Source organism: Arachis hypogaea, chromosome 20 (genome assembly GCF_003086295.3).
Source record: "Arachis hypogaea cultivar Tifrunner chromosome 20, arahy.Tifrunner.gnm2.J5K5, whole genome shotgun sequence".
Taxonomy (NCBI): Eukaryota; Viridiplantae; Streptophyta; class Magnoliopsida; order Fabales; family Fabaceae; genus Arachis; species Arachis hypogaea.
The window spans coordinates 115,374,139-115,446,227 of record NC_092055.1 but is presented as its reverse complement, the minus strand read 5'-3'; the positions used below and the strand labels follow the sequence as shown (position 1 = coordinate 115,446,227).

At 35.3% G+C, this 72,089-nt stretch overlaps 3 protein-coding genes, 1 long non-coding RNA gene and 1 other non-coding gene across 5 annotated transcripts in view; 1 reads left to right on the top strand and 4 right to left on the bottom strand.

Moving 5' to 3' along the window:
- LOC140182666 (uncharacterized) overlaps nt 1-6,093 on the bottom strand; it is an 8,711-nt gene extending 2,618 nt beyond the window's left edge. Inside the window, exon 1 of the long non-coding RNA XR_011878661.1 lies at nt 5,918-6,093. This is a non-coding gene — a long non-coding RNA (uncharacterized lncRNA). The remainder of the gene's footprint in view (nt 1-5,917) is intronic.
- Nucleotides 6,094-27,341: 21,248 nt separating this feature from the next.
- LOC112785060 (uncharacterized) lies at nt 27,342-28,972 on the bottom strand. Its single transcript, XM_025828467.2, has 2 exons — nt 28,008-28,972; nt 27,342-27,677 (listed from the first exon to the last, which is right to left on the bottom strand). Exons 1-2 carry the CDS (start codon nt 28,607-28,609, stop codon nt 27,590-27,592), a joined length of 690 nt encoding a protein of 229 aa, XP_025684252.1. The 5' UTR covers nt 28,610-28,972; the 3' UTR covers nt 27,342-27,589.
- Nucleotides 28,973-30,079: 1,107 nt separating this feature from the next.
- LOC112785059 (pentatricopeptide repeat-containing protein At2g21090-like) lies at nt 30,080-32,436 on the bottom strand. Its single transcript, XM_025828466.2, has one exon. The coding sequence runs from the start codon at nt 31,983-31,985 to the stop codon at nt 30,225-30,227; it is 1,761 nt and encodes a 586-aa protein (XP_025684251.1). The 5' UTR covers nt 31,986-32,436; the 3' UTR covers nt 30,080-30,224.
- A 7,623-nt stretch (nt 32,437-40,059) lies between these two features.
- On the bottom strand, nt 40,060-42,399 carry LOC112785236 (ABC transporter G family member 5-like). The gene has a single exon (XM_025828687.3). It carries the CDS (start codon nt 42,171-42,173, stop codon nt 40,230-40,232), a length of 1,944 nt encoding a protein of 647 aa, XP_025684472.1. The 5' UTR covers nt 42,174-42,399; the 3' UTR covers nt 40,060-40,229.
- A 13,587-nt stretch (nt 42,400-55,986) lies between these two features.
- On the top strand, nt 55,987-56,094 carry LOC112787021 (small nucleolar RNA R71). The gene has a single exon (XR_003194459.1). It is a non-coding gene; the product is annotated as a small nucleolar RNA R71 (small nucleolar RNA).
- Nucleotides 56,095-72,089: the final 15,995 nt, after the last annotated feature.

Below are 72,089 nucleotides of genomic sequence, written 5' to 3'. Positions count from 1 at the left end.
AGACGTAAACTCTTATTCTGTACTTCTGCTGAAACTCCTTCTCTCTTCTCTTTGCTTTGCTTACTTTTCTTTTAATTAGTTAGTCACTAAACAAAGAGATGCCTAAATGATTATTATATGTGTGGGGGAGTTACAATATTTTTTTCTCCCAGACCCTAAATGACAATTAAAAAGAAAATTGAATAGCTATTATTCGAGTATATACATATAGATAGCCCATATATTTTTGTTCCTTTACACATATGTCTTTTTGGTTTTTTTGGTCCACCTTTTGGTGGAAATTAATTCTTTAACTATTTATTTGTCAAATAATTTTAAGTCTTGTTTAAGAATAATGAATAACAGTAGCGGCAGTCATGGAGAATGAAGGAGAGGCGTCGTTTTTCTTTTTTCAAATTCAGCCGGTCGGGTTATGGGTTCGGTCAGTTAGGGACTAGTAATGGGGCCTGAAGCTGTCCAAAATAAAAAAAAAAAACATTATGTATGGGTTCTGAGCCAAAAAAAGAAGTATCATATTATATGGCGCAGTAAAAGGATAAGGGCATGAAAGCAAATAAAATCTATTATCCTCTCTCATCAGATTTCTCTCCATCCATCTCTTCGCTTACCGGTACCCAACGTCTGCACCGTCACCGAAGCTAACACATAAACTTTTCTCGCGATGCAAACAGAGGAAGTGTCGGTAGAGACTTCTCTTCAATTCGTGAAAACTGAAGCTCGATCCATACGCTATTACTCAACATGGATGGCTGTCGTTGGCAATGCTGTAGAGGTAATTGGTGTTTTTTTTTCTTTGCAGAGTTAGTATATATAGTTACATAATTTGTTGGCCGAATACATCATGACAAATTAAAAGATTCATATTCCCGTTATACCTGCATCCCCGTGGTGGCCGAATACATCATTTATTAATGTGTCTAGCGGATTCTTTTGGTATGATGTCGCTTGCATTTCTAGACTATTTGGCTCAGCAGGTTGTATCTCACCATAGCGATTCCAAATTAAACAACATAGTTTTTGGAAAACAGCTTTAAGAGCAAGTGATCTAGAACTGTCTCTTTTATGCCATTTTTCAAATGCACATCGTGAACATGGACAACATATTCTATTCGAAATGGCCGCTCTCGTAAAAGTAAAATCAAAGAATCCAAGTATGCCATCTTTGTATTCCTTTGTTATTCGAGATTTTTCAATCCAAGTTCTATCCATTTGTAACTAATTTATTCAACCAAAAAATAAACAAAGTTGTAACATAAAAAAGGAATAAGTATTTATTTTTGTAAAGAAATTACTACATTAAAACTTGTCATCATAATTATTATAATAAGTAATTTGTCTCTTTGATGCTATTTTATGTCTTATTGATTTTCTTTAATTTTTTTATACAAAAATATTAAAATATTCTTTGAATATTGGTGTCGTTTTATTGGTGTAGACTAATAAAGAATTTGAACAAGTTACAACTTTTGAAGTTTTAATCTTCTAAACTAAATTTTAGGTAAATATATTTTTTCATATCACCTTTAAGAATTTGAATAATTATTTTATATGTAATTAATTTGGTATTATTTTATACTGGGTTAGTTTTTTAATTAAATTTTTTATGTCAAGCATTCTAACTATAAAAAATTAAGTTCTAATTTAATTATTGGATATTTTAAATCATTTAAGACTCGAAAAATACCATTCTAAAGTATTTTAAAATATTTATCTATATAATTAATCATTTATTTTCATGTCGGTAAGAAATTCTAAAAAGAGTTATATTTTATAAATTTTGTTTTCATGTAAATGTTATTATGTGTATTTTATGTTCAAGTTTCTCTCCCTAAAAAATATTTTTGAAGTTCCGTCATTACCAATCAATTAAATAAATAAAAAACTAGAAAAAGAAAAAAATCACTAAAACCTAGAAGGGAGAATACGTATAAACTAATAAAATCCCAAAAATGAGATACATAGAATTTAACAACTATAACTATTTTATTCAGAATAAAAAACATGTAACTACTCTATTGAACCAGGGAATTACCTTGTAAAAAGATTCAACAGAATAGTTTAGATTAGAACCACATGTATTAGTGAAATAGGAGCAACAAATATGCCAAATCAACTATTCAGATACTACAAGAACAATTTTTAAAAATAAAAAAGATATTTAGTTTAGTATGAACATTAGCAAATAAAAAGAAAAAAAATGTTAGATAACTAAAAAATTAAACAAATTTAGTTTTTTTTTTTCTTGTTAGCATTACTTGTGATATTATCAAAAGAGGTTCCACCTGGTTTTGCTAGATTCACTTTTTCTTCGTTAATGTCAATAATTTAATAATAGTATGATGCTTTTTAATTAAGAATACTAGTAGTTTGTTAATAAAATTTAGCTAGATTCTTCTTCTGAATTCATGATCAGTAATAATGTACGTAAATATTCACATAATAATAATAATAATGGGGATTTCATACGTAACTAGCATAAAAAACATGAAAATTAATTTTGAATTTATAATCCTATGATCTTTCTTAAGGTGATTAAGCACAAACTAAAAGAAATAAAAACATGCAAGTAGAACTGTAACAATGCACAATCAATCACTTTTGGAAGAGCCAAAAAATTCAAACCTTAAAATGTATATACACACTGAATCTAATTATCTTAAAATAAAACTCTATTCAAATCATGCATGTGGTATTACAGAATAAAGAAGCAACGCAAGACTTGCATGTACTGAAAATAAGATGCTCCCTCATGTACTGAAATTCAACATTTTAGTTCAAAGAATAGTAGCAGAAATAAACTGGAGACTACATGATTATAGGAGCTCTAATAGGAGCCAATTTTACTAGAAGCTAAAAAGATTAAATTTTTAGATAAAAATTAATGAATAATTTTTATGTCTAGCAAAATAAATCCCAATGTAAACTCTTTCTTTAATGAAAAAAGCATAAATATAACTTGCATGCATGATGAATGTAAAAAATATCAATACATATATACAAACATCCTATTATATATTGCTATATTTGTAAAAATCTTTGACTTGACCATTCACTATTAAGTTAAAAAGTCACATAAACACAAACATCTAATTGAATAATAGTATAAGTTAAAAAGTCACATAAACACAAACATCTAATTGAATAATAGTATAAGTTTTACATCGTTCAGTGTAACAACTAAGTGTGTGTTTGGATTACAGTTTGCAACGAGAGTTTGCATAAAATTGATTTTGTAAAATTGATTTTGATGAAAAGTAAGTTTGGGTTAACATGATTTATGTTTGACAATCTTTATATCAAAATTGATTATAATAAAATAAATGTTGTTTGGATTATACTACTCAAAATTACTTTTAGATGAAAAATTACTAAAAGAGACATTAATTTTAAATAATTTTTTATATACATGCAAAATCAGAACACTATCAAAAATAATATAAAAAATATTTATCAAATAAATACAATAAAAAATAAAAATATAAAAGAGATTACTATAAATTTTATAATGTCAGACAAAAAAAATATTCAATAATTTTTTTAGTACTGTTAATACTCTTTAATTTAGTATTATTTTTTACTATAAATTTTTATTATTTATGGCTCTATTGTTACTTATAATTAATTTTTTATTTATTTTATCTTTTTTTATAGGATCATAATTTATATTATACAGAATTTGGATAATAAACGTAGTATATAATAATTACAATTACAAATTTTACAAAGTCAGAATAAAAAATAAAAAAATTAATACAAAAAAAATTAGAGTACATCAAAAAATAGAGAAAAAATCATACAGATAAGAAATAATAAAAATTTCATAAAACCAACAACATATATCATATGAAAAAAAAATAAAAAGTAAATAAAATTCATATGAATAAAATCAAATAAAAAAATTTCATACACAACATAAATACAATGCAGTAAAGGATAAAAAAAAGAATTCATATGGAAAAAATAATAAAAATATTAAAAATTAATAAAATACCTGAAAAATCAGAACACTGTAAAAAATAAAAAAAAAGTCAACAACATTTGTCATATGAATAAAAGAAATATAATAAAGTAAATAAAAAATTATATGAGCAAAGCTAAACAAAAATTAAAAAAAATTCATAAAAAATATACATATAAAAAATAATATAGTAAATGATAAAAAAATTCATATAAAAACATAACATGAGAAATTAGAACACTATACAAATAATATAAAAATATTTATCATATAAATAAAAAATATAAATAAAAAATATAATAAAAAACATAAAAATTAAAATATAAAAATGAGTACTAAAAACAATAAAAAAAATTAAAATATTCAATTTGCTAGTGATTGAAACAAATCTGAACGATTTTGATGAAAAAAATTGGAATGAAAAACTGTGAAGAAGTAAGAAGAACTACAAAGAACTACTGTAAAAGTAATAGTTACTGGTATCATTTGTATAGAAGAAAATAAAGGATAGAGTTGGTAAAAAAAATAATTTTTTTACCTAATTTTCTAAGGATAATAACAACCATGAACGTGTTTGCCAAACACACCCTAAACACTCTTTAAATGTATCAAGCTTCTTAAGAATAACTTGGTATCATTTCAGATAGAAGAAAGATAAAAAACATTAACTTGGTATTATCAGTTCAGAAAGCAATGAGACTAAAACTTTAGCAATCGAAACAAATCAGTACCTTCTATCTAGGTGCAAAATTTTACTTAAAGTGCAATAAAGTTTGATCAAATATTATTTAAAGCGCAGTAAAAAATCAAATTGCTATTATATAAAGCTGACAATTATTGTTAAATTTACAAAAAGAAGTTTATGTGTTTGTTTAATAAAATAAAAAAAATCTATAGTCTTTAGTCTCTACCCTATTTTTTATTTTTCTATGTCTTAAATATTTAGTACTATAGATATAATTTTCTTCCTTTCTTTAATTTGTGGCATCCATCATCAGGATTGAAGGATCTAAAAATGAACAAAAAAAGTATGAACTTCCATGAGGAATACCAAATGGCTTTAAGGACAAAATCCTATGTTGATTTCCTTAATAAAGCTCATGAATTACTCATTAATAATTATTTCAACCACATTAAACTTTTATCAGAGACACTCCTTGAACCATGCCAAGAATCTATACATTCCATCTTGACAACACAACAAGAATTTTTTCCAAAGAGATCACATCAAGAACTAAGAAGTGTGATGCTAAGTTACTTTGATATCACTTATGAAGCTTCAAACATTTGCATCCATATTCTCAAAAGCATCAAACAAGTCCAATCCAATTACCAATTCATACAAAGGGCATTAGACATTATTATTATTGTTGATGATGATGATGAATCCTTAAAAAATTTCAATATTATGATTTTTGAGCTCAATTTATTCATATTTTTAAGTAATCCATTTTCAAGGCTTACTAACAACAACAACAATAGTAATCAAGAGTACTTTAAGCATATTAGTGATAAGCACTCATTATTTCAACCTTTGAAGTCTATGATTACAAAAATTGGAAGGAAAATTAAGCTTATAAATTCCTTATTAAAGTCCTTAACAATCTTAGCCATAGGGAAGAAGCTAATAAGAAGATCAAAGTTCTCATGGAGTTTACTTAGTAGAATTTTTTATCAACTACACATTGCATCAAAAGGAACATATATATTGAACACATAAAGGTAATGGTGAAATTCTGCTTAAAGAGGACAAGTTCTCTTTGCAAATGGTGATGGAGTCAGTATTAAAGAGAGACTCAAGCAGCAATTCATTTAAATGGAGGTACATTAACCTAAAGAAATAAAGCTCTGTATAACCATCACAACAAAATCCTCTTTTATTTTCTATCACACATGCAATTCAAAAATCAGGTTACAAACCCTAATAGTTTTCATCTGTATATGCTATCAAATTGTTACCTTTGCATAGAAACACAGCTACAACTCAGCAGCGACACTAACGCGAGTAGCAGAGGCACAACCGCGAACAGCAGCAATTAATAAAGAAATGCAAAGAACGAAGCGGTTAGAATCGGAGCAGAAAGAAGAAGAGGATTTTTCCCCTGTCAAATTGTGTGGGAGAATTCTTTTTAATTGAAGGAGTTATTAAAAACTCTACTATTTAAAATTAAAACTCTTCGTTAATAAATTTTTCAATAAAATAAAAGAGAATATTTTATTTTCAAATTCAAATTTATAAGATTTTTTTAAAACTTTCATTAACAAATTTCTATAATTTAGTCCTCTTTTTTTTGTAGTGAACATTCTTGTAAAAAATAACATTCATAAATTTATAATAATAAAATATTAAATGATAATAAAACGTTATTGAAAATAACGTAAAAATTATCCTAATAAAAAAAATCATGAAGATTATTATACTAATATTGTATTTTTGGATAAATTTAATAGGAATAAAGTTTAGGATTAGTCGAAATCTAATATTCTTAAACATTATATCTTGTCTAATTATTTTCATGATAAACTAGTTGTTGGGTTATATTTGAGTGTTTATTTTTTGTTCATATTAAGAATACTATGATAGGAAGATTTTATTATTAGAAGAATTTTATGTGATTTTTAAAAAATTAAGATCATAGAAATATTATGATTAGAAAAATATTTATGGTTTCCAGAAAAAAAAATTCGTTAAACTTTTTATGTTTGTAGATTCATTGAAAATTCAGTAAGTTTAATTTTTTTCATTTCACAAATGTGATAATACATGTTGGAGATATTAATTAGTCAAAGAGCAATATCTTTTAAATACTTGTTTGTAAATAAATAATTATAATTACATAAATAAATTATTTGTCTCTCAAATTTACGCAATTATATTGTTTTAAATATAAAGACGCAAATACATTATTTTATATATCGATAGAAACCGCTACTGCCAGTAGCTATTTACCGAAATACATAATTCGCTATAATCAGCAGCGGATTACATGCGAATGGGAAAACACAGAAAGAGGCGGTCGCGATTTCTGTTGATGCTTGGCCATAAACCGCTACTAGCAGTAGCGGTTTATATGTATTGGGACATGTGCATAAACCGCTGGAGGCAGCAGCAGTTTATGTTGAGTATATATTTTTTGCAATCATATGATTTATATGGATAAAAAGTAAAGTAATTTTTAAAGAAAAAATGTATACTTTAGTGAATTTTTTACTAAAAATAAATTATTTTATCATTCATTAGTTTTAGAAGAGATGAAAATAAAAAAAAATTAGTCTTAATTTTTATATTTTAGTACTCTGTGAGTACTACTCTTTGATTTGCTATTTAGTCTCATTTTAATAATAAATACAAATAAAAAATTATTACATACATATTTATATTTTCTATTTTATTCATCAAAATTATGATGCTATCACTATTATTTATCCAATCAATCAATTATAAAATACAAATAATTTTTATTTTTTAAAATCTTAGAAAATATAAATGCAATGACTTTTTGAGTTATATGGCTAAAATTTAAAGATGATTTTTACATACATATTAATTGGTAAAATTTTATATTCTTATGAATTATTTTTATAAATTAAAAAAATAAAATTACTAATATCTATCAGAATAATTATACCTCTCTATCAACATAGATTTAATAAATATATAAAAATTTATATTTTAAAATTTAAAATTTAAAATTAATTTAATTTTAATTGTTTTAAATATTTAAATAAAATATAATTTTAACAAAAGACTTCTATAATTACAAAAAATATATATTATTTAGTCTTGGTTTATAAATTTTAAAAGACATAAGAATAAAAAAAATTAGTCTTAGTTTACATAATTTAATACTTTGAGTACTGTATTTTTTTTTATTTGTAATTTGGTCTCACTTTTAATAATAAATACAAATAAAAAAATTATTACATGTATATTTATATTTTTTAAATTATATCGTGAAATGATAAATTAATTTTTTTTATTTATGATATTATTTAAATAATATATACCATTAATTATTTGTTTTGTAATTATTTTTTTAGATAAATATTAGTTTTACTATTTGTTTTCATACTCAACGTAAACCGCTGCTGCCTCTAGCGATTTACTGCCAGTAGCGGTTTATGGCAAAGCATTAACAAACAAAAACAGCGACAGCCTCTAACGGTTTCTGTATTTTCCCATTCATATGTAATCCGCTGGCTATACCGGATTATGTGTTTCGGTTTCTATAAATATATGAAACAATGTATTTGCGTCTTTATATTTAAAACAATGCAATTGCGTAAATTTGAGAGGCAAACAATTTATTTATGTAAATTGCTCTATTTTTTATTTATTTCTATTTAAAAATGAAATATTAGGATCATTATATATATATAATTCTTTTGTATAATTCTTTTGTATGAATTGCACTATGAATTAGGAAAATTCTTATATTATTAGTTTAAACTTTGTATTATCATTAGGATATTTTTTTATAGGAATATTATTCATAAGTTATAATTTTTTATGTGTTGTTTAATTTTTGTTCAATAAAATTTGATGTATTAGATCTTAATTATTTATACATAAATTGTGATAGATTATTAAATATTTATCCTTTTGTATATAAATTGTGTTAAATTGGTGAGTTTTTGTTAAAAAATACTATTGAATTTATAAGTAAATTGTGATAAGATACCACATGATTTGTGTATTTTTGTAAAACAATTATTCTACTATAATTTACGTCTTAAAATATAGTATAATATTCCTAGCAAATCATAGTAGAGTAACAAAATTTATGAATAATATTATTATTTATATATAAATTATAAAAGAAAACATATATATAATGAATTTTGATTTAGGATAATTTAGTAATTATGGCTTTTTTTAATATTAAAATAGACAAGTGTTTTTTTTTTAGACACATAGGACAACAAAATAAGAAGAATTTAATATCATTAGATACTGAATTTAAATTTTTATACAAGTACTACAACAACGAACTAAAGAATTTTTTTTTTGTAAAAACTAAAATTAAAAATATATTGATTGAATTCAATTCAAAGTTCATGGAATAGACTCATTGAAGTCACTAACAAAATAAATATCTATTAAATCTATTAAATGTATATTTTTTGTCCGAATTTTTTGCTTTTGAAAAATTAGATGTCAAACAAGTTGTATTTTAAAAAATGTGAATGAGAATATTGTGATAGTTGTACTTTTAAGTTTGTTAAAGAATAAATTACAAATTAAAAAATTGATTTTAAAAAAAAGTTTGCGAGAGCGCAATAATTTTGATTTTTATGTTAATATTTGAAAAAAAAAATCATTTTGATTTTTGGGAAGCAAAAAAGGAAAGGCAAAACATATGGACCTGAAACAACTTGTTACAAGGAAGAGACTTCTTGAGAAAAAAAATGGAAAGTAGAGCTTGGGAGATGGAAGGAAAGTAAATGTTTGATTCACTAAAAGACCCTATAAAGGAAGAACAAAGCATAATAATGAGAGTGTCGGAGTTAATAACACAAGAAAGCGAGTGGGACATCATAAAAGTACAGGAGAATTTCGCTCCAAGCATTCAGGATAAGATCCTACAAACTCCAGTGTAGATTGAGAATACAAGATTCACTCAGACTTTAGGGACCTATAGGGAGCTATTTGGAATACGCAGACACCACAAAAAATTAAATTATTCTTATGGAAAGCTACTCAAGACATCATACCAGTCAGGGCTAACTTACATATAAAAAAAAATTGCTAATGATCCTTCTATGCGAATGGACTAGAGCAGCATGGTTTGGGATGCAAATTCAGTACATTCTAATAGCAGACACAGTTACTGTTACGATGGGTAATCGAAGATTATTGGGTTGAATCAGTTTGGCTGGCCCGACCGTAGGAATGAAGGAGTATCTAAGCGGATTGATGATCTAAGGCCCCCGTTCGACTTCGGTATGAGAGAATGGGGGGTGGTACCTGCAAAGACACTCCGATGCCAAAGTCAGCAAAGGGAGCAAAACAGGTCTAGAGAGTATTGGGCTTAGTGATACCTGAGAAGTGTCAGTGTATTTATAGTGGTGAACCCATAACTACCGTTGGTGTAGTTCCGTTATTCATGGGGAATAACCATCCCTTTATCTTAGGGAGGTTGAGATATGGTTCCAGGAAGTGGGTAGAGAGATTTTAGGGGCAGTTACACATTTGAATGAGTGCTTATCTGCCAGCTAATCTTCGTCCCGACTTCTTTAGAGCAAGTCGTGGTAGGAACCAACTTCGTGGGGTGAAGGTCGGTGTAGAGCGAGGCTTAATCCTTTGGATTGGGCCTTTCGTTTGGACCTGGGCCTTATCGTTGGGCCAGGGTATGAACAGTGCCCCTACTCGAGTCCAATTTCTTTTAGGACTTGGGTTCGAGTATTCTACTCGGGGTCATTGCCGACTTGTTGGAGGACCGACGTGATGGTTTGGAACCGACGTGACTTTTTGTGACTTTTGATTTTCACAGTTACGTCTAATCAAACGTCGCGTCCGTTAGAGGTTTGCGTAGGGGTTGTCTTGGTAACGGTGCACCCATTTAATGACTGCGTCCGTTTTTACCATTATGCCCCTAACGTGCTTATAAATACTTTCTTTCTCTTTCTTTGCTTCGTTTCTGCGATTTTTCAAATTTTTTTTCTTCTCATCTGTTCGTGGAGCACCCCTTGTTTGAAGGCTTTATCTTCCTCTACCTTACTTCCAGATAAAGGTTAGTTTTCTCTTCTCTTCTATACGACGTGCTTTCTGTTTGCATGCTTTTGTTCTTTAGATAGAGAGAGGTTGATTCGTAGGCTCTGATTCCGTATTCCCCTTAGAGACCATGTTTTTTATTTTCTTTTCTTTTTCCTTTGTAGGTTTCACTCACCTTTTTAGGAAAAGAAATGTCTTCCGTAGAAATTTTTGCTCAGTGGGTCGATGTCACAGTCTTAGGAGAGGAGCCTCTGGTTGATACTGATTTTATTACTGACCTTCGCACTCGTCACCGGCTCTGCACCTCTGATGAGGATGAGCCAAAGTATAAACTGCTTGCCCCGGGTCCGGAAGACCGGGTTTGCTTCGGGAAGGCTACTGAGACGGCCCCTCATTTCTTCTTTATGTATGAGAGCATGATTACCCGTTTGAGTGTTTTCCTTCCATTTTCTGATTTCAAAATTGCTGTTTTATGTCACTGCCGTGTTGCACCTACCCAGCTTCACCCCAATTCCTGGGGTTTTCTGAAAATCTACCAGTTTATCAGCCATGCTTTAGACTTTCTGACTTCTTTGAGAATTTTCTTTTATCTCTTCCACATGACCAAGCCCTTCAGTGGGCAAAATAACAAGCAACAATGGGTGTCTTTCCGAGCTATACAAGGTCGGAGAGTTTTCACCCTTTTTGATGAATCCTTTCATGACTTCAAAAATTATTTTTTCAAAGTTCAAGGCGTAGAGGGTCACCACCCCTTTTTCTTGGATGAGACTTCTTCCCCTCGCTTTTCCTTGTACTGGTTAGAGGCTTCCCCCTGTGAGAAATATAGTTTGGAGGATCTGGATGAGGTGGAGGCAGCCATTGTAGGGTTCCTCTGAGAAGTATGGGGGAGGGCTCCATATCTGGATACCAAAAAATTTCTCCAGGGGTCGTCGTCTTTTGTCCAGACACAACTAGGTAGCTTTTATCTACTTTGTTTTCGACTTGTTTCTACCGACTTGAAGTTTACCGACTTGTTTTACTAATTGTTTTCTTTTACAGAGATGGCGAGGAAGAATTCCAATGAGTCTTACTAGAGAGTCCAGGAGGCCAAGGCGAGGTCTCGCGCCAGAACCGGTGGTGCCAAGGTAACTAGCTCTCCTCTTCCTCTTCCTCCCCCTTCTTCCCGAAATTTGGGGACTCCTTTCCAACCCATTGTTATCTCTGCTTCGGCTTCTTCTCAGCCGTCCCCTCCTCCCCGACCTTCTCCTGAACCAGAGAAGAAGAAGCGCAAGGCTTTAGAGTCTGGATCTTCTTTTGAAGGTGAGGCTAAGGTGGATGCTCCTGCATTTATCCGAAAGTTCATCTATTCCCATACCCGTATAGGTATGGATGATGTTTCTATTCGGAACCACCTCACTATTCTGGCTGAGGAGAGCATCAGGGCGGCGGGGATTTGTGCCAAGTTCCTTGATATTTTTGAGAAGACTCCTCTTAGCTCTCTGGGTTCAACCTCTAAGGTTGAAGAGTTGGAGGGAAGACTTCTCATATATCAGGAACATGAGAAGGAGTTGAAGAAGGAGGTTTCCAAATTGAAGGAGGAGAGGGATGGCCTCCGAGAGAAGGAGAGCAAGTTACAAGCCCTATGTAACATGGAGGAGGGCTTGAGAAAGAAGGCGCCGGAGAGTTATCAGAGTTTATTTGAGGACCTCATGGCTGTAAGGAGGGACTTGTTGAACTCTCGGACTGCCTATGCCGAGTTGGAGGACTCTATTGCTGAGGGGGCCGAGGAGGCCTGGAGGATTTTTAAGGAGCAGGTCGGAGTTCTAGCTCCTGACCTGGATCTCTCTCCTTTGGATCCTGATAAGGTCGTTATTGATGGTGCCATAGTTTATCCCCCAGCTCCCGAGGTCGTCACCGAGTCAGATTTGAAGACTTGGGGGCAGAGAATCATTGAGTCTCCTCATCGCCAAAAGGATGTTCCGAGTTCCTCAAGACCTCACGGCGCCTCTTCTCCGACTCCTATGGACACTTCTCTCCCTGGTTCTGATGGCGCTCCGACTTCTCTTCCCGACTCTGGTGGTGATCCGACTACTCCCTTCAGTCCTGGTGGTGATGCTCTTTAAAAATTCATTATTTGTTGGCTATATGAGGACCCGGCCTGTGGGTCCCCTCTTTTTAACTCTTTATATTTGTGGTGGTGGTATGTTGACTTTGGCCTTTTGTGGCCGTAAACAAAAAGTATTTATAATTACCCTTTTTGGTATAAGGGTTTCAGCTACCTTTTTGTGTGCATGCTTTTCTGATTTTGTTTTTTCAAAGCGCCCTTGATCTTTTCTAAAAAACCTTTCTTTTGGCTTGTCTGTTTTCCCGAGCCTTTTCGTTTTAAGGACTTTAGGACAACTTTTAAGCTTTTTCTAGGTTTTTTCGATCCCTTTTTTGTTATTCCTAGTACTCAACTTTGTTTTATTGAGTATTTATGACTTAGGTTATTTTTGCGATGCGTTTTCTTTTCTACTCGGTTTTTCATTTCGACTTATGAGTCGGAATGTTTCCGAGTTCCTCACGATCAACTTTTATAACCTCTTTACACCGACTTGTGCCTCGTCGTTTTATTCTGACGACCATCTAGGTCGGTTCATGGGATTTTCACATTTTGTCGAGCTTAAGTCGGGGCGTTTCGTAGAAAAGTAAACGAGAAGGAATTTATAAGAGATATTGTAAAAAAGACATTTATTTATTTGGGGAGGTACTTTTACGGCTACTAAGGGTTTAATGGTCTATTCCCCCCTTAGCCTCCACTATGATGCCTCGTTAAAACCCTTTTTCAGAAAAAACCCTTTAATTTTTGGGAAAAATCATGAAGTTGGGAAAAGAGTACATCAGGGAGTAGAGTTCGCTTTTAACTATAGTACCTTTTCATGTTACAAGCATGCCACGACCTTGGTAGCTCGGCACTGTTTAAGTCGGTCACCTTGTAATAACCTTTTCCTAAGACCTCGTTAACTTTGTAGGGTCCTTTCCAATTGGCAGCGAGCTTTCCTTCCCCCGATTTGTCGACTCCTATGTCGTTTCTGATTAAGACCAGATTGCTTAGTGCGAAACTTCTTCGAATGACTTTCTTGTTGTATCTAGTAGCCATCCTTTGCTTCAGCGCTGCTTCTCTTATCTGGGCTTGTTCTCGGACTTCAGGGAGCAACTCGAGCTCCTCTTTGTGCCCCTGTATGTTTCCGATTTCATCATGGAGAATCACTCTTGGGCTTTGCTCACTGATTTCCACTGGTATCATAGCTTCTACCCCATAGACAAGTCGGAAGGGTGTTTCTCCAGTTGCAGATTGGGGTGTCGTCCGATAAGCCCACAACACTTGGGGGAGCTCCTCTGTCCAGACTCCTTTTGCATCTTGTAGTCTTTTCTTTAGCCCTGCCAGTATGACTTTGTTGGCTGCCTCGGCTTGTCCATTTGCTTGTTGGTGTTCCACCGAGGTGAACTGGTGTTTGATTTTCATACTGGCCACTAGGCTTCTGAAGGTGGAATCGGTGAACTGGGTTCCATTATCTGTGGTAATGGAGTGAGGTATCCCATACCTTGTGATGATATTTTTGTAGAGGAACCTCCGACTTCTCTGGGCGGTGATGGTGACCAATGGTTCTGCTTCTATCCACTTTGTGAAGTAGTTTATTCCCACAATTAAGTATTTGACTTGTCCTGGCGCCTGGGGAAAAAGACCTAACAGATCCATTCCCCATTTTGCGAAGGGCCATGGAGAAGTTATGCTAATGAGCTCCTCGGGGGGAGCCACGTGGAAATTTGCATGCATTTGGCAAGGTTGGCATTTTTTCACAAATTCTGTGGCATCTTTCTGCAAGGTCGGCCAGTAGAATCCAGCTCGGATTACTTTTCTGGCTAGCGACCTAGCTCCGAGATGGTTTCCGTAGATCCCATTGTGGACCTCCTCTAGTACTTCAGTGGTCCTTGAGGTCGGTACGCACTTCAACAATGGCATTGATATTCCTCTTTTATAAAGGATATTTTTCACCAGAGTGTAATATTGTGCTTCCCTCCGGATTTTCTTGGCCTCTTTTTCCTCTTTGGGGAGGATGTCGAATTTTAGGTATTCGACCAGAGGATTCATCCATCCGAGATTTAGCCCGGATACCTCAAGGACATCTTGTTTGCCCTCTGCTTTTACTACAGAGGGTTCTTGGAGAGTTTTCTGGATCAGGCTTCTATTGTTCCCTCCTGGCTTAGTACTTGCTAACTTGGAGAGGGCGTCTGCTCTGCTATTGAGATCCCGAGTTATATGCTTAACTTCGGTTTCGGTAAAGCGCCCGAGGTATTCCAGAGTTTTTTCCAAGTATCTCTTCATGTTTGGGTCTTTGGCCTGATACTCTCCATTTATCTGGGAGGTCACCACCTGAGAGTCACTGTATATCATCACTTTTGTCGCACCGACTTCTTCGGCCAGCTTCAGTCCTACAATCAGGGCTTCATATTCTGTCTGATTATTTGAAGCTGGGAATGCAAATTTGAGGGATACCTCTATTTGAGTTCCCCTTTCATCGGCCAGTATTATACCTACACCGCTTCCTGTCTTGTTTGAGGATCCATCTACATAAAGTTCCCATGTAGTTGGCTTTTCCTCTTGATCTCCCGCGTATTCTGCTATGAAGTCGGTGAGGCATTGGGCTTTGATTGCTGTCCGAATTTTATATTTCAAGTCGAACTCGGAGAGCTCTATTGCCCATTGAACCATTCTCCCCGCAACATCCATCTTTTGGAGGATTTGCTTCATGGGTTGGTTCGTCCGGACTTTTATTGTATGTGCTTGAAAGTAAGGCCGTAGCCTTCGTGGGGCTATTACTAAGGAGTAGGCAAACTTCTCTAGTTTGTGGTACCTTAGCTCAGGGCCCTGTAGAACTTTGCTAATAAAGTAAACTGGATGTTGTCCGACCTCGTCCTCCCTTATCAGGGCTGATGCGACAGCTTTGTCTGCTACGGACAAATAAAGGACGAGGTCCTCCCCGACTAGAGGTCGGGTTAGTATTGGTGGTTGGCTCAAGAATCTTTTGAACTCCTGGAACGCTCCTTCGCATTCTGGAGTCCATTCGAACTGGCATCCCTTTCTTAATAAAGAAAACAGTGGAAGGGATTTTAGTGCCGATCCTGCCAAAAATCTAGAGAGGGCTGCGAGTCGGCCATTCAGTTGCTGAACCTCTCTTAAGCAAGTCGGGCTCTTCATTTCCAGGATAGCTTTACACTTATCGGGATTCGCTTCAATCCCTCTCTGTGTTAGCATGAATCCTAGGAATTTTTCGGCCTCCACCGCGAAGGTACACTTTGCAGGATTTAGCCTCATCCCGTGTAACCTTATGGTGTCGAATACTTGCGAGAGGTCGGCTAAGAGGTCGGCTTGTTCCTTGGTTTTTACTATCATGTCGTCTACGTAGACTTCCATTAAGCCCCCAAGGTGGGAAGCAAACACCTTGTTCATCAGCCTTTGGTATGTGGCCCCTGCATTTTTTAATCCAAATGGCATGACCACGTAGCAAAAATTTGCTCTGGGCGTGATGAATGATGTTTTCTCCTGGTCTGGCTCATACATTGGGATTTGGTTATATCCCGAGTAGGCATCCATGAACGACAAGTATTGATATCCCGAGCTAGAGTCTACTAAGGTATCAATACTCGGGAGAGGATAAGGGTCTTTGGGACATACCTTATTTAAGTCGGTGTAGTCAACACACATCCTCCATTTGCCATTTTGTTTCTTGACTAGCACTACATTTGCTAGCCATGTTGGATATTTAACTTCTCTAATGAAGCCGGCTTCTAGGAGTGCCTAAACTTGCTCTTCCACCACCAGGGCTCGTTCCGGGCCGAGCTTGCGCCTTTTCTGTTGTACAGGTCGGGATCCCGGATGTACCGAGAGCTTGTGGGACATGAGCTCGGGGTCTATCCCGGGCATGTCAGAAGCCTTCCAGGCAAAGAGGTCGGAATTGTTTCTTAGGAGCTTAGTCAACCCTTTGCTTCAGGGTTTCCCCTAGGTTGGCTCCTATGCTGGTGTTCTTCTCTTCCTCTTCGCCGACCTGTATTTCTTCAGTTTTTCCTCCGGGCTGTGGCCGTAGCTCTTCTTTGGCCCTTGCACCACCGAGCTCTATGGTGTGAACCTCTTTGCCTTTTTCCCTCAGGTTCAGGCTTTCGTTGTAGCACTTTCTTGCCAACTTCTGGTCTCCCCGCACTGTTGCTATTCCCGCAGGTGTCAAAAATTTCATGCAAAGATGAGGGGTAGACACCACCGCTCCGAGTCGATTCAGGGTAGTTCTGCCGATTAGGGCATTGTATGCTGACCCCATGTCGATGACTATAAAGTCTATGCTCAGAGTTTTGGACTTTTCCCCCTTTCCAAAGGTAGTGTGGAGGGGTAGAAATCCCAGTGGTTTTATTGGTGTGTCGCCTAGCCCATACAAGGTGTCGGGGTAGGCTCTCAACTCCTTTTCATCCAGCCCCAATTTGTCAAACGCGGGCTTGAAAAGGATATCCACCGAGCTTCCTTGATCCAATAGGGTTCTGTGGAGATGGGCATTAGCTAGGATCATAGTTATTACCACTGGATCGTCGTGTCCAGGGATTATTCCTTGCCCATCTTCCTTTGTAAATGAGATGGTGGGGAGGTCGGACGATTCATTTCTGACCTGGTGGAATCGCTTGAGGTGTCTTTTGCGAGCGGACTTGGTGAGTCCCCCTCCCGCGAATCCGCCCGAGATCATATGTATATGTCTCTCCGGAGTCTGCGGTGGTGGGTCTCTTCTATCCGTATCATCTCGCTTCCTTTTTCCATGATTGTCCGACCTTTCTATGAGATATCTGTCAAGTCGGCCTTCTCTGTCCAGCTTTTCTATCACATTTTTAAGGTCGTAACAGTCATTTGTTGAGTGGCCATATATTTTATGGTACTCACAGTAGTCGCTGCGACTCCCCCCTTTTTTATTTTTAATGGGCCTGGGAGGTGGCAGCCTTTCAGTATTGCAAAGTTCTCTGTATACGTCCACTATAGAAACTTTTAGAGGAGTATAAGAGTGATATTTCCTGGGTCTGTCAAGACCGAGGTCTTCTTTCTTCTTGGGCTCCCTTTCTCTTTCTTTTATTGAGGGAAGGTGCCCAGGTCGCCAGCTCGACTCTCTCAGCCTGGCATTTTCCTCCATGTTGATGTACTTTTCAGCTCTTTCTTGTACATCACTCAGGGAGGTGGGGTGCCTTTTTGATATGGACTGTGAGAAGGAGCCTTCTCTAAGTCCATTTACTAGCCCCATAATGACTGCCTCGGTGGGCAGGTCTTGAATCTCTAAGCATGCTTTGTTGAACCTTTCCATATAATCTCGTAGAGGTTCTCCGACCTCCTGCTTTATTCCCAGGAGGCTCGGTGCATGCTTTACTTTATCTTTCTGAATGGAAAACCTCATCAGAAACTTCCTCGAGAGGTCCTCGAAGCTGGTGACCGACCTTGGAGGGAGACTATCGAACCACTTTATCGCTGCTTTCGATAAGGTGGTCGGGAAAGCTTTGCAACGCGTTGTATTAGAAGCATCAGCCAGATACATCCGACTTTTAAAGTTGCTTAGATGATGCTTTGGATCGGTGGTTCCGTCATAGAGGTCCATATCGGGGCTTTTAAAGTTTTTTGGAACTTTTGCCCTCATTATGTCCTCACTAAAAGGGTCCTCCCCTCCCGGGGGCGACTCTTCTCGATCTTCACGGGAGTTCCGACCTCTGAGGGAGGATTCTAACTTTAAGAGTTTTTTCTCTAACTCTTTTCGTCAATCCATCTCCTCTCTTAGGTGCTTTTCTATCTCCCTTTGTCGCTCCCGTTCCTGTTCCAGCTGTTCCAAGCGACTTTGGTGGACATGGACTAGCCCCATTAGTTCAGTTGCGTGGGGTGGTCCATCCTTTTCTGACTCACGCCCCTCCGAGGAATTTGTCTTCGGATTTTTAAATCCAGAGGTTCCTTCCCTGTGTTGGTCGTTGGTTTCCTGGTGGAGGGTCAGGTCTGCGTCGTGGTTTCCGGTATCCAGATTCTCTTGTTCGGAATCCGACGCCACATGACCATCTTCAGGGGATACATCCGCCATTACTGGCTGATCTCTCGGGTCCCCGGCAATGGCGCCAATGTTACGATGGCTAACCGGAGATTATTGGGTTGGATCAGTTTGGCTGGCCCAACCGTAGGAATGAAGGAGTATCCAAGCGGATTGATGATCCAAGGCCCCCGTCCGACTTCGGTATGAGAGAATGGGGGGTGGTACCTGCAAAGACACTCCGATGCCAAAGTCAGCAAAAGGAGCAAAATAGGTCTAGAGAGTATTGGGCTTAGTGATACCTGAGAAGTGTCAGTGTATTTATAGTGGTGAACCCATAACCACCGTTGGTGTAGTTCCGTTATTCATGGGGAATAACCGTCCCTTTATCTTAGGGAGGTTGAGATATGGCTCCAGGAAGTGGGTAGAGAGATTTTAGGGGCAGTTACTCATTTGAATGGGTGCTTATCTGCCAGCTAATCTTCGTCCCGACTTCTTTAGAGCAAATCGTGGTAGGAACCGACTTCGTGGGGTGAAGGTCGGTGTAGAGCGAGGCTTAATCCTTTGGATTGGGCCTTTCGTTTGGACCTGGGCCTTATCGTTGGGCCAGGGTATGAACAGTTACATTAATGGGAGAATAGATGAGAGAGAATTGGCACAAATTCAATGGAATAAAGAAGAGAGGAAAGACAGATGGAGCAGCATGGGGCACATGATTGGGCTATATGGAAGGCGAGAAATGCAGCAATATTTCACAATCTAAAACCAGATCCTCTAAGCACTGTAATCCAAGCTAGAGTACAAGAAAGTGAGGAAAATCACAGAGCAAATAGAATCAAAACTAAGTAAAGTATCGTTTTTGTCCCCAACATTTGGGGTAAGTCCTATTTGTGTCCCTAACGTTTAAATCGTCTTATTTGTATCCTTAACGTTTATAAAAGTGATTTAATGTTATCCTATTATCAATTATACAAACAAATCAAATTATATTTTTCAATTATTCTCACTTGGATATATTCATTCTCAATTAGGTCTCACTTGGATGTGTTCGATTTTAATATTATACCCACTATTTGTGTTTAGATTCAATTATGTCCCTAGAAAAGTGAATTATGTAATAAATGTTGTAGGAATTAGTTTAAATTTGATGAGCTATTTTTTGGAGTAGATCATCGATTCTATCCCATACATTTGTATTCTAACTTCAAGAAAAGATTTTTAAAACTCAAACTAAAGCGCTCATGATGTGTAATTGACGGCAGGATAACATTGAATCACTTTTACAAACGTTAGGGATACAAATAGGATGATTTAAACGTTAGGGACACCAATAGGATTTACCCAAAATGTTGGAGACAAAAACAATAATTTACTCAATCAAAAATAGTTAAAAGAGGAATCATACCAGTAAAGTGGAGGCCACTGCCCAAAGAATGCCTTAAGATCAACACAGATGCAGCGAGAAAAGCGGTAATTATGGCAAAGAATCTAGATATGGAAAAAGTGCTAATTGAAACGGACTGTTTACTACTAATTGAGGCTGTTAAGGCCAGAGGAGAGCTATGGGAAATTGATCACATACTGCAAGACATTAGAGTTATAGCTGCAGATTCCCCACTAAGTGGATTCACCTGGACATCGAGGGAGGGCAACATGCTTGTTCGCATAATAGCGAATCTAATGAGAACAGGGAATCTTCAGCCAAGCTGGAGCTCAGGAAACTCATCAATGCAGAGAAGCTAAGGAGAACTTCTCCCATTAGCAGAGACACCAACTTGATAGGAAAACACCAGAACCACTAAGGCCAACTTGCTTGAAGACAAAGGACAAAATGAAGGAAATAGAAGAATCCATAAAGAGAGCCAGAGAGATACACATCACAAGCGTCAATATCAAAGGAGCAGCAAAGGGGAGAAAAAAAGAAAAGAAAAGAAAAGGGATATCTTGTGCAGACAACAGAGAAGATAGAAGAAGAAAGTACAACGGAGTTATTCTGGAAGAGGGAGAGCCACTGCCAACAAGAAGCGCTGAAGGCGTACATCAGCAATAAGCAGTACTCCCTTTCAATTCACAATTCTACAGAGCTTCATATGATTCCACCTTCACCGAAGCAGTGTCGCAAGTCCGGTTGCCATCAACATCAGAGCTGCAACAAGCATGATTAGGAGTGACAGGGTCGTGCTTCACAGAAGCAATTAGATAGTGATGTTCCTCCGTCCATTGAACCGGAGCAACGCCGCAAGCATGGTCGTAGTCAACAGCCGAGTTGCAATAGCATCCGCCTATTCCAACCATCTTTGATGTTTGCTTTGGTGTTCAGTATTGAAAGAGCCTAGCAGCAGAAACGACACAAATATCCAACACAAAAGCAATATGAAAGCACTCACAACACAATATGGCAGCAACTATAACAAGCAAATATAGCAAGTAAAGCAATAACAAGAACACACCGAGATTTTAATATGGAAAACCCCCTCAATGTGAGAGGTAAAAACTACGGATCGTCCAGACCAATGAAATAGCTCCACTATAATGAAATGAGGTACAAGAGAGTCTCAAACAAAGTACAAAAATATGCATATAACCAGCCAAAATATCAAATTACCAAAGCTTACAAATGAGAAGCAAGAAGATTAAATATACCCAAAAAATAGAGCAGTTGTCGAAGCCAATTCTCCCTCTGCAGACTCCAATTAAAATCTCCACCATCCAAAATGAAGAACTAGATGTGAAGAATCTATAGTTTAAATTTCACTTTGATCCAACGGTGAAAGAATGAGTAACTTTCATTCAAAGATTGCTGCTCTGTGTAAAAATGGGAAACCTAATTTCTCTCTTGAGAAGCCAATTTCTCATACTACAAACCTCTAATCAACATCTTCACCAACCAAAATAAAGAAAAAGATGATACGAAGATGTAGTTCAAATTTTAAGTCGATCCAACGGTGAACGAATGAGAAACTCTCATTTGAAATTTGCTGCTTTACAAAAAAACGGGAATTCTATTTTTCCCTCTTCTCTCTCTTTTGGTGGCTACTCTCTTTCTCTCAAATTAACCCCAAAAATCTGATTAGGGTTGTGGTATAATGGGTGTAAAGAAACACCTTCAAAATGTTGGGCTTGGGGCTCACAAAAGAGAGAAAAAAACCCAACAAATCTTCCCCTTCTCGACTAGGTGGAGGCTCTCGCCATTCCGGCGATCAAACAACATGTTTCAAACTTTTCTCTTGACAATGCTTTTGTCATCATATCAGCACCATTGTCATCAGTGTAAACTTTTTCAAGTTCCAACAACTTGGAATCTAACATATCCCGTATCCAGTGATACCTAATATCAATATGTTTAGATCTTGTATGAAAAGTAGAATTCTTGGCAAGATGAATAGCACTTTGGCTATCACACAACAGCACATAACGGTCTTGCTTGAAACCAAGTGCTGCAAGAAACTTCTTCATCCACAACAACTCTTTACATGCTTCAGTTGCTGCAATAAACTCTGCCTCTGTGGTAGAAAGTGCAACATACTTCTGTAGCCTTGACTGTCATGAAATAGCTCCCCCTGCAAACTTGACCAAATAACCTGAAGTAGACTTTCGAGAATCAATATCTCCTACCATGTCTGCATCAGTAAAGCCAACTAGCAAAGGTTTCTCACCACCAAAAATCAAACTCAAGTTAGTTGTACCTTTGAGATATCTCATAATCCATTTAACAACATTCAAATGTTCTTCACCTGGATTAGAGAGAAAACGACTCACAGTACTAACCGCATGAGCAATGTCTGGTCTAGTACACACCATAGCATACATCAAGCTTCCAATAGCAGAGGCATAAGGAATTTCATCCATTGCTTGTTTCTCCTCATCAGTGGTTGAACACTGCTTGGTGCTCAACTTAAAATGAGGAGCAAAAGAACTAGTAACACATTTGGCATCATTCATACCAAATCTTTGAAGCACCTTCTTTATGTACTTCTCCTGTGACAAATAAAGCTTCTTGGAATCTCTATAACGAGTAATAGTCATGCCCAAAATCTGTTTGGCAGGACCTAAGTCCTTCATAGCAAAGAACTTGCTCAACTGTTTCTTCAACTCATTAATCCTCAAAGCATTCTTGCCCACAATCAAAATATCATCCACATAAAGCAAAAGAATGATAAAATAATCATTAGAAAAATTTTGCACAAATACACAATGATTTGAAGTTGTCTTACGGTAACCATGCTCCCCCATAACAGATTCAAACTTCTTGTACCACTGTCTTGAAGCTTGCTTCAACCCATAAAGAGTCTTCTTAAGCTTGCACACAAAATCTTCCTTTTCTTTAACAACAAAGTCCTCCGATTGCTCCATGTAGATCTCTTTATCTAAATCACCATGAAGAAAAGCTGTCTTCACATCCATTTGCTCAATCTCCAAATCAAGAGACGCTGCTAATCCAAGCATAGCACGAATGGATGACATCCTCACAAGAAAAGATCTCCTCATAATCAACACCTTTTCTTTGGCTAAAACCTCTAACAACCAATCTAGCCTTATACCGAGGCTTAGAATTGTGTTCTTCATTCTTGACTCTAAATACCCATTTGTTCTTCAAAACTCGTATACCCTTCGATAGCTTCACTAACTCATAGGTATCATTCTCAAGCAAGGACTTCATTTTTTCTTGCATAGTTTTAAGCCATTGAGCTTTGCTTTCATCTTCAACAACCTCTCTAAAGCATTCAGGTTCTCCCCCATCAGTCAACAGAACAAACTCATGTGGAGAATTCTTTGACGAAGGCTTCCTCTCTCTTGTAGACCTTCTGAGTGCATTTGCAGGAATTTCCAAAGTTGGTTGTTCATCTTGATCATCATCACCAACTTCATCAAGCATTGGATCAATTGTTCCATCTTCACCTGCACTTGTATCATGCTCATTATTTTGAGCTTCAACTCTACCATCCTCTACCATAGACGTAGAGGGAGTAATATCCAAGTCAAAAAAATTATCACTAGGCTGAACCATTGGCTTCTCTGCATTATCAATATCCTTCAGTGTTTGGTCTTCAACAAAGACAACATCTCTATTCCGAATCACCTTCTTGCTAACAGGATCATAAAACATGTACCCAAACTCATCCATGCCATAGCCAATAAAAATACACTGCCTAGTCTTTACATCAAGCTTAGATCTCTCATCTTTAGGAATATGAACAAAAGCTTTACATTCAAAGACTCTTAAATGATCATAAGAAACATCTTTACCTGACCATACCTTCTCTGGCACTTCAAATTGCAAGGGAACACATGGTGTCCGGTTCAAGACATGAACAACAGTGCTCAAAGCTTCACCCCAAAAGGATTTTGCCAATCCAGATTGTGACAATAAGCACCTAACTCTTTCAACCAATGTTCTGTTCATCCTTTCAGCCAAGCCATTCAACTGAGGAGTCTTTGGAGGAGTCTTATGATGTCTTATACCATGCTCTTTACAATAAGCATCAAATAGACCTCTAGCAACAACCATGGAACCCTTGGTGAGCTTCCAACTATCACGAGAGAATGAGCTATCCAAGTCTTCATCACACAACTTACCAACAGAAAGTAAGTTCAACCGAATATCTGGAACATGCTTCACACGCTTCAAATTCAACTTGGTAACGTTGGAGGTTTCTAAGCAAACTTGTCCAACACCGGCACATTTTGCAACACCTTGATGAGCCATTTTCACATCACCAAAATCACCAGGAGTATAGGATGTAAACAAATCTCTCCTAGCTGTAACATGAATAGAAGCACCACTATCAATCACCCAACTAATGCTATTATTAACAAAGTTAACATATTCAAACTCCTCAACAAGAAGAAAATCATCATGAGTTACATTAACCTTGTCTTCCTTGTTACCATCATCTTTATTTGTGCTCTTTTCTTTACTTGCCTTGGCTTTCTCCTTCTTTAGCTGCCAATAAAATTTCTTCACATGTCCCTTTTGACCACAATGATGACACTCAATATTCTTATACTTTCCTCGAGACTTGCTTCTGCTTTGATCTCTACTTTTAGGACCTCGACTTTTGTTTCTCCCCCTGGACTCAGAAACAAGAACATCTGAATGTGTAGTCGATGTACCTTGTGACTTTCTTTTCATCTCTTCATTCAAAATACTGTTCTTGGCAAGATCCATAGAGATTGCACCATCAGGAGCAGAATTGGACAATGACATTCTAAGAATTTTCCATGAGTCTGGTAAGGAGCCAAGAAGTAACAATCCTTGAACCTCTTCATCAAACTTGATACCCATGGAAGATAACTGATTCATAATTTCTTGAAAGTTATTCAAGTGATCTGTCATTGATGTCCCATCTGTATACTTCAAAGCTAACAACTGCTTGATCAAAAATATCTTGTTATTCCCAGTTTTTCGAGCATACAACTGTTCAAGCTTAATCCAAAGGGTTCGAGCATGTGTCTCTCCAATAATATGGTTCAACACATTATCGTCAACCCACTGCCTAATATATCCACAGACTTGTCTATGCAACAAAGTCCAATAATCATAAGATTTATCATTAGGCTTTTTTGTACCAAAAACTAGTTGATGAAAATTCTTGACATAAAGCAAAATTTCCATCTTTGACTTCCACAAATCATAATTAGGTCCATTAAGAGTGATCATCCTACTAGTATTAGTATTAGCTTCCATTGTTCACAGAATCACAAGCCCAGAAAAATACCAAACAAATCTCCCCCTTCTCGACTAGGTGGAGGCTCTGATACCATTTGTTGGGCCAACCGTGGGGAGCTCACGACCACTGGGGAGATTTCGGAGAGGAATCAAGTGAGATAACATAAGATGAGAAGACACCACATCCAACTCAAAACCTTAAAGTAGTAAGTTAATGGGTTTCTCATCTTATATCCTCCTCACTCTTCCTTACTTTCTTTAATGTGGGACTAATCGACTAACTTCAACACTCCTCACAGTTGCAACTTTAACAAGCATGTTATGTGAGAGAGTCATGTTGAGAGGGAGAGGTAGTTTGAATTCGGGAGGGTTAGGCTGGGCGCTTTTTGGGGCTCGGATTAGTTCAGTGTGTGGGATACGAGTTTGAATATAAATGAGCTAATCACAATAATTAGTTGAAGTTTTTCACTTCCATTTTTCGAGACAATCTCCATAAATGTGATATAAGCCTAAAAATGACGGAAATAATGTTCACACGGACACGACACAATACGAGACACATCAACACATGAATTTAAAAATCTTATAAGATACTGGATATATATATATATATATATATATATATATATATATATATATATATATAAAATATAAATTTTTTTAAATAAATCGTAATAATATTTTGATATTTTATTAATATTAAAACAAAAATTAAATTTTTAATTATTTTTAATGTCTTATTTTAATTATATAAAATATTTAAAATATTTTTTGATTTAATAATTGATAATATATATTATTTCTAAATTTATTTCAAGAATAATATTTTAAGAATAAGAAAGAATACATTGACACGTGACGGTATTTAGATATGTCCAAACGTATCTGAAATTTTTTTTATTTTTTTAAGTGAGTGTCGTATCTGACATACAAACACGACAATTCAACAAAATGTCTATATTTCATAGACTTTAGTCAAATAATTCTAAAGATATTACTTATTAGTTATTATCCCGTGGCTAAAGAATTTATGAAAGATGCAGGAGTGAATAAGTAAAATCATGACAATATTATTGTAAAAGTAAAGTAAAAATAGTGATGCTAAAAAAATTAAAAAAATTAGAATTTGTCTTTAGTTAATATTTATTAATTATTATAATAATTAATAAATATTAAATAAAATAAGTACGGACTATTTTTTACTAATTTATTTTAGTTATCGAGTATTTTTGAGTAAAAAATATTTCCGTAAACCATGCAAGATCTTATAATAAATGCCTTATCTATTTGCTTTCTTGATCAGTAAATACTATTTACAACTAAATTTCAAAATTCATTAAATCAATACTTACTTTTAAAATAATAATTTCTTTCTATTTGTCAATAAATTATAACTCATATGACATAATTTTTTTATACTTATTTAAGAGATTGTGAGTTCAACATTTGGTTTCACATAAGAGGCTCATGTAAAATAGTAAAATTATTTTAGAAATGCAAAGTGTGCAAAAAAACAAAGAGAATTAATGTGTTAATCAGAAGGGCAAAGACAGGTTAAGGATAATTAACTAAGACGTTCATAATTTTGTATATATATATATACAAAATTATCGTCCAACATTATTTAATCGATTGTTGCGTGGAAACCTAAATTTTAATCTATTGAAGTTTGGGAAACATGAAATTCAATTAATTGTTCTGTTAATTCAATCGATTGATTTTCTAAGAAACACGATTTTCTCAATCCAATACGGATGTAACGAATCAAAGATAAAATTTTAATCGATTAGAATTACCAAAAAATTATTACGATTAATGGAAGATCTAATTTGTTATTGTTTTTCATTATTAATAAACATAATAGATGAATGATAAAATAATAATTTATAAAATAAAATATAAATTTTATGATTAAATAATATATAAAAGATTAATTTATAATTAAAATTAGATAAAGACTATTTAATAGTTATTAAAATACTTAAAAATATATTTTGTTATGGGACCATCAAATTTTTTACCGAATCTTCTTATCTTCAATAAAAAAAATGATCTCTTTTACTTTTTAGATTCATCGAAAAAATATAACAAAAAAAAAAACTTGTGTATAAATAACTTCTGGTGTCTCCCTATGTAATTCTCCATCCCCTGAATCTTCCTCCTTTCAAATGTTCTATGGTTTGTGTCTTTGTGATTCATCCTCCCACTTTCTTTTTTATGCCTTTAATATAATGACTGAATGGCAAGCAACCTTGTGAGAATGATAAGTTGCGATCAAAATACCTGCTTGACCACAAAACACAAGAATCTATTAGTATTAGCCCACCAATTTCATCCTATTAAAGGAGAGGAATGTTAGTGAATTATTAGAATTTATTATTTTTTGTCATTATTTAGTCATTAATTCAATTTTTTTAGTTTAATAATTCAATAATATATTTTATTCTATATTTTTAAATATTAATGATTAACTAACAATCAAAAATAATAAATTTGGACGATCTTCTCACCTTTCTTGTTAATAAATATATAGCAAACCAACTTCCTAGGGATTCTTTTATTGTTCCTTGGACTACAATTCAAAATTCAAAATTCTATGATAGGAACAGTTACCTGCTTTTGTCTCCGGATCCACCACTGCTGCTACTACTACTTTTAACACTCCAATTCTTGGAGCCATTCTGAACTTTGGGCTTCTTAAGAGAAATTGGAATGAAGAGCTTAAGGAGGAAGGAAGCACTGTCCATGCTCTCAACCCTCATCATCTGCTTTGGCCTATTAATGCTTTCGCTTTTTTTCGCTTTTTTCGGCTTCTTTGCTTGGGCTTTACCACTGCTATTGCTGCTGCTGCTACTACTACTGCGAACTTGCTTGTGTTTATTCTCTTCATCTTGATACGGCTCTGATTGCAACACCTGCTTATCATGCACAACCATGTCCTGGAACGAGAGTTCGAAGCTAGAATCCGGCATGCCTTGAACCATCTCCATAAGCTCCTTCCTTCCTTCTTCAATAGCTTTGATCTTTGAAGGGTCCATGATGCGGCTACAACGCCGGCTGCGAGGAAGAAATGGAGAGCACTCAACAACTTTCATCATGTTTTTGCTATCGCTCATGTAAGAGGACATGGTGTTTGATGGGTTCCAGAAACTGAATTCTGTGTCGCCTTCGTCTTCGTTGTCTTCTGCATATTCTTCTCTGTGACGAGGCTTCATGGTTTGTAAGGTGACTGAATGAAAGGAGAAGCTAAGGGTGTTGGTGATTTTGTAAGTTGTTAAAGAAGGGGAAGAGGGTCCATCATGTTATGTTACCTTAGAAAAAAGAAAGTCAATGTCTTTTGCTACATGGACTTTGTGTATCACGTTAAGTCTTTGCCGTCTTGGATGGGAGTCAAAGTAAATAGTCAAGATATTCATTTTTTCTCCACATCTTTCCACTTCGCATCTTTTTCTTTCAGGAAAAAACACTCCGGTGACTTATGTTTTAGTAGGATTCTAGAATGCTTCACAAGATCACAGTATTTGGTCCACAGAGAAAAAGAAAGCTTAGGTGTTTTAGTACGACCATAATATATCTCTTTGTATATTTACAAATGTATCCAGTATTTTACATAGGTAGGTACTCCCATGAAGATATTATAATTGTCTTCATGTGATGATTTTTCTTTTTGACCCTTAGATGATGGAGTGTAGGGTTAGATTTTGATATGTTATAAAAGTGTTGTTTTTATTTGAAGTGTGGCCAAATCAATAAATCACACTTTTATACAAAGCATCTTCATAAAAAGATGTTTTTTGCATCTTCATTTGAGTAGCTCCCTTTTACATAAAATGCTTATTTTGCCTCAACTATTTTGTTGGCGAAAAATATTACACGTTTAACAATATTTATTATTTTTGGTCAAACACTCTAAATTTTAACTACTAAATTTTAAATTTTAAACTCTTACATCTCACTTCTAATAATATACAAAGTGTTAGGTAAAAGTTTTGATTAATATTAATAAAAAATATTAGTCTTTAATATTTTTCTTTGTGAATATTTAAATAAAATAAAATAAAAATTCACGTATAATTATTTTCATGAAAAATTATTAGTTGAGAACCGTTTGATAATTTAATATATTTAACTAAATTATTATCTAAAAATTCTTAATTATCAATTTCATATAAACACAACTAAATACACATGAATCTTTACCACAAAATAATTGGGCGTGCACGGTGCATCCAAACGCAGGAAGTTACTATTTACTAAGTGAATCAAATTCGAAGGCTTCAAAGTAGGTGGAGTCTGACTGTTTCACAACATCATTACAATAGAATAAATTTGTTCGTTTGAATTGAAATTCAAAACGGTCGGTTCTATCTTTTCCAAATTCCAAGAGTCAACTCAGGACACAAATTTCCAGTTTTATTTGGTGATAACATTTTACACAGTTGCTGGCAATTGTGAAAACTTAGTCAAGTTGGTCTTGTTAGTTCATCGGTTTTGCTAACTCTTCCAAGGACGCTCGTCATGTTTCAGATCAAATGTGTTCAAAACATGAAAAATGAATACTTTGGAACAAGTGTTTTAGAACACTCGCTAATAAAACTCATACTTTATTATTAAGTAATGTTATTATATACACTTTCTTTTAAAGTTTTCTAGTTTTTGTACTAAAAAGAATGATAGATAAAATGTGAAAGAATAAAAAAATTTCTCTTTTATATCATAAGAAGAGGATGTAAAATATATATACAAACTATGCTTGCAATGATCAGTGACAATAATTGATTAAAGAATTTCTAGTCATAGCCGTTAGATAAATTTTAAAAAGAAGTAACACTAAATACTAAAGTAGAAATCATCATCTTCATAAGGAAGAAGAGGGTAATCACTAAAAGGCTGATATCCTGCATCCTTCAGATGATAAACTAGCTTATTGTTTACTTCACATATCTCACCAATCTGTGGATGGAATTTGTCCTTAGCCACAAACTCGTGTCTTGCATCCCTTAACTCAATCCAACTATGAGCTGCTTCTTTCTTTAAACCTTTCTCCTTCATTATCCTCCTAATTTTATCAGCATCGTCGAATTTGCCAGACGCGGCATAAATGTTTGATAACATGACATATCTTGCTGTGTTCTCAGGTTCCAACTCAAACAAAGCTTCTGCAGCCCTTCTAGCAAGATCCAAGTTGCCGTGAACTCGACAAGCACCCAACACTGCCCCCCACACTGCAATGTGGTTCCTAATTCTGCTAGGCGTTTTCTCGATTAAATCCACAGCTTCCTTGAGTCTGTTTTTTCTCCCAAGCAAATCAATTAGCAGAGCATAATGTTCAGGACTAGGTTTAATGCTATATCGCTGTTCCATCAAATCCAGCAACTCTAAACCCTGATGGACTAGACCTGCATGGCTACAGCCAGATATCACTCCAAGAAAAGTCACATAATTAGGCTTCATGTTGGTTTCTATCATCATCCTTCTAAAGACAACCATTGATTCATGCCCATAACCATTCTGTGCAAATCCAGTTATCAATGTATTCCAAGATACCAAATCCCTCATAGGAGCCATCTCAAACAGAATTTCAGCTGATTTCATATCTCCACACTTCCCATACATATCAATCAAAGCATTATATAGGTACACATTAAACAAGTTTTTCTCACTATTGCTATATCTTATAATCTTACCATGGACTTCTTTACCTCTTCCTATAAGAGCCTCATCTGCACAAGCACCTAAAACACTTACAAATGTTTGAGCATTTGGATTCACACCCTCTTCCAGCATTTGTTTAAAAAGATTCAAAGCTTCGCTGCAACGTCGGTTCCTAGCAAAACCAGTGATCAAAGCAGTCCAAGAAATAGTATTCCTAAACGGCATGTTGTGGAACACCCTGCAAGCCTCGTCCAATTTAGATGCCCGAGCATAAGCCACAACCATAGATGTCCAAGACACAACATCGTTCTCTTGCATCCAACAGAACACGGAATACGATGAATTCGGCTTGCCGCATTTTCCATAGGCATCGATTAGAGCGTTGCTAAGGATCATGTTACCCTCTATGCCAACTATAACTGCCACCCCATGAACTTGGTGGAGCCATTTAACGTTACCTAAACTAGCACAGCTCCCAACTACGCTAATAAGCGTGAACTCGTCCAACATCAGACAATCACTATCCATTTGCATCATCCGGAAAAGACTAATCGATTCTCTATGAAACCCGTGGCGTGTAGAACCAGATATAAGCGAGTTATAGCTGACGAGGTTTCGGTGAGGCATTTTATCGAACAGGTTATACGCTTTATCGAAAAGACACATTTTGGAGTACAGAGAGATGAGCGTGTTCCACGAGCGTGTGGTCTTATTGGGAAGATCATCGAAGGCCTTCTCGGCACTCTCTACACAGCAGCACTTGGAATACACATCGATGAGACCGTTGGTGAGAAAAGGGTCGAAAAAAAGCGCGGTTTTTATGAGGTGACAGTGCAGGGCCTTGCCAAACTTGAAACTTTTCGTTGTGATGCACTTGGAAATCAGGGACGAGTACTTCTTTTCGGGGGAGGAAGCAGTTACATCAGTGGGAAGCATGGTGAAACTTTATTTGAATGAAGAAAAAAGAGGGTGCAATTGCAACAGGTTATCGAGCCCTAACCCAGTTTCAGTGGTTCGAAACCTAGCCAGTGGCCTCTCCGAGCCTCCATTGAAGACCTAAATCTCTCTCTGCTGTGCTCTGTTCGACTATTCGACTGCTTTTCCCAGAAAGTAAGTTTTGCTCCTACAATTCACTTCTCATGTTGTACCCCGCATTGTGCTTCGTTTCTATCTTGATGCTTTGTTGTGAAAAGGAAAAAAATAGACTTTTACTTTTCAAAGGTGCCACTTGTTTTTGGAAGTTGATTTGATGAATGGGTTCTTGAATTTGTCAATTGCATGAGCTCAAAATTTTGGGTTTTCAATTAAGAACTTAGGTTGTCAAAAAATGATGGAAAGAAAAAAGCATGTAAAGAATTAGGAATAAAAAAAGAAAAAAAAAAAAACAAAACAAAATTTATGCTGATTGAGTTTCATGTTAAAAAGAAGCGTGTGCAATAAAAAAAGAAGATTTGAGGAGTAACTTTGTTCTCATTATTTTATATTCAGTAGATTTTTGAATTTGTTAAATTAAGCTGCTCTATTTTAACAAGTTTTTTCCTTGAAATGACTGGTAATCAGACAGTTTTTATTGAAGAAACGAAGTAACTGGAAACTTAGCATTTTAAGAAAGAAAGAAAGAGGTTGATATGTGTTGCTGCAAAAACTAAATGAAAAAAGAAGGTGAAATAACAGTGCCAATACAAACCCAGATTTCTCATTTCATCAACTAGTGTCCCGTAGTATACTTAATCTACTTTATTGTATTTATGATCAATATATATTTACCGGAAGAGTTAATTTACTTAGTATTCAAACAAATTCAGTGGTTGATCTACAATTGCGACATATGTGTACAGTGTTTAGAATTGAGTGAGATTTTTAATTTTCATTTTCTTAGCATAATGTAACTTAGCTTGTTAGGATTTGTAATATATTCCTCTTCAAGTAGCCATATATATGTATTATTGAAAGAAAAAAGTTTAGCATGAGGTTTAACGTTGCTTAATTGGTGTTTCTGACGAGGAAAATATGTCATCAAGAGGAGAAGGTGCTGCTGGTTTTGTTTTTATTTTATGGTTTATGTTGAGGGGTGGTAAATTGGTAATGGGACGGGTTTTTGTCCTAACCAACCGATTCTGTCTTACTTTACAATAATATGTATAAAACTAGTTTTGTTCTTATCCACTTCTATAATTATTAAAATTTAACAAATAAAGTTAAATTTCAAAATTTATATAACTATCGTTACATATATAATATAAATTAAATTAAAAACTTAAATATGATACAATATTATTAATTATTTTATTAATTATATATATGGGGGCGGGTATAACTTAAATCCGACCCGCCCACCCAAGACTCTGCCATGCTAAAAACCCGCCAACGGATAGAGGTGGAGTAATTACCTGCGAATTCAGATAGTGTTGTCACCCCTGCTTATGTTTTGTCATATTTGCATTCTGTTGTATTTTATTAGATCTGAGTTTGAGTTAATAATTAATCTGTTGATTGTATTTTTTTTCCTCCTAATTATTCTTGGTTCTATTGTCATTGTTGTTCATTCTATTATCACCACCACCAACACCATATCTAATAGATTTTATTATTAACCTAACTGTAAATTCTTTGTTCTATGTGCGTGTCTATATATATATACACTCAGGCCACAAAAGAAGTATACGTGAAGAAGGGGTATATAGCTTTTGAATTTATATAACAAATAGAGAAAAGTGATATAATTTTCGATTTGTGACAGCATTAATGAATGACAGTGTGTGATATAGACGAAATGCTAAATTTGTGGAGATTTGTTAATTACAAGTTGGTGTTAAATGACAATCTAATTTATGTGAAAATTGTTTTTGAAGGGGGGGGGGAGATTTGGGGAATTATTGTGATTATGTTGATTTTTCTATTGTTGCTGAATTCTAATAATTTCTGTAGAATGTGATGCTTGTGAAAGTAATTAGTTATTTCAAGAAATTTTTAAAAGATATATGATACTTAAATGAGGAGGTTAAAGCTTTTGAAATGATGACAATAAATTAGGAAGTATATTCAGCAGCTAATGGTTTTTAGGAATCAATTTGTGTGGCTAGATTGAATAAGGGGTTATTTGAATTTTAGGTGATTGTCTCTAATTATACGTTTCTACAATATATGATCATGATTGAACATTGTTTTGTTTTCTTCTTGCTGGTTTATTGTTCATAGAGTTATATATCTGAGATGTGTTAAAAAAAAATGGTTGGTTGAATACACAAACAAGGAAAAATAGATCGATAGAAATGCGGTCAGCTCCAAAATAGCATTTCATGTTCTCTTTGGTTGTAGGTGTAAAAAAAAAAAGAAAAAAGCATTGTCCCTAAATCTAAACACGCTCTACCTTTTGATTATATATAAATATGAACTGATATTTGTTAATGCACTTGAAGAAAGAAGTGAGAGCTAACTTTGCATAGACTTAAATTGAGGAGTAAGAAGAGAAATTGTTTAATTTTTAGATGCTTGCAATATGTTTTATTGGTTCACACAATTTACTTTCTCCATCTATTCAATGGGGATCCCTTCCATTCTATTTTACTACCTTTATACTGTTTATCATTAGTTAGATTAAGAAACCTTTTTTCATGGTCGTGTAGAAATGACTTCGTACTTTCAAGTGAATTTTTATGATCAAGTTCATTATATAGAAACTAAAAATCAAAATAATTTAGTTGGTCTGACTTTAGAAGTGCACACTACAGCGGATGTGTCTGTGTCTTTTAATGATTCTGTGTTATGTTTTGTTTTTATTGTTTCAACAGTGGATTACATTTAGGCGTCAATGCCTTACTAAAGGACAGTTCAAATAACCTATTTTATGTGTGTATTATTATGATAAAAATCGTTTATGTATGGATGAGAGTGTGTTAGAATCAGCTGTTATAGTTTTATTTATTTTGGATGTTTGTCTTTTATTTTAAATTAGCTGATTTCAAATATATAATTGTAACTATGTGATAGCAGTAATGCTACTTTGTTGTTTGAATTTAATTTTAAACTTGATGTTTGCTTGAGTGGTATCTCAATTTATTCATTGTGAAAGAACTTGGTTTACTTTCAAACGGGGTAATGCACGTGAAGGTGAAGGAGAATTACAATAGGACCGCAAGTTACCAGTGTTTTTAATTAGAAAAAGTATAGGTAATTAACAATATTTTTGAATAATGTATAAATAATGTGAATTAATAGGGTTAAAAGAATAAATTTAATTAGTAGCATTAAATTAGAGTGTAGTATATTTTTATTTAATTGGTGATTATTCATGTTGTTCAAGATAATTATTGTTTACCTAGCACTCCCCAATTAATTAATAGGAGTATATGAGGAATTTAAGAGCATTGGACCACTCCGTTTGTCTTCCAAGTGGCACTCTTGACTTTGTTCTGCATCAACAAAGAATGGAAGGACGGGCCTCATTAGGGGTGAGCATGGGTCGGTTTGGTTCGAATTTATGGTAAAATTAGAACTGAACTTATCAAAATGTAATTGATTCGGTTTGGTTTGGATTTGTATTTTTTTGTACATGTATCCGAACCAAACCAAACCGATTAAGAACGGATTGGTTCGGTTCAAGTAATTACCCGATGAGTTTAAAATTCATAAAAAAAAAAACCAAATTTTTATTTTAAAATTTCAACAAGTACAATAAACATGTAACATCAATATAAATAATCCAAACATGTTAAATACCAAACACATTAAAAACTAAACTCATTAAAATCCAAACATATTAATAATGAATAATAAGAAAAGCCATATAAATTTTTTATTTTTTTTATTTAATTAATATATAATCGGGTTCGCGGATTGGTTCGGGTTCCGCACTTCCAAAACCGATATCCGAACCAATCACTAACAAAAGTCATCGGTTTAGTTCGAGTTGGACCCGATTACCCGTTGATTTCAGAACCAATTTAATTGATTTGGTTTGGATTCAGACGAGTAATCGGATATTCGCTACCCATGCTCACCCCTAAACCTGATGGCTGGCTGTGAGTGCCTCCTTTATCATGGTTTGTGTGTAGCTTTTGTTTTCTAAAAATAATACAAGTTATTCAAGATCTGATATATGAGTTTATAGGATTTATTAACAATTCTAACTCCATTTCATAATTTGTTGGTGTTAAGGATGGTATTGAGGTATTGTTGTGGTCAAATCATTGAGGAAGTTCTTGGAAGTAGAAAGGTCTGCATACAATTTAGATAAGAAAATTTAATTGTTTTAATCACGTTGTTGCGAGCACAGTTATAGAAGCTCAAATTACATTTTAAACAGGATTAGTCTATGCCATTAGTGTAATTGTATGCTTGATGGACCCCATGTATGTCTTGGCTAATGTGACTCCAATTGGCTCATTGCCTCTTTCTCTCTTAAAATGAGATTTTACCTTAATTGTAATCAACAGCGGTTTAACCAACAAGTGAACAAGCAGTTTTGAACTATACTTCACATTAATTAATTGTCATTAATTAATAATTATTTAAATTTTATTTTAAAAAAATATAAATAATTATTAACTGTAGTTGTTTAAAATTAATTGGTTAAAAGTTATTTATTTATATTTTTTCTTAATTTAATAATAAATTTTCCATCACTAATTTGTTTTTATTGGTAATTTATTACAGTAATTCTGTTAGGGAATTAATTAGGGTCCAGCCAACTTCTACCAACTTTTTAATGGAAACTCGTCTTAACAAAGGTAAGTTGATATACATGAATATTTCTTCTGCTAAACATTATGATGTTTTTTTTTCATATTAAATAAGATGTTTTTTAATATATTTTTCGAATTTTTTGTATTAGTGATATGGATATTCCTATTTCTTTAAGAATTATATGATTTTTTTTTTAATTTTATAATTGGACATTTTTTTATTAAGTATTAAGATGTTTTTTTTTTTATATTGAATGAATGTTTTCTTTTTTATATATTTTTGCAATTGTTAAGCAAATTGGTCAAACCACACCACCTTTGACGTATGCATCTTCTTCTCTGTAGGTGGTCCTGCTCTTTCTACCCACTTTTCTTGCATGGAGAGAATGATAACTATTAATTTTTGTAGGTCAGCAAGAATAAGGTTGAGAGATGGCAAACATTTGGCGTACAAAGAGTTTGATGTTCCAAAAGAATCAGCCAAGAACAAGATCGTCTTCATGCATGGTTTTGCTTCTTCGGTGGTGAACTTCTTGAGGTCGTCTTGCGTGAGGGCAGAGGTGGAGAGGGCCTGGCAATGAGGGAGAGAATCTATATGTATTGCTGTTGGGATGTGCAGGTTAATATAGAAGAGAAGGAGAAGGTTTTTATAGTTTTTAATTAAGTTTAATTAATCAGTTTTTAATTATTTAAATTTTGAATTTAAAAAATTTAAAATTAATTATTAATAATTATAATTAATTGAGTTGTTCAATTCTTGGTTGGTTACACACTTAGTTCCTATACTTTTCTTTTGTTACAGCAATGCCATCCCCTATAATAATCATGCTTTTGTTTGAAATTTTTTTATTTAAATTAAATTTATATCAATGGTTTTCTGTCATATTACATGCCAGAATTTGATGAAGAAGAGATGTGTGAGGAAGAAAGTGAGTCTGAACTGAACTTGAATTGTGAAATGGAAATGCCAATAGAGGCTGCCCTTGAATAGAATATGAAATTTCTTATGTCAAATGCTTTCCGGCATCCTACGCTTCGGACATTAAACCTTTTCTTTCTCTTGCAATTCGGGTATGGCTCAGGATCAGGATCCTCCAAAACCTTCAGTTTGTTGGTACTATTGGCTTCCTCGCAACCAACATAGAGAACTTCTATTCTGATTTTGATCATATGTTTACTGAGTTAAACTCCAAAACGGTTCTTGAGATTGGCGTCGTGCACTAAAATCGTCCCTGAGATTCTAATTGCACCAATTACGTCCCTGAGATTGAAAAAAATACACCATATTAGTCCCTGTCCCATTTTCCATTAATAACGTGATGACATGACATGATGACGTGGACTGTAAGTAACACATGTCACTTCATGATTTGGTCACGTGTAATGGTATGATGATATGGTGACACGTGACATGCTGACGTGGATGGTTGTGCCACGTGTCAGAATGTTATTTGGCCACGTGTCCGTTTGTGCCACGCGTCGCAACAGTATTCGTCCACGTGTCATCCATTATGTTATCATTGTATATGCACCAAATTAGTCCCTCACTTTGCATTAAGTGACTCATTTTAGTCCCTGAAATTGAATGTCGTGCACCAAACTAGTCCATTCACCAGTTTTTTCTCATTTTTTTTATAAATTCAAAATTCTCAATATTTTTGAATGCATTAATTTCAATTCTATTTTTTCACATGTTCTTCAAATAAAAGTGTTTTTATAAAATATTTTTTCTCTTGCGAATACCCTAACTGCCGACTTGGAGTTGACGTGAAGGCTTTTCAAGTACTTTCACTACTATCTCCGACCTCTTTTAGTACTTTTATAAAATATTTTTTTCTTGCGAATACCCCTAATAACTGCCGTTTTGGAGTTGACGTGAAGGTATTTCAAACTTCTCTCATTACCATCTCCGACCTCTTTCGTCTAGACTGCAGAGGTCAAAAATGGTAGTGAGAGTGCTTGAAGTGCCTTCAATCTAGCTCATTTACACATAACGAAAACGTGTATTTCATAAAAAAAATATTTATTTTAATTATTAATTTCTTGTTAAAAACACATGTTTTTTTATGAAAAAAATGTGTCTAATCAATCATATAATTATTTTTTTATAATAACATACTTATATAATACAAAATTTACCAATGTTAAATTATTAAAAAAAATTATATAATTAAAACTAAAATTTTAAAAATTTTTATAAAAACACTTGTATTTAAACTATATATGAAAAAATAGAATTGAAATTAGTGTATCCAAGATATTAAAATTTTAAATTTAAAAAAATGAGAAAAATTTGGTGAAGGGACTAGTTTGGTGCACGACATTCAATTTCAGAGACTAAAATGAGTCACTTAATGCAAAGTGAGGGACTAATTTGGTGCATATACAACGATGACATAATAGATGACACGTGGACGAATACTGTTACGACACGTGGCACAAATAGACACGTGGCCAAATAACAGTGTGACACGTGGCACAATCATTCACGTCAGCATGCCACATGTCACTGGTCACCATATCATCATACCATTACACGTGGTCAAATCATGAAGTGACACATATCACTTACAGTCCACGTCATCATGCCATGTCATCACGTCGTTAATGGAAAATAGGTCAATGATTAATATGGTGCATTTTTTTCTATCTCAAGGACGTAATTAGTACAATTAGAATCTCAGGGACGATTTTAGTACATGACGCCAATTTCATCGACTATTTTGGGGTTTAACTCTATGTTTACTTGCCCGGACAAGGAACAAAAGAAAGTTTTGAAGGGCCTTTATACATAATACATAATGGACACATCCTTTGTACGTGACTACGTGTATATCATTATACGGCACTTTGCCTGTTTGCCGTTACCATTCAGGTATTTTAGGACTAATGTAGAAAAATAAAAAATATCTAGAGAGTTTGGATTAACTTTTGAAAAAGTTTTTATTTTTTTATTTAAAAAAAAAATTAATAGATAAAAACTATTTTATATTTAGATAGATTTTTTAGAAAAAGAATTTTAAGTATTAAAAATATTTTTTATTTCTGTATTTTTTAAAACAAAATATTGTTAGCTTTTAGAAAAAATAAATAATTTATTTTTTTAATAAAAATACTTTTTTTTAAAAGATGTATCCAACAGATTTGAAATTAAATAAAAATACTTTTTCTTACTAAAAAAAAATCAATCCAAACTAACACTTAGTTTCTCAACATGTAAAATTGTAAATCTCTTACTTCAGTTGTAGAATCATCCTACTTTTACTATTTGTAAGAACGATACTATTGAACTAGAGAATTGGACAATTTGTATTTTATAAAAGAAATTACCGAGAGAGACATGGGTTTGAATTAAGTAATAATAAAAAACATAAACCAACATCATTTCATGTTAATACAACTCTTTGACAATGACCAGACATATATACATATTTTATAAACAGCTGTTTTAAGAAAAATCCAACTCATGTGAACCAGAGACAGTGTCACCATAATTTTAGATGATGATGCTCTTCGAGCATCTATATCTAAGAAATACATAAGAAATTAACCTGTAGATTAAGATAAAGCACAATATCATTCCAAGATTCTTCCATCTACTATTTTCCCCGCCATACCCTTTTTCTTTAAGCACGTCTTCTCCCTTTACCAAACATGCCCCAAACATGTATTCCAAGCATTTCTTTGAGTTGGAGAACTCATTTATTAGAAAGCCTTCAAAAGGATACTTGTATAGAGACACATAATGCATGAAAATCCAGTACTTAGGAATCTCATTTTTTGATATGAAGTAACCAGAGAACAAAAAGAATGAACCAATGACACCAGAAATCACTGCATTCCCAACAATGAAGTTTGGCACCAGAGCACTGAAACACACCACCACGGAAGTCGCCGTGTAAAGAATTAGCCAAATTATCAACAAGAAGTTCAAGAACGCTGCGAAGTTCTTGTTTAGGCCAACGAGCCAATATAAGGGCATTGTGAATAAAATGGCAAGAATGAGTAGAAATGGCAAGAAAACTAAGGCATTGGCAATAGCATAGGATGATACTCTATAGCTTCCACTAGAGGTTTCCCTCATTAGAATCTCCCTTTCTTGCAGAAAAATTGGTAGAGCTTCTGTGGTGCATGATAACAAAAATGTTAGTATGAAAGCAAATAGACCAACCCTTTCTTGTGCTCCTTCTAGACCATCCTTGAGATGACAAAAGACAGAGCCTAAAACCAGCCCAGAAATCAGCATCTGAATTGTCCTACATGCGAAGAGCTCCTTCGTGCGAAGAATGATTTTGGCAAACCTATGAGTGAGAATAATAGTTTCTCTCAATCTAGAATTAGCAAACTCACAAGTGAAATCCATTTCCTCATTGATCATTCCAACATCAGTTACCTTGGATTGTTGAAAGAGCTGCTGCAGAGTAAACCTACCACTTCTACTCTCGCCTCGATCATTGCCTTTCTTCCGTGGTGCAATTCCTCGCAATCTTTGTGGCACTTGCTGCTGATCTTCTTCACATTTTTGTTGCTGCTGAATGGTATCAATAGACTCAATGGCGAATTCAACTACGTTAACATGAAGAGGAAGCTCTAAACCCATTAACCTTAGATTCACACCTAGCAAATCCACAGTGCCATGGTGCAACACAGAACCATTGGCTAACAACAATATTGAATTGAACATTTTCACTATTCTGAACCCAGGTTGATGGATACTGAAGATTATAGTTCGTCCCCTCGATTCGGACATGACTTTTAGCATACCAATTATCTGCATTGCACTAGTACTGTCGAGGCCTGAAGTTGGTTCATCCAGAATCAGCACTTTTGGATCATGTACTACTTCTATGGCAATTGAAACGCGGCGCTTCTCGCCACCGGATATTCCCCGAACCTTTTCATCTCCGACTCTAGTCCTAGCAACATGGCCAAGACCAAGTTCCTGAATCAGTGACTTCACTCTGGAGCATAGTTGTTGCTTAGGAAGATTCAGCCTTAACTTTGCACTAAACATCAATGTTTCTTCAACCGTAAGTAATGGAAATAAGATATCTTTTTGTGTTACATACCCCGAAATCTTCCTGATCTGTGCTTTATCTACAGTTTTCTTGTTCACCAAGATAGACCCTTTTGTCGGACAAACTTTGCCGGCAAGAATCTCAAGGAGGGATGATTTTCCAGCCCCACTTGGACCAACAACTGCCAGAACTTCCGACGGCTTCGCCACGCAGTTCACATCCCAGAGAATATGCCTAACTCTGCTGCAGAATGATCTGTGATCATTAGTTCTTGCTTCCTCTGCTGGTTCTGGTGCCTCTCCATGTTCTTCATTATTCAGTTGTGGAGGTTTTCTGAAGATCTTGAAAGTTTGCTCTGTTGTGCCTGTGCAAATCTTGTAGTTGATGCCTATTGCTTCAACCTCACACCCTTGCTTCTTCATAACACTCTGTTTTCCAAAATCTTTCTTTGTTTTTCTTCAGTTCTCTTATTTATTTACAAATCAATTTCAAATGTTATTGTTTATTTCTTCCTCTTTTTTAAATTCAGGGCTTTGGCCTCTACTGACTCTGAAACATTGAGTGCTTCAATCTTGATTCTTGTATTGAATGAGTAAATAGTTCACATGCATTTGTACATGGCATAACTCTGCCAAATTGTTAGGTGACATGGAAAATACAAGATTCTGCTTTTGACCAATTATATCAACTACTCATAAGAATAATCCTACTAGAATTATTCAATCCCTTTAATATTCGAACCTTGAGCCTTTCTCTTACAATAACAACCATTTAGATAGAATAATATAGTTTACATGTGTGTGTAAGATAGAGTGAGCAATCCAGTGGGCTACGCAGTAAGTAGAAAAACAATTGGAGGATGCCAACTGTAAATGGTTTGGATCTTCTTATAACACTTAACAGTAAACCCTTCAAACCTCTTTTAGACATACAGTATTATTTATGAATTATGATATCTGCATATCTTTTCTTTTGGCATTGCTTTAACGTCATTTTAGATTTTGTTCATAAACAAAATTTGCTGACTAAATTAGTTATTTTAACACTAAGAGATTGACTTTAGTAAATTATTTTAACTTGCTCCAGTGACTGTGATTACAGAAGGCACCAGAAAAGAAGAGTTGAGAAATTGGAATTAACAAAGTAATGGTGCAAACTGTAAACTATGTATCTATAATTCTATGTATAATTTCCGGAAACAGTACTCAAGAGAGAACCTTTTTTAAGGTCAATTAGAGTCACATTCTGACTTGCTTAGGGTCTTCCTGTACGCAACTCATTATTAAATCAAATAATAATATATATAATAATAGCATTTATGATTCTTTGTTGTGGATTAATTAAGAAGAAAACATTTATAACCTAAAGAGGGGTTTTCTTAAGTTTCTTTTCTCTTTTATTCTGATCTTTTTTTAATAACTTAGCTTGGCCCGTGAACCTTCAATTATTCATCACCAACTCGGATCCACCCCACTGATAAAATAGAAATTCAGCATCCAAAGACCAGCCATATCGATTAATTAATTAATTCTAACCGGCTTGTGCTTAGCTACCTACACGTTATATATATATTGTGAGCATAAGCTGGTATCTGTTTTCTCTTTATTTTCCCTATGTGATGAGTACGGATCGGAATTGATTTTTGGGGCATTCAATTTCTCTTAAAAGTGTTAAGTGTCAGAGTTAATAAGGACAAAATAAAGTAACTAAAATTTGTTAATGAAAAATAAATAAAATTGAACAAAAATTTAAATAATAATAAATAATATAATAAAGTGATAAAATTATAATCTCTCATAATATATAAAAAAAATTTATAATACTCTTTTATATATTATAAAAATTCATGCAAAGAGATTATACATATAAAATATTTTATTATTATTTTTTTTAAATTTCACTCACTAATTCTATGCAAAACATAGCATACATTAACAAATACTTTAACCCCTATATATAGTAATTTTAGGGAGGTGCATTTGATTTACAAAATATGCACAAATTGCATATTATGAACTACTTGCACAAATTGCATAAGTGTGTACTTGAGTTTTCTTTCACATTCATTTTTATCAAATTATATGACATTGATAAATATCAATTTAATTTTATCATCATGTAATAACTCATTCTTTGACTAACTCAAATATTGCAACTAAGCTATGTAACACCCTAACTACCAAAGCTCACGCTTCCGGCTGCGCAACTCTGATAGCTCGGACATTACGACGACACTTATACTATTTAATACTAAAATATGAGTCTGTTTAAAACTTTAAACCGTAATACCGCTCCCAAAAATACTTTCATTCGATAGCCTACATCCATAAATACCATACAACTTACAAAAACTCATAAAGAGTACATACATATATACACTTATATACATAGATAATATTACAAGCATTATCCAATACAGTCCCTATCCCTCTTACAGAATATATCAAGATAAAGGCGAGGGTACAATAAACCATAACTAAAACAATACAGAGCATCTCAACAACAACTAAATAACTCTTCATGACTTCTGCGTCCATATCCTGAAAGGGGAAAAAATGTAGGGGGGTGAGAACATCATCCTCGAAAGGGTTCTCAGTAGAGGGTTTTTGGGAATTACTGTAATAGGATACGTGAAGATAAACCGTACCAGTGATTAATAACCGTCTTATGCCTCTTTTCAAAAACAACAGTTTTCAATAAAAGTAAAGTCGGAAATCTTTTCTGAAAGAGAAACCGTTCAATTCTCAAAAACATCAAAAGCCTTTCAAAACGGTTTATCTATGCTGAACCAAAATAGCCTTTCATATTTTATTCCAAACCAGAAACACAAAACCGAAATCAACCATCGGTTCATCTCATTCCAACCACGGCTCTAGGCCCAAACAATCCAACCATCAACCAATCACCACAGTCCAACAGAGTCCCAGTAGCAAACGCAAATAGGAAGATGCAAGCACAAACAAACAGTTATTGCAAGTAGAACAATTAGCAATTAATCACATAGGCAAACCAAGTATAATATGCACACCCAAACAATGTCACATAGATGCATATGATGCATGCCTGTCCCTAGTGGCTGATGATATCATCTGTCGGTTATAGAGCCAACCCGACACGTCCTGGTAGCTAACCATGGACAGAAACACCCATCGCGGAGTAAGTAGGTTTGAGCTACAACCCCATTGCTACTACCCGCTCAACCCAGAGCCAGTGGAATAACCACTACTGCGGCTACTACCCAGGCGGGTGTTTAAAAACTCAACCTGGAGCGAGTGGAATCACCACTACTACCGCTACTACCCAGGCGTCACAGTCTCTGACCTGGAGCAAGTGGGACGAACCACAACCCTTGCTACTACCCAGGTATCTCAAGCATATATTCATTCAGTCCCAGCCATGGATCATCCATCTCAGCCATCTGGCTTAAATTCATAATTCATAGTCGGCCATACGGCCCATAACTCATTCGACAATCAGCCATAAATCAATATCATACACAGCCATTCCGGCTCACGGTTCAATCCAGAACCAGCCAATGTTCATAATCATACACAGCCATTCTGGCCCATAACGAAACAACACTTCCACCATTCAACATCATTAAACTCATAAAATCGGCATTTAAGTCATAAATCACTTTTTCTCAATTCATTTCACTTTGAAATCAAGTTTCAACTCTTTTCAGCCTTGGCTTTAAAGATCTCATTTCTCAAATCATCTCAGGTTCATAAGCCAAATTTACTCAAAGTAAGTTCCCTTTTTAAAACAAAGCCGCTCTCGGCATCCTCTTTCCAAAACTTCCAAAACCATGGAAAGTTAAAGATTCAATTTGGGAACATTCAAAATCACCCATCCCACAATGGGATTTTATAACAAGGTTTCTCGGCGGAGTCCCAAGTCTTTAAGGAAGGTCAACCTATATCAATTCCTTAAAATTCATTGAAACTCTTAAAATCATGGATTCTCGGTTCAAGTAAATAAAACTGAATTTATTATGAAACCGACCATCCAAAATCACAAGTTCCAACCCGGTCCAAAAATCAACTCATTTAAAAAGGAACCGGTTCATTTGAATCAAACCACTTTCAGGTTTCTTTTTGGAACCCATTTTTCTAACTCTTCCAAAATGCCTCAAACTTAATTACTCAATCAAAAGTCTAGATTCCTTTGAAATCACTAAAAGCTCCTTTTTATATTGAAATCAATATTAGAGCATCATTCTTTCCTTCAGTGATTCAAACGGTAAAAATAGTTCATTTCTAAATAAGTCAAACTCAAGGCATAAGGTTCACTAAATAAATTAAGCTTGAAAATATAATTATTCTCTTAATAAATCAAATAATACAACTTCTCAAATCCAATCCTTTTTAAATAACTTTTCAAACAAGACTAGAATTTTGTAGAAATTTTGGCAGCACCTCCCCTAAAATTTGGACTTTTGCCACCCGGTTTGGGTCCCAACTAAACCGTTTCTCATTCCTTTTCAACAGCTCAACCAGAAATCAATTCAAAGCAAGCTAAATCCAACAGTCGCCTCAGTGGCATATCTCAAGAAAACCATTTCAAAATCAACTCAATATCAACCGATTTAACTCATTTCCAAAGCTTTAAAGAAACGGTTCAGTAACAAATCATTTGTCCAAGATCAAGTCAATTAAAGTAAACCAAGCTGAATTCAAAAGTGCATTCGACTTTTCACATCATCAAATAATTGACTCAAATCAAATCAATCCTCAACGGATTAAACTCAGATTTCAAATCTTTAAAGAATCACTTCAAAACATTACATTTCACAATGCCGCACAACAATTCAACCAAACCAACATCCATAATCACTCGAGTCAATCAAATAACACATAAGGCAGATACAATCACCAAATACACAATGTCTCACAACAGTATCCATATGTAATAATTCTAATACTTAAAACACAATTTTTGGAAAGCGCCCCTACCTCAAAACGCAATTCCATAACCCAAACGCCTCACAGAGTCCTTTCCGCCTCAACCCGAACTGACGGCAACCAAAACCTCAGCTCCCAGCCACTTTTGCAATAACCATAGCAATTTTAGTCGCAACATATAATAATCAGGACTCGACCCCACGTTACCAAAACTCATATTCATTAACCAACACAACCGAATACTAACGCAAGGCTTTTTGAAACATAATTACTTACCGAAACTAAGAAAGAACGGCTAAACCGAAACAGCCACGGTCTCCGGGCCGGTTTGGCGGCAGCCCGGCAGCCACCCCAAGCGGCAGCGGCGACAAATTCCGATCACGACAACTGAAACTAACACGCAGTGACTATAGTATTCTCGGAATTCAAAAAGGACAGAAACCACAATTAAAACCCTTACCGGCAAACTTTTCCGGCGATGGCAGTAGGGTCTCAAGTGGCAGAAGCTCAGTCCGGAGCTCCGGCAGTGATCCCAGAAGCCACATAACCACTCCCGGCGGCCAGAAATATAGAGATGCAGCTCCCTTCTCTGGCGGCGACACCTGCGGCGGCCTGAACGCATTTTGCCGGCGGCGGTTGGGCTTACCATCATCAGCAGCAGCGAGCTCAGATGGTGACAACGGCGTGAGGCGGCGGCGTCTTCTCCCCACCAGCGGCAACGAGGGTGGAGCTTCTCCTCAGCCCGTAGTTCGCAGCTCACGTTTCCCCTCTCAACGGCGTTCTTCTTCCGTTCGCGCCTCCATCGGCACCGGCGAGGGCAGCTTCTATGGCAACGGCAAGGAAGCTCGCGACGGTGACAGGCGGCGTCAGACCCTAGCGCTGGCGGCGGCACGGCGTGAACCCACCTCGCGAGGCCTTCCCGTCAGTCTCTTCCCCTCTCGCCTCAGCCCCGATCTGTGACGGAGATGGCCCGCGAACAACGGCAGCAACCTCAACTGGGCAAGACGCGGTGGCAGAACGTTTCCCCGCGTGCAGCAGCTCGGCGTCTCGCTCGGAGGCATCGGCGGTGGTGGCGAGTCCTAGTGGCGCTAACAGACATCTCCCTTCTTCCCCTTCCCTCTGCCGTTACTTTTCTGCTTCTGTCTCTTTCCTTTCATGGAAGAAGAGGAAGGAAAGCCGTGCGTGCTACTGTTAGAAGGGAGCGGCTGCAGCAGTTGTGAGGAAACCGGGCCGGGTTAGGGTTTTTAGGGTTAGGGTTTCATTTTTGAAAATTAGGGTTAAGGGCATGGGCATTTTAGTAATTTCACTTAAAATAGGGATAATATAGTAATTAGAAATAAATTCTAATCCAACAATAATAATGTATAAAAATACTATTTGATCATCAATTTCACACTTTATTTTCAATAAAATATCCCAACCAAATAATTAGAAATAATATACTTAATTTATTTAATTTCCAAAATAGCAGTATTAATATTCAAAATATCACTTATCTAATTCAAATCATATAAAATCTTCATTATTTCACAGCTACCAACTTTATAATTCAAATATAGAAAATAATCCAATAATTATGAAATTGGATAATAATCATAACTCATCTCAAATTCAATAAATCAAAACTTGCCTTAATTATCTTCAATAAAATAATTTCTAAAATTAAGGCTATAAATAACTATATGATTTGAGACTTGATCATAATAAGACTTTTCAAAGATTTTGGGTCTTACAAGCTAGCTTATTTTTAAGTTGTAATTCTTTTACTAGAACTTTAACTATGTAAGTTGGACAACTTGCCAAGTAGTTTCATGAGTTTTTTAACTTGATAAAAACATATTTTATTCTAAATCAAGCTTAAATTCTATAATGTTCTTTAATTTTGTACAAACTTTAACTTACTCCACTTGTAACTTCTAGCCATTTTTATTGACTTCAAAGTAAAAAGAAGAATTTTACTTCTTCTTTTCACATACAATCTCCCACTCAAAATTATTCTTTTTGTGTATTCATACTGCTTATATTTTCAATAGGTCAAGAGAAGATATACACCAACTAAATTTATCTGTATTGATTGGTTTTGTTATGATATCTATAAGATTGTTGTTGGTGTGAGTTTTCTGCATATCCACTTTTTCTTCCTCTACTACTTCACAAACAAAATGATATTGAACGCCTATGTGCTTCGTTCTTGAGTGAAAGCCTGGATTCCTTATTATGTGCTAGAGATTCTGACTGTCATAAAATATTGGAATCATATCCTGATTGTGTTCGAGTTCCTCCATTAACCTTTGCAATCAAATTGCTTCCTTACAAGATTGCATAGCTACCATATATTCAGCTTCTGTAGTTGATAATGCTACTACTTGTAATTTTGATAACTAGCTTACTGCATCTCCTACAAATATAAACACATAGCCTGTAATGGACTTTCTTTTGTCAAGGTCTCCTGCGAAATCAGAGTCAACATAACCTTTGATAGTAAATTCAGATCCTCCAAAATATAAAACAACATTAGAGGTTCCTTTGATATATTCCAGGATCCTCTTTACAACACTCCAGTGCTCTTTTTCTGGATTTTCCATGAACCCATCGACCATCGCAATAGATTGAGCAATATCTAATCTTGTCCAAATTATGCCATACATAAGGCTTCCCACTGCAGATGCTGGTGAATGAAATTGTGATCTCAGGCAACGGCGTCAAAAACTCTGCACGCACGTCTTAATAAATTATTTTTCATTCACAACTTCGATACAACTAACCAGCAAGTGCACTGGGTCGTCCAAGTAATAAACCTTACGTGAGTAAGGGTCGATCCCACGGAGATTGTTGGTATGAAGCAAGCTATGGTCACCTTGTAAATCTCAGTCAGGCGGATAATAATTGATTATGGAGTTTTCGAAAATAAATAATAAATAGACAGAAAATAAAGATAGAAATACTTATGTATATCATTGGTGAGAATTTCAGATAAGTGTATGGAGATGCGTTCGTCTCTCTGAACTTCTGCTTTCCTGCTGTCTTCATCCAATCAGTCCTACTCCTTTCCATGGATGGCTTTATGTAAGGACATCACCATTGTCAATGGCTACTTTTCATCCTCTCTGGAAAATGGTCCGATGCGCTGTCACTGCATGGCTAATCATCTGGAGGCATCACCGTGGTCAATGGTTGCATCCTATCCTCTTGTGAAAATGGTCCAAATGCTCTGTCACAGCATGGCTAATCATCTGAGGTTCTCGATCATACTGGAATAGGATTCACCCTCCTTTTGTGTCTGTCACTATGGCCAGCACTCGCGAGTTTGAAGTTCGTCACAGTCATTCAATCCCATAATCCTACTCGGAATACCACAGACAAGGTTTAGACTTTCCGGACTCTCATGAATGCCGCCATCAATCTAGCTTATACCATGAAGATTCTGATTAAGAGATCCAAGAGATAATCATCCAATCTAAGATGGAACGGAAGTGGTTGTCAGGAACGCGTTCATGGGGGAATGATGATGATTGTCACGTTCATCACATTCATGTTGAAGTGCGAATGAATATCTTAGAAGTGGAATAAGTTGAGTTGAATAGAAAAACAGTAGTACTTTGCATTAATTCATGAGGAAAAGCAGAGCTCCACACCTTAATCTATGGAGTGTATAAACTCTACCGTTGAAGAATACATAAGTGAAAGGTTTAGGCATGGCCGAATGGCCAGCCCCCAAAACGTGATCACAGGATCAAAAATACAATCCAGGATCATCCAAAGATGTCTATACAATAGTAAAAAGTCCTATTTATACTAAACTAGTTACTAGGGTTTACAGAAATAAGTAATTGATGCATAAATCCACTTCCGGGGCCCACTTGGTGTGTGCTTGGGCTGAGCTTGAAGTTTACACGTGGAGAGGTCATTCTTGGAGTTGAACGCCAGTTTGTAACGTATTTCTGGCGTTCAACTCTGGCTTGTAACGTATTTCTGGCGTTTAACTCCAGACTGCAGCGTAGAACGAGCGTTCAACGCCCTTTTGCGTCATCTAAACTCAACCAAAGTATGAACTATTATATATTGCTGGAAAGCCCTGGATGTCTAATTTCCAACGCAATTGAAAGCGCACCATTTTGAATTCTGTAGCTCCAGAAAATCCACTTTGAGTGCAGGGAGGTCAGAATCCAACAGTATCAGCAGTCCTTCTTCTACCTCTGAATCTGATCTTTGCTCAAGTCCCTCAATTTCAGCCAGAAAATACCTGAAATCACAGAAAAACACACAAACTCATAGTAAAGTCCAGAAATATGAATTTAACATAAAAACTAATAAAAACATCCCTAAAAGTAACTAGATTCTACTAAAAACATACTAAAAACAATGCCAAAAAGCGTATAAATTATCCGCTCATCACAACACCAAACTTAAATTGTTGCTTGTCCCCAAGCAACTGAAAATCAAATAGGATAAAAAGAAGAGAATATACTATAAATTCCAAACTATCAATGAAACATAGCTCCAATCAGATGAGCGGGACTTGTAGCCTTTTGCCTCTTGAATAGTTTTGGCATCTCACTTTATCCATTGAGGTTCAGAATGATTGGCATCTGTAGGAACTCAGAGTTCAGATGGTGTTATTGATTCTCCTAGTTCAGTATGTTGATTCTTGAACACAGCTACTTTATGAGTCTTGGCCGTGGCCCTAAGCACTTTGTTTTCCAATATTACCACCGGATACATAAATGTCACAGACACATAACTGGGTGAACCTTTTCAGATTGTGACTCAGCTTTGCTAAAGTCCCCAATTAGAGGTGTCCATGGTTCTTAAGCACACTCTTCTTTTGCTTTGGACCTTGACTTTAACCGCTCAGTCTCAAGTTTTCACTTGACACCTTCACGCCACAAGCACATGGTTAGGGACAGCTTAGTTTAGCCGCTTAGGCCAGGATTTTATTTCTTTAGGCCCTCCTATCCACTGATGCTCAAAGCCTTGGGATCCTTTTTATTGCCCTTGCCTTTTGGTTTTAAGGGTTACTGGCTTTTTGCTCTTGCCTCTTGGTTTTAAGAGCTTTTGGCTTTTTCTGCTTGCTTTTTCTCTCTTTTTTTTTCTATTTTTTTCGCTATTTTTTTTTCTGCAAGCTTTTGTATTCACTGCTTTTTCTTGCTTCAAGAATCATTTTTATGATTTTTCAGATTATCAAATAACATGTCTCCTTGTCATCATTCTTTCAAGAGCCAACAGATTTAACATTCATAAACAACAACTTCAAAAGACATATGCACTGTTCAAGTATTCATTCAGAAAACAAAAAGTATTGTCACCACATCAATATAATTAAACTAAGTTCAAGGATAAATTCAAAACTCATGTACTTCTTGTTCTTTTGAATTAAAACATTTTTCATTTAAGAGAGGTGATGGATTCATAGGACATTCATAACTTTAAGACATAGTTACTAAATACTAATGATCATGTAATAAGACACAAACATAGATAAGCACTTAACATAAAGAAAACGAAAAACAGAGAATGTAAGAACAAGGAATGAATCCACCTTAGTGATGGTGGCGTTTCTTTCTTGAGGAACCAATGATGTCCTTGAGCTCTTCTATGTCTCTTTCTTGTCTTTGTTGCTCCTCCCTCATTGCTTTTTGATCTTCTCTAATTTCATGAAGGATGATGGAGTGCTCTTGATGTTCCACCCTTAATTGTCCCATGTTGGAACTTAATTCTCCTAGGGAGGTATTGATTTGCTCCCAATAGTTTTGTGGAGGAAAATGCATTTGAGGCATCTCCGGGATCTCATGGTGATGAGCTTCATGCGTCTCTTGAGCTCCATGAATGGGCTCTCTTGTTTGCTCCATCCTTTTCTTAGTGATGGGCTTCTCTTCTTCAATGGGAATGTCTCCTTCTATGTCAATCCCAGCCGAATTGCATAGATGGCAAATGAGGTGAGGAAAAGCTAACCTTGCCATAGTGGAGGACTTGTCAGCCACCTTGTAGAGTTCTTGAGGTATAATCTCATGAACCTCCACCTCTTCTCCAATCATGATGCTTTGGATCATGATGGCCCGGTCTATAGTAACTTCAGACCGGTTGCTAGTGGGAATGATTGAGCGTTGAATGAACTCCAACCATCCTCTAGCTACAGGCTTAAGGTCCAGTCTTCTCAGTTGAACCAGTTTGCCTTTTGAGTCAATCTTCCATTGAGCTCCTTCTACACATATGTCCATGAGGACTTGGTCCAACCTTTGATCAAAGTTAACTCTCCTTGTGTAGGGGCGTGCGTTCTCTTCCATCATTGGCAAGTTGAACGCCAACCTTACATTTTCCGGACTAAAATCTAAGTAATTCCCCCGAACCATGGTGAGATAATTCTTTGGGTTTGGGTTCTTACTTTGATCATGGTTCCTTGTGATCCATGCATTAGCATAGAACTCTTGAACCACTAGAGTTCCGACTTGTTGGATGGAGTTTGTTAGAACTTCCCAACCTCTTCTATGAATCTCATGTCGGATCTACGGATACTCATTTCTCTTGAGTTTGAAAGGGACCTCGGGGATCACCTTCTTCTTGGTCACAACATCATAGAAGTGGTCTTGATGAGCTTTGGAGATGAATCTTTCCATCTCCCATGACTCGAAGGTGGAAGCTTTTGTCTTCCTTTTCCCTTTTCTAGAGGATTCTCCGGTCTTAGGTGCCATCAATGGTAATGGAAAAACAAAAAGCTTATGCTTTTACCACACCAAACTTAGAATTTTGCTTGTCCTCGAGCAAGAGAAGAAAGAATAGATGAAGAAGAAGAAGAAAATATGGAGGAGAGGAGGGAAAGGTGTATTCGGCCAAGAAGATAAGAGAGGGTTGTGTGGTGTGAAAATGAGGAAGAATGGAGGGCTATATATAGGGAAGGGAGGGGGGTAAGGTTCGGCCATAAGGGTGGGTTTTGGGTGGGAAATTGATTTTGAATTTTGAAGGTAGGTGGAGTTTATGAGGTAGGTTTATGGGGAAGAGTGGATGATGTGAGTGTGAAGTGGTGATAGGGAAGAGAGATTGAGGTGATTGGTGAAGAGTTTTGGGGAAGAGTGTTTATTGGGAAGAGAGGATGAACATTGAGAAGAGGGGAAGAGAGTGAGTGGTGGTAGGTGGGGATCCTGTGGGGTCCACAGATCCTGAGGTGTCAAGGATTTGCATCCCTGCACCCATTAGGCATGTAAAATGCCTTTGCATGCAATTCTGGCGTTTAAACGCCGAACTGATGCTTGTTCTGGGCGTTCAACGCCCAGATGCTTGTTTCTGGCGTTCAGCGCCAGCTTTTCTTCACTGTGCATTTCTGGCGTCTGAACGCCAGGATGCTGCTTGTTTCTGGCGTTCAACGCCAGAAACATGCTCTGTTCTGGCGTTGAATACTAGACAGATGCTCCTTACTGGCGTTTAAACGCCAGTGAGATCCTTCTCTAGGGTGTGATTTTTCTTCTGCTATTTTTGATTCCGTTTTCAATTTTTATATTTATTTTGTGACTTCACATGATCATGAACCTAATAAAACATGAAATAACAATAAAAATAAATTAAAATGAGATAAATAAAAATTGGGTTGCCTCCCAACAAGCGCTTCTTTAATGTCAATAGCTTGACAGTGGGCTCTCATGGAGCCTCACAGATGTTCAGAGCATTGTTGAGACTCCCCAACACCAAACTTAGAGTTTGGATATGGGAGTTCAACACCAAACTTAGAGTTTGGTTGTGGCCTCCCAACACCAAACTTAGAGTTTGACTGTGGGGGCTCTGGTTGACTCTGTTTTGAGAGAAGCTTACTGTGCCTCTTTTCCATGTTTACAGAAGGATGTCCTTGAGTTTTAAACTCAAGGGAGTCCTCATTCAATTGAAGAACTAGTTCACCTCTGTTAACATCAATCACAGCTCTTGCTGTGGCTAGGAAGGGTCTTCCAAGGATGATGGATTCATCCTCATCCTTCCCAGTATCTAGGACTATGAAATCAGCAGGGATGTAAAGGCCTTCAACCTTTACTAACACGTCCTCTACTTGTCCATAAGCCTGTTTTCTTGAATTGTCTGCCATCTCTAATGAGATTTTAGCAGCTTGCACCCCAAAGATTCCCAGTTTCTCTATTACAGAGAGGGGCATGAGGTTTATTCCTGACCCAAGGTCACATAGAGCCTTCTCAAAGGTCATGGTGCCTATGGTACAAGGTATTAGGAACTTTCCAGGATCCTGTTTCTTCTGAGGCAATCTCAGTTAATCCAATGCATTTAGTTTATTGGTGAACAGGGGAGGTTCATCTCCCCAAGTCTCATTACCAAATAAATTGGCATTCAGCTTCATGATTGCACCAAGGAACTTGGCAACTTGCTCTTCAGTAACATCTTCATTCTCTTCAGAAGAAGAGTACTCTTCAGAGCTCATGAATGGCATAAGGAGGTTCAATGGAATCTCTATGGTCTCTAGATGAGTCTCAGATTCCTTTGGTTCCTCAGAGGGGAACTCCTTATTGATCACTGGACGTCCCAGGAGGTCTTCCTCACTGGGATTCACGTCCTCAACCTCCCTTACAGGTTCGGCCATGGTAGTTAATTCAATGGCCTTGCACTCTCCTTTTGGATTCTCTTCTGTATTGCTTGGGAGAGTACTAGGAGGGGTTTCATTGATTCTTTTACTCAGCTGGCCCACTTGTGCTTCCGAATTTCTAATGGAGGACCTTGTTTCATTCATGAAACTCACAGTGGCCTTAGATAGATCAGAGACTAAGTTTGCTAAATTAGAGGTATTTTATTCAGAGTTCTCTGTCTGTTGCTGAGTGGATGATGGAAAAGGCTTGCTATTGCTAAACCTGTTTCTTCCACCATTATTAAAGCCTTGTTGAGGCTTTTGTTGATCCTTCCATGAGAGATTTGGGTGATTTATCCATGAGGGATTATAGGTGTTTCCATATGGTTCACCCATGTAATTCACGTCTGCTATTGCAGGGTTTTTAGGATCATAAGCTTCTTCTTCATAAGAAGCCTCTTGAGTACTGTTGGATGCAGCTTGCATTCCATTCAGACTCTGAGAAATCATATTGACTTGCTGAGTCAATATTTTATTCTGAGCTAATATAGCATTCAGAGTATCAATTTCAAGAACTCCCTTCTTCATAGGCGTCCCATTATTCACAGGATTCCTTTCAGAAGTGTACATGAACTGGTTATTAGCAACCATGTCAATGAGTTCTTGAGCTTCTGCAGGCATTTTCTTTAGGTGAATGGATCCACCTGCAGAAGTATCCAATGACATCTTAGCTAATTCAGACAGACCATCATAGAATATATCCAGGATGGTCCATTCTGAAAGCATGTCAGAAGGACACTTTTTGGTCAGTTGCTTGTATCTCTCCCAAGCTTCATAGAGGGATTCACCTTCTTTCTGTCTAAAGGTTTGAACATCCACTCTAAGCTTACTCAGCTTTTGGGGAGGAAAGAACTTGGCTAAGAAAGCCTTGACCAGCTTATCCCAAGAGTTCAGGCTATCCTTAGGTTGAGAGTCCAACCATATTCTAGCTCTGTCTCTTACAGCAAAAGGGAAAAGCATGAGCCTGTAGACTTCAGGATCTACTCCATTAGTCTTAACAGTATCACAGGTCTGCAAGAATTCAGTTAAGAACTGAAAAGGATCTTCAGATGGAAGTCCATGAAACTTGCAGTTTTGTTGCATAAGAGAAACTAATTGAGGTTTCAGCTCAAAATTGTTTGCTCCAATGGCAGGAATTGAGATGCTTCTTCCATGTAAATTGGAATTAGGTGCAGTGAAGTCACCAAGCATTCTCCTTGCATTATTATTATTTTTGGCTGCCATCTCCTCTCCCTGTTCGAAAATTTCTGAAAGATGCTTGCTGGATTGTTGTAATTTAGCTTCTCTTAATTTCCTCTTCAGAGTCCTTTCAGGTTCTGGATCTGCTTCAACAAGAATGTTCTTGTCCTTGCTCCTGCTCATATGAAAAAGGAGGGAACAGAAAAATAATAATAATAGGGATCCTTTTTACCCAGGTATAGAGGTTCCCTTATGTGAGTGGAAGAAAAGAAGAGTAGAAGAAAAGAAGAAGAGAAAATCTGAACTCAGAGAGAGAGAGAGGGGGTTCGGATTTTTGGTGAGTGAGGAAGAGATGTTAGTAAATAAATAAATAAATAGAAGGAGATGAGAGAGAGAGAGAATTTTCGAAAATTAAAAGAAGAAATAAATTAAAATTGAATTTTAAAACAATTAGTTAATTAAAAAGAATTTTTGAAAAAGAGGGAGATATTTTCGAAAATTAGAGAGAGAGAGTTAGTTAGGTAGTTTTGAAAAAGATAAGAAACAAACAAAAAGTTAGTTAGTTAGTTGAAACAAATTTGAAAATCAATTTTGAAAAGATAAGAAGATAGGAAGTTAGAAAAGATATTTTAAAATCAAATTTTTGAAAAAGATATGATTTTGAAAAAGATAAGATAAAAAGATATTTTTGAAAAGATATGATTGAAATTAGTTTTGAAAAAGATTTGATTTTTAAAATCACAATTAATGACTTGATTCACAAGAAATCACAAGATATGATTTTAGAACTTAAAGTTTGAATCTTTCTTAACAAGCAAGTAACAAGCTTGAAATTTTTGAATCAAAACATTAATTGATGATGTTATTTTCGAAAATTATGAGATAGAATGAAGAAAAATATTTTTTGAAAAATATTTTTATAATTTTCGAAAATAAATAAGAAAAATGAAAAAGATTTGATTTTTGAAAAAGATTTTGAAAAAGATAAGATTTTTAAATTGAAAATTTGGTTTGACTCATAAGAAACAATTGAATTTTAAAAATTTTTGAAAAAGTCAATCCAAATTTTTGAAATTTATGAGAGAAAAAAGGAAAGATATTTTTTTGATTTTTGAATTTTTAAAGATGAGAGAGAAAAACATGAAAAATGATGCAATGCATGAAAATTTTAGATCAAAACAATGAATGCATGCAATAATGCTATGAATGTCAAGATGAACACCAAGAACACTTTGAAGATCATGATGAACATCAAGAACATATTTTTAAAAATTTTTATATGCAAGAAAAACATGCAAGACACCAAACTTAGAAATCTTTCATGTTCAGACACTATGAATTCAAGAATGCATATGAAAAATACCATACAACACAAAACAATATAATATGAAGATCAATCAAGAATGTTTATCAAGAACAACTTGAAGATCATGATGAATGCAATGCATGAATGCAATTTTCGAAAAATGCAAGATGAGTATGCAATTGACACCAAACTTGAAATTGACTCAAGACTCAAACAAGAAACACAAAATATTTTTGATTTTTTTTTTGATTTTGTGAATTTTTTTGTATTTTTATTTTATATTTTTCGAAAATTAGTGTGAAAAAGAAAAATAAGGATTCCAAAATTTTAATATGAATTCCAGGAATCGTGTACTCTTAGTCTAAAGCTCCAATCTGAGGGTTAGGCATGGCTTACTAGCCAGCCAAGCTTTAGAAGATATTTATACTTTCCATGTATAGAGCAACTAAGTGTGTGAAGATCAACAAGCTCTTGTGATGGTAAGTTGAAACCCCAGTCCAAAAGATTAGACATGGCTTACAGCCAGCCAGGATTCAACAAATCATCATGAAACACTAGAATTCATTCTTAAAAATTCTGAAGAAAAATATATTTTTGAAAACATTTATTTTAAATTTTTTTTTTCGAAAACAGATGAGAAATTTTTGAAAAATTTTTTTTTTGAAAATAATTTTTTTTTGAAAATTTTTTGAAAATAAAACGAAAAGAAAATTACCTAATCTGAGCAACAAGATGAACCGTCAGTTGTCCAAACTCGAACAATCCCCGGCAACGGCGCCAAAAACTTGGTGCACGAAATTGTGATCTCAGGCAACGGCGTCAAAAACTCTGTACGCACATCTTAATAAATTGTTTTTCATTCACAACTTCGATACAACTAACCAGCAAGTGCACTGGGTCGTCCAAGTAATAAACCTTGCGTGAGTAAGGGTCGATCCCACAGAGATTGTTAGTATAAAGCAAGCTATGGTCACCTTGTAAATCTCAGTCAGGCGGATAATAATTGATTATGGAGTTTTCGAAAATAAATAATAAATAGACAGAAAATAAAGATAGAAATACTTATGTATATCATTGGTGAGAATTTCAGATAAGTGTATGGAGATGCGTTCGTCCCTCTGAACTTCTGCTTTCCTGCTGTCTTCATCCAATCAGTCCTACTCCTTTCCATGGCTGGCTTTATGTAAGGACATCACCATTGTCAATGGCTACTTTTCATCCTCTCTGGAAAATGGTCCAATGCGCTGTCACTGTATGGCTAATCATCTGGAGGCATCACCGTGGTCAATGGCTGCATCCTATCCTCTTGTGAAAATGGTCCAAATGCTCTGTCACAGCACGGCTAATCATCTGAGGTTCTCGATCATACTGGAATAGGATTCACCCTCCTTTTGCGTCTGTCACTACGCCCAGCACTCGCGAGTTTGAAGTTCGTCACAGTCATTCAATCCCAGAATCCTACTCGGAATACCATAGACAAGGTTTAGACTTTTCGGACTCTCATGAATGCCGCCATCAATCTAGCTTATACCACGAAGATTTTGATTAAGAGATCCAAGAGATAATCATCCAATCTAAGATGGAACGGAAGTGGTTGTCAGGCACGCGTTTGTGGGGGAATGATGATGATTGTCACGTTCATTACATTCATGTTGAAGTGCGAATGAATATCTTAGAAGTGGAATAAGTTGAGTTGAATAGAAAAATAGTAGTACTTTGCATTAATTCATGAGGAACAGCAGAGCTCCACACCTTAATCTATGGAGTGTAGAAACTCTACCGTTGAAGAATACATAAGTGAAAGGTTCAGGCATGGCTAAATGGCCAGCCCCCAAAACGTGATCACAGGATCAAAAATACAATCCAGGATCATCCAAAGATGTCTATACAATAGTAAAAAGTTCTATTTATACTAAACTAGTTACTAGGGTTTACAAAAATAAGTAATTGATGCATAAATCCACTTCCGGGGCCCACTTGGTGTGTGCTTGGGCTGAGCTTGAAGTTTACACGTGGAGAGGTCATTCTTGGAGTTGAACGCCAGTTTGTAACGTATTTCTGGCGTTCAACTCTGGCTTGTAACGTATTTCTGGCGTTTAACTCCAGACTGCAGCGTAGAACAGGCGTTCAACACCCTTTTGCGTCATCTAAACTCGGCCAAAGTATAAACTATTATATATTGCTGGAAAGCCCTGGATGTCTACTTTCCAACGCAATTGGAAGCGCATCATTTTGAGTTCTGTAGCTCCAGAAAATCTACTTTGAGTGCAAGGAGGTCAGAATCCAACAGTATCAGCAGTCCTTCTTCTACCTCTGAATCTGATCTTTGCTCAAGTCCCTCAATTTCAGCTAGAAAATACCTGAAATCACAGAAAAACACACAAACTCATAGTAAAGTCCAGAAATGTGAATTTAACATAAAAACTAATAAAAACATCCCTAAAAGTAACTAGATTCTACTAAAAATATACTAAAAACAATGCCAAAAAGCGTATAAATTATCCGCTCATCAGATGCATACGATACTCGAGACATTTCTATCTTCTCAGCTTCACTACTAGGACACATCTTAGAAGATAATTTAAAATTGACAGGAAGTAGTGTAGATATTGGCTTACACTCTTGCATGTTGAGGCACCGCAAGACCTTCCTCAAATAATTTTCTGGGGATAGCTAAATCTTCTTATTTTTTCTGTCTCGGTAAATCTACATCTCCAAAATCTTGTTTGCCAGTCGCAGACCCTTCATATCGAACTCCCTAACTAACTGAGTCTTTAATTCTTGGACATGATCTTTGTTGGGGCCTTTCACCAATATGTCATCCACGTACAATAGTAGAATGATGAAATCACCATTACTAGACCTCTTATAATAGCTACAATGGTCTGACTGAAGTTTGTTGTAATCAAGACTAACAATGAAGGAATCAAATCTCTTATATCAACATCTCAGTGCCTACTCTAAGCCGTACAGAGATTTGGTTAACCTGCAAACTAAGTTTTCTTTTTTTGATTCATCAAAGCCTTCTAGTTGGGGCATATATATTTCTTCTTTAAATTCACTATGAAAAAAAGCAGTCTTTACATCTAGTTGCTCTAGATGTAAGTTATACACAGCACATATAGCAAAAAACACTCTTATTGTAGAAATTCTAACTACTGAAAAAAATATTTCAATAAAATCAATACCTTCTTTCTGAGCAAATTCCCTTACAACCAGTTTTACATGATAATATTCTATCTGGTCGTGAGTGTCACGCTTAATTTTGTAGACCTATTTGTTACCAATGGCTTTCTTTTCGTCCGTGAGTGGGACAAGCTCCCACGTCTTGTTTCTACATAGTACTTCCATTTCTTCATGATGGCTATCATCCATAAAGAAGAATCTAAACTTTTAACGTCCTCTTGAAAGGTTGATGGTTCTCCATCTTCAGTAACAAAATAATATGCATCATGGCAAGTCATGACATAGTCAACATGCTAAGATAGTCTTCTTAGTTCACGTGTTGTTCTACGAACTTCGGCTGGTCCTTGTATAACTTGCTCAGGTTCTGCTTCAGAAGAGTCATTTTTTCAGATTTATCATTCATGTATATTGTGGTAGTTTCTTCAATACGGCTATTGGTTTTTTGCTTTCTTTGCAACTTATTTTTAGCAAATATAATATCTTTACTGACAATAACTTTGTGGGCAGTGGAGTCCCACAAACGATACCCCCCTTTACATTATCAGTATAGTCCAAGAAGATACACTTTCTTGATTTAAGAGCAAGCTTTGTTCTTTCTTAAAAATTGTACATCACATAAATAAGACATTCAAACATATGGAGAGAAAAATAATCTGGTGGCTTACTTTGCCACATCTTCATTGGAATTTTCAATCCAATTACAAAGGAGAGGAAACATTGCCTGAAGAAGTGGACAATAAAGAGGTGATACCTTTATAGAGGAGGGTAGTTCAGGCAACGATTGAGAGAGACGATTGACGGAGAAGACCCTTTAACAATATAATAAAGAGCCCCTACCTTGTATATTTTCGTAGGTGAATCAAGTACAACAAGTAAGGTCAGGCATAATTAGACTCACGAGCCAGGTGGCGGGAGAAAGCATTTTTAGAAAAGAGACCCAGGCCAGCCTTTTATTCCCGATTCGTTAAACAAGAGATCAATTAACTAAGTGGGTAGGTAAAAGGAATAACGAGCAATCTTCGCCACATCGAGTATAATGGGAGTCGAACCCACGTTATTATTGATGGCGATTTGTCTATCACATAGCAGGCTGTTTTGATTGTTCTGCCCAGAAAGACTTGGCTAATCCTGTAGTCTGCAACATAAATCGAGTTTTTTTTTAGAAGAGTTCTGTTCATCTGTTCTGTGACATCATTTTGTTGAAGTGTATATACAACTGTAAATTGCCTCTGAATATCCTCGTCCTTGTAAAATGCAATTGAAATTGCCATTTGTATATTCTCGTCCATTGTCTCTCTTCAAGCACTTTATTTTCTCCCCAGTTTCAAGCTCTATTCGTGTTTTAAACTCTTTGAATATTAGAAACACTTCTAACTTCTTCTTGATGGAAAATACTCACACTCTTCATGAGTAATCATTTGTGAAGAAAACAAAATATTTTGCTCTCCCTAGTGATAATTCTGGTGATTCTCACACATCAAAATAAATCAAGTCTAGTATGTGCTTGCTTCTAGTAGTTGATCTTTCAAACTTTAATCTATGTTGTTTGCTTGTCACACAGTATTCACAGAAAGTTAGATTCACCGCTTTGAACTCTGGAAGGAGATTACGTTCTGCAAGAACCTGTATACCATGTTCTGACATGTGGCCTAATTTGCGATGCCACAACATCGTTGTGTCTTCTTGGTCTGCAGATGCAATTGATGCCTCTGCGTCTCGAACTGTATCTCTATAAAACTAGGATAGATTAGTTGTTAGCCATTTTGCCTTCATGATCACATGAGCACCATTAGTCACCTTCAACGATCCACTTTCAATATTAATCTTGCACCCTTGAGAATTCAACAACCTAACGGATAAAAAAAAAATTCTCAGGCCATTCACATGTCTTACACCTTGAACTGTATGAATGGAACCATCAAATATCTTAATTTTGATGGTACCAATTTTCACAATTTTTTAAGGCATGATCATCTCTCATGAATATAGTTCTTTTAAAACAGATTCACAGTCTTAAACCACTCATGATGTGGAGTGCTACATAATCCAATAGTCAGACATCAGCTAATGGTTTATTGTCTTCATGACCACTTACAGCTTCGATGCATAAGATATCTCCATCATCAGAGGTATTTGCAACACAACCATGTGAGGTGGTTGCTTCAGCAGATTTCTCTATGTTCTTCTTATTGGACCAATAATCTTTCTTCAAGTGTTATTTCTTGCCACAATTGTAACAAGTAAGGTTCTTCTTTCGAGACTTTGATCTACCACAATTTTGACTCCCACTAGAGCCACGTTCCATTGATATGCCTCTCATCACTGACAAAGCTTCTACTTGCTTTGAACTTTTTATTTGATCATCTTTATTTTTGTACTTGCTTTCTTTTTCAAGAATAACGGCATCAATATCATCAAATCGAAGTTGATCAGCAACATTATTATTTGTGATGTTGATGATGAATTGATTGTACAAATCTGGTAAACTTTGGAGAAGAAGTTCAGTACGTTCATTTTCTACAATCTAACATTCTATGGCTGTCAATTATGAAAATACAGTATTAAGATTGTCAATGTGATCCGTCACTGATGTGGATTCACTCATACAAAGAGTATAAAGCCTTATTTTCATGAAGATCCTGTTGTGAAGCGACTTTGTCTCGTACAACTTAGTGAGTGCCTCCTAAATCTCCTTTGCTGTCTATTTCTTCAAGATGCTTGATAATACAGAATCTGCCAAAGCCAAGTATAAATTGGCAATGGTGTTTGATGAATCCACATTTCATGGTATTTATTTGCTTTAATTGAGTAAATTTTATTGACTTTTCTCACATTTATTCATTGAAATAGCATAGTTTCATGATTTCTTCCTAAATTGTGCTTGAAAGTAAAAATATGCTTTTTAGGTGTTAAAATTGCTAAATTTCTTCGATACCTTGATGTATTTGATGAGTGATTTCAGGTTTAGAAAGCAATGATTGGATTGAAGGAATAAAGAAAAAGCATGTAAAAGTGGAGAATTCATGAAGAAATGAAGTTTGGAAATCTGTCCAGTTCCGCGTACGCGTGACCAGAGATTTTGTCAAACGACGTGTACGCGTGACATGATACTCACTTACTCAGCATGTGACTTCATTTAATGCAATATGCTGGGGTGAATTCTGGGCTTCCGAAACCCAATCAAACTCATTTCTGAAGCTATTTCAAGCCTAATTGAAGAGGAAACAAGGGGGGAGCAATTAGGGTAGTTTATTATCATGCTTTAGGTTATTTTTTTAGAGAGAGAAGCTCCCTCTTCTCTCTAGAAATTAGGGTTATAGTTTATTTTCTCTTTAATTTCTCTCTTTAATTCTTGTTTTAGTATAGTTTTATTTACTTTTCCTTGTTCAATTGCCTTAATTTTCTTAGTTCTTCTTGTTAATTTCTCTTTTATGTGACTTTTTAGTTTATGAACACTCTTGTTAATTTCAATTTCTTTTAATGTAATTTTGATGTTTTATGTTTATTTGATGCTTATTTGAGTTGTTATGATCATTTTATTGCAATTGATAGTTATAGATTTTATTATTATTGCAACTTAATATGCTTTTTTTTTATGCACACCAAGTGTTTGATAAAATGCTTGAATTAGTTTTAGTGTAATTTTTTACACTCTTGGCTTGGAATTGAGGACTTAGGTGACCTTGAGTCATTGATGTCCATTCTTGATTGATAGATTAGGATTGTTAGTTGATTTGGTTTTCACTAACGCTAGTCTTTCACTAAGCTAATTAGTGAGTTGGATAGGAATTATGGATTGAGATCAATTATGCCTATTTGACTTATCCTCGATGTTAGGATTGACTAAGTAGGATTATCTCTTCATAATCATCTATGTTTGTGGTCAATGGCTAGGATAGGTAACCTTAACTCTCAATCCTTGCCAAGAAGTTTCTTAACACTTGAATTTCCCTTTCTTTTAATTAATTGCCTTGAGTTGATTCCTTTTGATATTTAGTTATTGTTTGTTTTTTTCATTTCTTGCTATTTACATTACTTGTCTCTTGCCATCAACGTAACCCCTTTTTCCCTCATAGCCAATAATTGAGCACTCAATTGCAATTCTTAGGGAGAACGACCCGAAGTTTAATACTCTCAGTTTTTTTATATTGGTTTGTTTTGTGACAACCTATATTTTAAACTTTGATCGTGAGGATTAATTAGCGATTTGGATTATGCTATCAACAAAGAAGTTCTTTCCTATATTGAAAAATTCTATGCCGGCATGAATCCTTGCATCAGTATTCCTATCGATCTCTTTTCATTTATCATTAGGAGTGCAGTTGCCTTTTATTGCTTCTAAACAATTTTCCTTTCTCAAAATTACCTTGATCTTCAATTTTCGAAGAAAATAGTTATTCTCATTGAATTTCTTGATCTTAAATTTTGTTGCAATGGTTCTAACACCAACTTACCCCTTTGTGGTGGAAGATTAAGAACCCAAAACTCTGATACCATTGTTAGGTACCAGAGTTAATAGGGACAAAATAACGCAACTAAAATTTGCGAATGAGAAATAGATGGAACTGAACAAAAATTTAGACAACAATAAAAATAATATGACAAATTGATAAAATTACAATCTCTCACAATACACAGAGAAGTCTATAATACTCTCTTACATATTATAAAAATTCATGCAAAGGAATTACACATATGAAAAACCTTACTACTTTTCTCTCTAAGTTTCACTCATTAATTCTATGCAAAATATGACATACATTAGCAAATATTTTAACCCCCTATATATAGTAATTTTGTGAAGGTGCATTTGGCTTACAAGTTGTGTACAAATTGCACAAATGTATGTACTAGAGTTTTTTTTTTAACATTCATCTTTATCAAGATTATGACAAGTTGATAAATATCAACTTAATCTTATCATCATGTAACGACTCATTTTTTAATTAAGTCAAAAATTGCAACTAAATTAGTTTATCTTTAAGTTATAATTGTTTACTAGAACTTTAACTATGTAAGTTGGATAACTTAACAAGTAGCTTTATGAATTTTTTAACTTAATAAAAACATACATGATTTTACATCAAACTTAAATTTTATAATATTCTTTAACTTTTTACAAACTTCAACTTGCTTCATTTGTAATTTCTAATTATTTTTATTAACTTCAAACTAAAAAAAATATAAAATTTTATGTAGGACCTTGATAAATGTGTTGTATTGGAAAAGCATTTGTTTCTTGTAATGTAATAACTAATACTGGTATTTGACGTAAAACAACATTTATCTTTATATATATATTATTTTAATTTTAACTCTTTGTTCTACATCAACACTACCATCATCTAGAATAATACATGTTCTTAATAACAATGTTAGGAAGTCAATTTTATATATGTTATTTTAATTTTAACTCTTTATTCTACACTAATACTACAATCATCTAGAATAATACATGTTCTTAATAATAATTAAGAAGTCAATTTTTTTGGTTAATATTGGTTAAAATTTTTTAAATTATTTTATTTATTTTAAATTTTAAATCATAAATTTTTTATTTTAAATTCTAAATTTTTTATAAAATAAAAATTTTTAAAATTATAAAAATTAATTACCTATAATTTCTCATTTATTATTCTTTAATGCATGATTCTATTAGTGCAGTAAGCCAGTAACATTTTTTTTTTTTTTGTGACTAGTAAGCCAGTAACATTAGCATTAAGTAATTAACAACATTAACAGAAGACTATTTACTAAATAAAAATTAAAAGGCATCGATTTTCCTTTAACTTTTTTTATGAGGTAAGATGAAGTAATTTTGTAATAGTTAAGTAATTGTGTAGTTAGTTTAGTTAGAGTAAATTAGTTACTGTGATAAAAAAAAAGTACATTAGAGTACTTTTTCTAAAAGATTAGCTAGAACTAAGCACTATTTATACTTAATATGTAAATAAATTTTGTAAAGAGGATTCACTAAAAAATAAAATATAATGACTAAAAGCCCTTTTTTTCAGTTATGGTTCTTCACAACAGTATTTTTTATGAAGCTTTTCTTCTCTAATTCTCTGGAACTCACCAAATTGAATACGATGCAATGAACGTGGACAGAGAGCTAGGTTAGAATTGAGATTCAAGAGAGGAACGAAGGTCGAATTTTCTTTCTTGAAAAATCAAAGCGATTTCTGCAATTTTCTGCGATTCTTCTTCTTCTTCCCTCAATCATTCTTTTTTTCCGTCTCTTCTTGCCTTCTCTCTTGGATTCACACGAAAGAGCTTGATGAGAGTTTGATTATTTCACGAATCTCGTCAATTCGGTGGAAATAAAAACTCCGATTAACAAATCCAGAGAGAAAGATCTGGATCTACACCATCTCAAAGATCCATTGATATAAGTAATATCATGGCTTCTGAAGAAAATCTGTTATCCTCTGTTGACATTCAAGCACTTGCACAACTCATGAATCATTTAAACTTGCTACAACAATCGAATTCAACAAAAAATTCAACAAATCCAGCGTTGGATCCGACAAATCCATATTTTCTTCACCTTAGAGAGAGTCCAGGTTCAACCTTGATTTTAATGGGCTCTTGGAGCTTACAATTACCAGGCATGGAAAAGAGCAATATGGAGAGCACTGAGGTCCAAGAACAAAGAGAAATCTATTGACAAAACCATCAGGAGACCAGTTGAGGATGATGCACTCCTTGAAGCTTGGGAGCAATGCAATAATTGTGTGGTATCTTAGATCAACCAGTCCCTAAGCCCAGATATTGCTCAGAGTGTTGTATGGATCAATTCAGCAGAAGAGCTCTGGAATAAATTAAAATATAGGTATGGTCAAGGAGATGTCTATAGAGTAGCTGAATTAGAGGAAGAACTGTTTGCTATTAAGCAAGGAGAGTTGTCTGTTATGGGTTACTACACGAAGCTGAAAGCAATTTGGGAAGAGTTAGACAATCTCAGGCCGATACCAACATGTTCAAGGTGTATAGGGAGCTGCAATTGTGAGTTCAGCATTATAAGGGCATATAAAGAAGAGTCAAATATAGTGAGGTTACTAAGGGGCCTGAATGAACAATTTTCAATAGTAAGGTCTCAAATCATGCTGATGAAGCCCTTACCTAAGGTGGATATGGTGTTTTCTTCTCTGCTTCAACAAGAAAGGAAAATACACATCAATGATGTTATAGATGGCAAAGCTCTGCTGTTTAGCTCCAAGAATGATAGAATTGAGAACCTAAGCACTGCTCCCAGAGGAATAGGCAGAAATGGAAGAGGAAGAGGAGCTTTTGGGAGAAATAGAAAAGGAACTAAACAGTGTTCACACTGTGGTAAGAGCGGTCATATGGCTGATACATGTTACAAAAAATATGGATATCCTCCACGTTACAAGAGCAACGGTTCATCAATCAATAATGTGGTTGTAGAGGAGGCGGATGCAGAGAACAGTGACCCAAACCCGAAGGAACATGATGCTAAACTAGGTTTCAATTTGAGATCAGAGAAAAAAGAAGCATTACTGGCTTTCTTGACACAGCAAGATTCGCAATCAAAGCATAACTTAAACCAGATAACTTCCACCACACTCCCATCAAACCAAGGTATCTCATATATCATGTCATTATCAGTCTTTAATCATAACTCATGGGTCATAGATTCTGGAGCTACAAACCATGTTGCATATTCTAAAAATTTCTTCAAAAGCCTTTATCACATAAGAACAATTCTTATTAACATACCTGATGGCACAATCATAATAGCAAACTCAACTAGAACTGTACTGTTTTCATAACAATTTCATTTGTTGCATGTGTTTTACATTCCAACTTTTAAGTTCAATTTGATTTCTGTATCAAAGCTCACTGCTGATTTAGAATGTAAATTAATATTTGATGATGTTGGGTGTGAAATTTAGGACAAGGACACCTTGAGGACAACTCGTGTAGCTGAGCAAAGGAAGGGACTATATGCTTTTGAAAGTCTTATTCCCATTCCAGCTATAACAGCCACTGCACTCACATCCACATCACATATAAGTCATGATGCACATTATTCACACACTGCACACCTAATTCAGAATGTAATTTGTCATTTTAGGTTAGGTCATTTACCAGACAATAGAATAAATGTAATGCAAAAATTGTATAATAATATAACACATTCAGCTTCAAGTAAGCCATGTGATTCATGCCATTACGCAAAACAAAAATGTTTACCCTTTGTTCCTAAAATCTCAAAGAGTAATAATAAATTTGACATTGTGCACAATAATATTTGGGGACCTATCAACACTACATCTGTTCTAGGTAACAAGTACTTTCTCACAATAGTTGATGACAAAAGTAGATACACTTGGCTCTATTTCATGAAAACCAAAGCTGAAGTTACACAATTAGTTAAAGTGTTCATTCAAATGATCGAAAATCAATATGGAGTAACAATAAAAAAGCTCAGATCAGATAATAGGCTTGAGTTTCGGCTAACACGATACTATGCCTCTAAGGGAATCATTCACCAAACTAGTTGTGTAAAAACTCCACAATAAAATGGCATTGTAGAACAGAAACATCAACATATTTTAGAGGTAACTCACGTGTTGATGTTCCATTCTCACATGCCAAAGAAATTATGGGATCTTGCAGTTGGGTAAGCTATTCATATTATTAATAGAATACAAAGCACATTGTTGAAAAATCAATCACCATATCAAATTCTAAAGGACAAGATCCCTGACATTTCTTACTTGAAAATTTTTGGCTGTTTGGTGCATGCCTCTACCTTGGTTATTCATAGAACCAAACTAAATGCCAAAGCTAGAAAGTGTGTGTTTTTGGGCATTAAAGAAGGAGTTAAAGGTTATATACTATATGATATGAATAACAGAAATATATTTGTCTTTAGAGATGTCTTTGATAAACCGCTATTTTACGGTTTATCTTGTGCTTAATTTAGTGGATTTTATCCATTATTCTCACACTTATTCATTGAATTTACATGTTTTATATTTTCCTTCCTAATTTTGTACTATGATTGAAAACATGCTTCTTTGGCCCTAAATTTGCTAATTTTAATCCTTTCTTATTACCAATCGATGCCTTGATATGTGTGTTAAGTGATTCCAGGGTTTATAGGGCAAGAATGGCTTGGAGGATGGAAAGGAAGCATGCAAAAGTGGAAGGAATACAAGAAATTGAAGGAATTGCTAAGCTGTCAACCCTGACCTCTTCGTACTAAATCAACCATAACTTGAGCTACAGATGTCCGAATGAGGCGATTATAGTTGCGTTAGAAAGCTAACATCCGGGCTTCAAAATGATATGCAATTTTCCATAGTTTCCAGGCAGTTAAGTGACGCGCACGCGTGCATCACGCATACGCGTGACCTTGCAAAAGTTTAGCGACGCGTACGCGTGACAGAGCCACGTGCTACACGTATCAGAAAACGATGGGGGCGATTTTTAGGCTGTTTTTGGCCCAGTTCCAAGCCCAAAAACACAGATTAGAGGCTGTAGAGTGGAGGAATCAGAAACAACACTTCATTCACAAAAATTAGGTTTTAGATGTAGTTTCTAGAGAGAGAGAGGCTCTAGGTTTTAGGTTTCTTAGTTTTAATTCTCTTCAATTTCTGAATTCTATCTTATTTCAATTTAGTTTCTCTTCTACTTTTAATTGTTCTAGGATTCTAGTTTATTTATTTCTCTTATTGATTACTTTATGTTGCCACTTTAGTTTATGAATTCTCATGTTAGATTCAATTTCCCTTTTAATGCAATTTGAGGTATTTCATAATTATTGTTCCTTTCTTCGTTTGTTATTATTGATGTTTGCAATTGGTTATTTAGATTTAATATTCCTTGTTAGTTTTCTATGTTTTTATGTTGTGCCTTCCAAGTGTTTGATAAAATGCTTGAGAGGGTTTTAAGTTAGATGTTTATATTCTTAGCTTGAATTGATTGATTGGAGATTCTTGAATCATCATAAGTCTCTTGTTGGTTGGTGATTGAAACTTGCTAGTTGGCTTGAGCTTCACTAACTCTAGTCTTTGATTAGGACTTGTGAATTCAAGTTGATTTTCTCACTTGACTTTCCTTTATTTGTTAGAGGTTAACTAAGTGAGTGCAATTTATAATTACCATCACAATTGACATTGGTAATCAGGATAGAAATTCCGATTATCAATCCTTGCTAGGACTTTTCTTAATTGTTAGTTTATTTCTGTGTCATTTAAATTCCTTGTTCAACATTTAAAAACCCAAAAAGATATTTTCTCATAACCAATAATAACTACACCTCCCTGCAATTCCTTGAGAGATGACCCGGGGTTTAATACTTCGGTTTATTTTTATTGGGTTTGTTTTAGTGACAAACAAATTAAATTTGATTGAGGTTTAATTGTCGGTTTAGATCTATACTTGCAACGCGATTATTTTTGTGAAATTCTTTACCGACGATTTTTCCCCCATCAATTTTTGGCGCCGTTGCCGGGGAGTTGCAAACGTGTGCCTTATTATTGGTTATTGTGAATATTGTGAATAATTTTTCTTTTTCGTTTCTTTGTTAGTTGTTTCTAGTTTTAGGAGTTTAGTTTCATTATTCCTTCTTAGTTTTTGTTTTTATTTTCTCTCGATACTATGAATTCTCATCCCTTTGGCTACGAGTTTAGTTCAAATTATGTTGTAGGGAATGTAAGCTATAATGAGAATATGCATCAAGGTTGGGACAATCAGAGATGGGAGGAGCCATAAGGATTTGATCAACCCTCTTGGCAATAACCTCCTCCAACTTACTATGAGCAAGAGCCATTCCAAGGTGCATACCAAGACAATGGATATGGTGGACCCCCTTGTAGTTACCAACAAGCCCCACCATATGCATATGAACCCCCTCCTCAACATAGCTTTGAACCACCATACTCACAAGCCACCTACTACCAAACACCCTCATATGATCCTAACCCTTATCTACCATACCAACCACCTTATGAGCCATATGAACCATATATAGAACCACCCCAATTCCAACACAATTACTCCCAAGAACCACCACCTCCATGTACACCATGTCCATATCCATCAACCCAAGATCCATATGATCCTAATCATGTTATCCAAGCAGAACAAGAGTCAAGGGATCGTCTGAAGGAAACACTAG

Bases quoted from the DNA above. Each gene is read 5' to 3' on its own strand.
- LOC112785059 (XM_025828466.2), bottom strand. From the start codon at position 31,985: ATGCTTCCCACTGATGTAACTGCTTCCTCCCCCGAAAAGAAGTACTCG.
- LOC112785236 (XM_025828687.3), bottom strand. From the start codon at position 42,173: ATGAAGAAGCAAGGGTGTGAGGTTGAAGCAATAGGCATCAACTACAAG.
- LOC112785060 (XM_025828467.2), bottom strand. From the start codon at position 28,609: ATGAAGCCTCGTCACAGAGAAGAATATGCAGAAGACAACGAAGACGAA. The intron at 27,678-28,007 runs GTAACTGTTCCT...GTGGTCAAGCAG, and splicing joins GGATCCGGAGACAAAAGCAG to GTATTTTGATCGCAACTTAT.